Source organism: Microtus pennsylvanicus, chromosome 13, assembly GCF_037038515.1.
Source record: "Microtus pennsylvanicus isolate mMicPen1 chromosome 13, mMicPen1.hap1, whole genome shotgun sequence".
NCBI lineage: Eukaryota > Metazoa > Chordata > Mammalia > Rodentia > Cricetidae > Microtus > Microtus pennsylvanicus.
This window is the reverse complement of record NC_134591.1, coordinates 66982492-67053412: the sequence shown is the minus strand read 5'-3', so window position 1 is coordinate 67053412 and position 70921 is coordinate 66982492. Positions and strand designations below refer to the sequence as shown.

General features: G+C 50.5%; 1 protein-coding gene and 1 non-coding gene across 3 annotated transcripts; one reads left to right on the top strand and one right to left on the bottom strand.

Annotated features, from left to right (window-relative positions):
- Positions 1–30711: 30711 nt before the first annotated feature.
- Positions 30712–30814, bottom strand: LOC142834568 (U6 spliceosomal RNA). The gene has a single exon (XR_012907648.1). It is a non-coding gene; the product is annotated as a U6 spliceosomal RNA (small nuclear RNA).
- A 10890-nt stretch (positions 30815–41704) lies between these two features.
- On the top strand, positions 41705–69282 carry Grhl3 (grainyhead like transcription factor 3). Of its 2 annotated transcripts, none has more exons than XM_075944934.1 (16): positions 41705–41982; positions 52090–52276; positions 54223–54284; positions 55242–55587; positions 55824–55897; positions 56445–56598; positions 56726–56837; positions 57741–57835; positions 59619–59777; positions 60229–60307; positions 60418–60551; positions 61230–61264; positions 62255–62343; positions 63095–63180; positions 65338–65402; positions 68405–69282. In XM_075944934.1, the coding sequence occupies exons 1-16, from the start codon at positions 41966–41968 to the stop codon at positions 68517–68519; spliced, it is 1809 nt and encodes a 602-aa protein (XP_075801049.1). In that variant the 5' UTR covers positions 41705–41965; the 3' UTR covers positions 68520–69282. The 2 variants fall into 2 exon arrangements, with proteins under 2 accessions (XP_075801049.1, XP_075801048.1); XM_075944933.1 differs by having other exon boundaries at positions 41826–41982; positions 60415–60551; positions 68405–68627.
- Positions 69283–70921: the final 1639 nt, after the last annotated feature.

Here is a 70921-nt window from a genome sequence, read left to right as displayed (position 1 = left end):
CACTGCTCGCGTCTGTCCGTTCCTTTAAATCCATTCCCCAAGCAGGTCTTGAGCAAACACTGGATGATGGCTAACATAGCTTCCTGCCTTGTGTGTCAGTCAGTTCCCTGGCTGTAGGCAAATCACTTTTTTCTCTTCAATGATAGTGTCTTCCCGGGTGAAACAAGGAGGAAGTCACAGAAAGAAAGGATGAAGGAAGGCCATGAACTATCACTTCACGTGGCAGGAAACCCAAGCAGCCAGGAAACGTGGGACAGGATGCCTCACCTCCTTAGTAATCAGGGACATGCAAATGGAGCACTGGGAACCCACAGCTTCCTGTCTCCTTCAGCAGGGTGAAGCCTTTGGAATGAGGGACGAGCCTGTTTACCTCTCGGCTGGCTTTCTGTTTCCAGAACAAGATGTCAGTGGCTTCAGGCCCATCTCCTCCAGCCTTCCCCTGAACCCTAAGAGCTCCGTGTGGTTTGGGAAGAAATACCCGAGAGTTGCTAGCATGTTCATTAAACCAACACCTAAGCTCAGGGAATAAAAAGCCCTCAGTAGCCAGTCCAGCTTGTTCCCAAGGCAACTGTGAGCGCAAGATAGGCAGGCTGTCTTCCACACAACTACCTTTGTTTGTTTGTATGTTTGCTTGGTTATTTTTTATTTGCTTATCATACCCACAGAGGCAAGGACCTCATCTGGATGGTTCACTTGATCATTATATTATCTGATACATAGATAGAACCCTGTATGTGGTGTTGAACAAAAAAAAAAGGGAGAAAGGAAGAAAGAAACAAACAAACAAAGAAAGAAACAAACAAACAAAGGGGCTGGAGAGGTGGCTTAGCCAGTTAAGAGAACTGGCTGTTCTGATAGAGGCCTAGGGTTTGAGTCTTAGCCACATGGTGCTGGCTAACAGTCGTCTGTGCCGACTCCAGTTCCAAAGGACCGGACACCCTCCTCTGGCCTCCCTGGGCATGACGAATGCATATGGTGCACAGACATACATGCAGGCAAAGCACACATATAGATAAAATAAAAATAATCAATTTGTTTTTTATGCCCCAGCCTCTCTTGGGACCGCTGTCCTGCCATCTCTGAAATGACAGATTTAGACCAAAATGAACTTCTGATCCTGAATCTGCTCCCTCATCTGCTGCATTCCTTTCTCTATGCCAGGCACGGCGCCCTCCATGCCCCTCTCTCTATGCCAGGCACGGCGCCCTCCATGCCCTTTCTCTATGCCAGGCACGGCGCCCCCCATGCCCTTTCTCTATGCCAGGCACGGCGCCCCCCATGCCCTTTCTCTATGCCAGGCACGGCGCCCCCCATGCCCCTTTCTCTATGCCAGGCACGGCGCCCTCCATCCCCTTTCTCTATGCCAGGCACGGCGCCCTCCATCCCCTTTCTCTATGCCAGGCATGGCGCCCCCCATGCCCCTTTCTCTATGCCAGGCACGGCGCCCCCCATGCCCTTTTCTCTATGCCAGGCACGGCGCCCTCCATGCCCCTTTCTCTATGCCAGGCACGGCGCCCTCCATGCCCCTTTCTCTATGCCAGGCACGGCGCCCTCCATGCCCATGTCCTTTAGTTCTCGCAACAATTTCATAAATAGCAATTATTTGAAGTCTAATACCGGAGTAGTGATTTACTCAAGGCCTGCAGTTAATAGTTTAACAGAATGAAGACCTGAGCTGAGAAATGAGTCCCCAGAGGCCAAACTGGCTATGGCTAATTCAGCTGAAGTTTCATAACTTAGCTTAGTGGGCCCCTTAGGAATGGACCCTAACTTCTCTGGAATTATCAGTTCACTGCTGTTTCCCTGTGTACTCCCTGAGAGCAGGGCCCATAGTTCTTCCTCTTCTGTATTTCTGAGAGCCCCAAGCATCCATTGTGTGCCTTAGACATAGTCCTTTGCAGGATAGCTAGCTAGATGGATGGATGGGTGGATAGAGAAATGGATGCACCAGTAATAGGGGGATGGATGTGGATGGGTGGTTGGGAGGGCAGGTAGGGAAATAGATTCACCAGAGGGAAAATGGATGGGTGCATGGGCAGGTGAGTGAATGAATGGACAGGTGGATGGATGCACTAGCAGGTGGAGAGATGAATGGATGGATTTATGAACGATGCACTGGCAGGCGATAAATGGATGGAAGGAAGGACGGGGAGATAGATGGCTGAGTGGATGGGTGGGTGGATGGATGGATGGGTGGATGGGCAGATAGATGGATGGATGGGTGGATGGATGGATGGACGGATGGATGGGTGGGTGGATGGGCAGATAGATGGATGGATGGGTGGGTGGATGGGTGGATGGGTGGATGGATGGGTGGATGATGGATGGATGGGAGGATGGATGGATGGATGGGCGGATGGGTGGATGGATGGATGGATGGATGGATGGGTGGGTGGATGATGGATGGTGAATGAATGTACTAGTGGGTACATAGACTAATAGATAGGTAGACACACAGACAGACAGACAGACAGATGATAGGTAGGTAGGTAGGTAGGCAGATAGATAGATAGATCATAGGTAGGTAGGTAGATAGATAGATAGATAGATAGATAGATAGATAGATAGATCATAGGTAGGTAGATAGATAATAGATATATAGATAATAGATAGATAGATAGATAGATAGATAGATAGATAGATAGATAGATAGATCGATCATAGGTAGGTAGGTAGATAGATGATAGATAGATAGATAGATAGATAGATAGATAGAATGAAGGCCTATGGAAGAATGAGTGCACACATGGAAGGATGGATGGATGGATTCCATGGATACATGAACAGAAGAGTCCTATGTGACGTTTTTGCACATCAAACATTTCTCTCTAATAGTCTTTGTCCCTGTCACTAGGGATTAGAGTTGGCTTGCAACTGAGAAAGAGAGAGCAGAGCACACAGTCTAGTGACACCAAGTGTCTCTCAGGATCATCACTAGTGACAGAACAGTGGATCCTGGCTGCGTCAGGCTTGCCGTCCTACGGCATCCCAGTGAGACACACGTCTCAGTCCGCACAAAGAAAGAGGCCAAGGACCAATTCACACTTCCGCCTTTCACACCCCCTTTCCCTCTCCAGCAGCCACTGTCCCACCCTGTGGCAGGTCATGGGTCAAACTGTGCTGTCACACTCTGACGAGAGGGCGGGGCGCTGAGGATGGATTTGGCCCAGGAAATGGGTCAAAAGCCACTGGCTCATTATGAAAATGTAGCAAACGCCCGCCGTGCTTAACCACTAGGCAGGCCTGATACCATCTGGTCTCCAGGTAGCTACGCCGGGAGGAAAGGTGGGGACCCAGGGAGGGAAGACAGTGGGAGTGGTCCCTGCCCACGCTCTCCTGGGGTGGCCCTTAGATGGGGCCCAGCCTATAGGAAGCACTCAGCAAGTGGGAACTGCGATTATTAGGTTTATCAATGATCATTAAGGGCAATTAGCTGTTGTTGTGCTGGGCTTCTGCTGGCTATAGCTAGAAAGGATTTATGACCCATGGTTCCAAGCCCGAGTCTGTGTCACACCCCAAAGAGGTGAAAATGAAGATAAAAAGTAAAGACGGTGTTTGCTGCCAAGCCGTCCATCTGGTGGAATTCTCAGCTGCCGGATGGATGTGTGGTGCCATTTGTCGCTGCTGGGCAGGAGGACCCAGAGTCAGGGTCAGGGGAGACTACACAGGGGCCTGTGGACCCCACAGTCTCAGTTTCACACACCACAAAGCAGAGGTGGGGGAATAATGAGCTGAATTCAAACCCCAGTGACATTGGCAAGCCGTTCTTTCAGGGCCAATGGCGTCGAGTGTAGATTGCTTTGGGGAAGTGGGGACTCATAAAGGAGCTGAGGTTAGCGCTGGGAGTTACTAGGTGGTCAGTGGGAAATGACCTTCACTTTTATCTTATCTAATGAGTATATGTCTCTCTGTGTGTGTATGTATATATGTATGTGTGTATATGTATGTGTGTATGTATGTATGTATATATGTATGTGTATATATGTATGTGTGTATGTATGTGTGTCTATGTATGTGCATGTGTGTGTGTGTATGCTGTGTGTTACTAGGTGGTCAGTGGGAAATAACCTTCACTTTTATCTTACTTATCTAATGTGTGTGTTTTTCTGTGTATATGTATGTGTGTATCTGTGTATATGTATGTGTGTATCTGTGTATATGTATGTGTGTATCTGTGTATATAATGTATGTGTATATCTGTGTATATAATGTATGTGTGTATCTGTGTATATGTATGTGTGTATCTGTGTATATAATGTATGTGTGTATCTGTGTATATGTATGTGTGTTATCTGTGTATATGTATGTGTGTATATGTATGTGTGTATCTGTGTATATGTATGTGTGTATCTGTGTATATGTATGTGTGTATCTGTGTATATGTATGTGTGTATCTGTGTATATGTATGTGTGTATCTGTGTATATGTATGTGTGTATCTGTGTATATGTATGCGTGTGTGCACATGTGTACACATGCACATATCATAGCATGCGTGTGGAGGTCACTCATCTCGGTGTCAGCCTCGGAAGCAAGTGCCTTTACAATCTGAGCCACCTCGGTGGTCCCTAACTGTACCTCAGCGTTGACCATGACCACTGTCTTTCTCCTTTCTCAGTCTGGCTGGTTTTGTTTTTTCAATCCTTTGCAGTCTGAGGATTAGACCAGAGACACACATGCTGAGGAAGTGGTTTCACCACTGCACTGTATCCCATGCTGGCCTTGAACTTACTGTGTAAGCCAGGCCAACACTGAACTTGGCGTCCTCCTGCCTCAGCCCCCTAAGTGGTTGGAAAGACAGGCCTGTACCTCTGTTCTGATATATCTCACTTTAAAACTAAGTCTGAATCCACCCAGGCAGGGCTCTGCAGGTCTGTGGCAGCCCTCCTGCAGGCCACCTGGGTTCTTGCTGTTGTCCTTTGTCCCCGCCTTCCTCTGCTTCCTCTCTCCCTCAGCAATCAGCGAGGCTTCCTAATGGTAAGATCAGAGCCAAACGCTTAAAACAAAATCTCGGCATAGTCTGACTCCTCACCAGGCTTCGGCAACACCGCCCTGTTCGCTGTCCTTAAACTTTCTACAACCCCAGGGCCTTTGCACTTCCTGTTTTCTCTGCCCGGATCCGACCGAAGCCATCCCAGTCTCACTACCCAGGTCCCAGAGTCACTGCTTCAGAGACGGTTTCTACGGCCACCCTTTTCCACTATGACCTCTGCCTGGTGCCTTGCTCTCTCTGCGGCTCTGAAATGGCCACTCTCAGTGACCTAAGAGGCTTGATGGTTCCTTTAAGAGGATCTTTTGCTCATTTTGTTCACATATGCATTCTCGGCACATAAAAAAACTAGAAAATATCAGAACATATCACAAAAGTTTTGCTGGAAGAATGAGGTTATTGTTATTATCATATTAAATTGTTTTCAGTAACTGAGGGAAAAGGTGAAACAACAATACAATTTTTTTTAATTAAAAAGAAACAGGGCTGGAGAGATGTCTCAGAAGTGAAGAGAACTGGCTGCTCTTGCAGAGGACCCAGGGTCAGTGCCTAGCACCCATGTTAGGCAGCTCACAAGTCCCTGTATCAGCAGCAGGGGATCTGGCGCCCTCTTCTGGCCTGTAACAGCACCTGCACTCAGGTACACTTACTCTTATACAGGTGCACACACATTCACATAATTAAAAATAATTTTTTTAAAAAGTAAAATAACAAAAAAATTAAAGAACAACTGTGCCATAGATCAAAAGTACATCATATATCAGCACGGAAATGCAGTCAAAACCCATTATTTGTGTGTGAATAGCATATGCTCAGCAACAACAAAAAATTGTGCCTTAATTCTCCTTTTCTGAAATTTCATTTCCCAAAGGGTGTGCATAATGGAGCATGCCGGCTCTTCTTATGTGAGGTCCCTCACTTCTGTTTCAGTGTTTCCTCTAATAGAATCATGTGTGGGCCGGCAAGACAGATCAGTGGGTAAAGACTCTTGCTGCTGAGCTGCTAAGTTTGATGCCTGAGACCCACATGGTAGATGGAGGGAATGCATGAACACATGCATGCACACACATAATAAGTGTAAAAATGTATATATATATATATTTTTTTAAAGCACATATATTATATGTGTGTATATATATACTCACATAAATACACACACAGATTCATACCCCAAAATCTACAGAAGTAAATAACAAATGTTTAATTTTTTAAAAAACTAATCAATATGTATAAATTTTAAAATAGAAACAGAGCCATGTAACATTTTCATCTTTTATTTGGTGATGGTACTGGGGCTTGAACACAGACTCGTACATGCTAGGTAAGCTGTTTCCCACTGAGCTACATCCCAGCCTCCTTTTCTTTATTATGTTGAGGTAGGGTCACACTTTCTGTCCAGGCTGATCTTGAACTCACTCTATAGCCTTGGCTGGCCTTGAACTCATGACCCTCCTGCCTCAGCTTCCCGCATAGCTAGTATTATAAGTCGAAGAAGGCACCAGGCCATGTAGAGATTCTTTTTTAAGTTTAAAAATGAAAGGTTGCAGATATGAATGGGTATCATGTCTTGTGCTGACATGTGAGCACATTGTGTAACGCTCACGTCGGGTTAAACACGCCTTCTCCCAGTCGCTATCATTTCTTTATGGCGAAACTTTCAAAATCTTCTAGCTTTATGAAATGTACAGTATGCTATCTTTATCTGCCGTCTCCCTCCTATGCAATAGCACCCCAGAATTTCCTGCTCCTGTCTGACTGTAACAAAGTTCCCATCCATCAACCTTTCTCCATCCCCTCCCTGGGAAACTATCTCTATTCAAAAACAAAAAACAAATGAGGTTTATATATAGTTTTATACATTTTTTTTAGACAGGTTCTACTGTGTCCAACTCAGGTTGGCCTCAAATTTGTTACATAGCCCAGGCTAGCTTCCAACTCATCATCCTCCTGCCTCAGCTCCCTGACTACTGAGATTACAAATGTGTGTTACACACCATCTTAAAATAACTGTTTTCAAAGAAGAAAGCACCCAGTGAGGAAAGGGAGGGCTCTGGACTTGGGCCAGTGCCCACTTTGTTTCATTTCCATATTCCCAGTGGCCACAAGGGTCTTTAGTAGATCCCAGATGTGTGTGTGCTGGTCAGGGAGACATCGTCTTTCTGATGCCAGCTCCAGGAGTAGGGCATAGGGAAACCAGAGATAAGGGGCATTGTGCAATGTGGTGAACAAGGCTTCCTCTTCACCCGTGACACTGACACATTCTTGGGTGGCTGTCACACCCACCATCTACAAAATCCAGGGTACAGCATCAGATCACAACTCAGCAAAGATATGTGTGCGTATAGCCAAGCTAAAACACCTTGAATACATTGCCCAATACTTGTCTGCAGCCACACAGCTAGTCAGTGTAAAGCTGGGATCTGAACCCAGGCAAGCTGGCTCAGATGCCTAGTGGTACAGGATTGAGGCCAGTTCCATCCTCATTCAGTCTCATGGGGACTTCTTTTGTACTCCACATATGTCGTGGCACTCCGTTTGCTTTAGCCAGGCAAGGTAGCTCTGTTCTTCAGTGGGGTCTGGGCTGGAAGCAACTGGTGCATCACCTCCCACACCAGGGGGCAATGGCGAGAGACAAGTGCCCACACATTCTCCTGAGTGACAGGAAACCCAATTACTCCAAGCCTGTTGAGAACTGGAAGATTCGAACTGGCTTCTTAGAGGTTGTGGAAGGTAGTTGAGCTTTTAGGGTCAGCAAACTGTCCCAAAGCCTGATTCTATTGAGAAAAAAAGATGCAACCTACAGGGCATGGTGACCTATGCTCAACTCAGGCAAGGGTCACTCCTGCAATCACAACAATTGGGAGGCTGAGACAGGAGGATTTCTATGTGTTCAAAGCCATCCTAGGCCATACAGCAGATTCCAGACCAGCCTGGTTTGCAGTGTGAAGCCCTGTCTCAAATTAAAAATAAAAAATAAGAAACGGGAAAAAGGATCAGTTCTTCTTCAGGGGCGTATTAGTAACTTTCCAGGTTGCTGGACAGATACTTGACAAATTGGCTTAAAGACTACAGCTGAGGGTCCATCACGGTGGCGGAGGGTGTGGTGTAGGGGACCTGGGGGAACTGGTCACATTGAGTGTCATCTGCCATCAGAAAGGAGAGATGAATGCCCATGCTTGCTAGCTTTCTCCTTCAAAACCTTAACGTGTGTGTGTGTGTGCACGTCTGTGTTTGTGTGCTCACATGTCATGGTGTGCATGCAGAGGTCAGAGGACAACTTGTAGGACCCAGTTCTCTCCCAACACAAGGGTCCTGGGGAGAGGGTTCAGGCTGTCAGGTTGGCCGCAGGCATCCTTACTGCTGTCTCAGCAACGCCAGCCTCCCCCTTTTAATCCAGTCCAGCCCCCAGCCCGGGGAATTGGCGTGACCCATATTTGGGATGAGTCTTCTCACTTCGACTAACCTAATCTAGATAATCTGTCACAGGTGTGCCCAAGGCTCGCCACCCAGGTGAATCTGGATCCTATCAAGTTGGCAATATTGGCCGTCACAAGGGGCCAACTGCAGCCACCAGCATGCTGAGTGTCCTCGTCTATAAGCAGGTAACAAATGACGATGCTCTTGATTCGCAGGTAGTTCTGGGAGGCTAATGCCATGATATTCATCCTGTACTCTGCATGCCCATCAAGCACGCTAAATAAATGCAGGTATCATCCTGTGGCGCATGCCTGAGAGGGAGTGGAGGGGTCACCAGCCTGCGTTCCTGCCAGGTGTTATGGCAGGCAGCTGTGGTTCTCCAGCCCTCAGTTTCTCCCTCAGAGAAAGGGACTGAGAATGATAGACAGTGTGAAAATGTGTGTTCTCAGGCAGGCTCCCTAACAGCCTTGGCTAGTTACACATAACAAGCCTAGCCCAGGGCACACATAACAAGAACCCACTTAGCTTTCTGCTCTTGTCCCTCTCAGCAAGAGTCGACCAGACTGTCCACCTGAGGATTGCCAGGGCCAGGGGTCTCTATCTGAGGACTCTTGGCTAGTAGACATCTAGCCACTGGCAGGCACAGACTCCACACTAGAATGACCAGCTGCCCCAGGAAAAGCTAGCACAGGGGGAATGAAAGTCGGCTTTGCCCATCTTAGTGCCTCAGGGCTGGCCAGCACCTCTGGAGACCTGAAGCACCTATGTCTACCAGACCTTCAATGACAGCATTATTAATTCATATTTTAAATTTTGGTCTTTGTTCATTTATATACTTTTGCCAGAATACTCACTTTATTGTTTCTCCTGAATGTTTTGTTCTTTCTCCTATATCTGTTCTATTTTCCAGATCAGTATGGTTTCTTACAATAGGCATTATGTTCTTTAATTGCTCTGGGAAGGAGTTTCCTCTATGAAGACAGGAAATGACTGAATCAGATTTGGCATAGGGGCCTGTGAGAGGCCCCTTAAGGAGTTTCTCAGTGACAAAGGGTTACCTTGAATATCTCTTGTTGATCTATATTCATTAGTCCAATGCCTGCCTTTGCCACAACGTCTCCATAATCCAGAAGGGAGGGGCAGTCTATTTGGATTATGCTTAAAATAAACATTGTTTCTAGGAATGCCCTGTTCACAATCCCTTTTAAGGTGACCTAGTTTGCCACGATTATAACACTTGACATTTCAATTTTTCCTCAAACCTCTGGAAATCACCTCTCCTATCCAAGTATCATCATGGTTTTAAGACTCAATATTGATTATATCTCAGATCCCTTCCTCCAAAGGAACTAACCTTGCCTTTAAAGGCCTAACTATCCTTTTGCATTGAGAATTAGCATTTTCAAAAGCCAGAGATTCAGTTATTATTTATTTAACTTCTAAAAATAATTCTAGTTAATGCTGAAGTCAATCTCTGTAAGAAATCCATGAAGGTTTCCACTGGGTCCAGTATAACTTTAGTAAATGACTGAAATTTCTTTCCCACTTCTCCAATTATGTCCCAAACATTCAGAGCTGGTGCATGGCATAAAGTCAGGGCATGGTCATCATATAAAGATTGCCTTTCTATAGTAGTATAATTTCCTTCTTCAAGAAGTCGATCTTGGGAGATTTCCACACCTCTAGCTTTGCTCTGTTTTTCAATGGTCTTAGCTTCTTCTCTGAACCAAGTACTCCCTTGCAATTGTGAACCAGGCTCTAAAACAGCTTTAACCAAGTCTATCCAGTCTTTAGGGACAAAGTTTAACATTTGCTTCACAAAAGGTAAATGCATGTCATATGAGACTATTGCTTCCTTGAATCTCCTTAAATCCAACATTTCCACAGGAGTTCATTTAACTCTTGCACAACCTTGGGAATATCTATGATTTGGGAGTATCTCTCTTACAATTGTTCCTGTAAGGTTACTGGATATATTAAAGTCGGCTGTTTGAAAACCTTAGGTTGTTCCTCTCTAATCTTAAAATGCAGTGCTGAAATTGGTTCTCCCTTAAATCCCTCTGTCTGGATTTGAACATCTCTATGATCTGTTTTATTAAGTTTTTCTAAGGTCTGTATCTTGGCAGTCAAACCCAACAACTTTTGAAAAGATAAACCAAGAATTATCAAAACAACTACAAGGATTATCAAAATGATAATTAACAGTATGGCAATCCCAGCTAAGTTGATTATCCCTTCATTTAATTGTTCCATTTTTAAATAATGCAATTATGTAATCATACGGAGACCTAACGTTCTCTGTTGTAACTGTGTCTTTCATTTTTAACATGAAAAATAAGACTCTTCCTTTTCACTAATTCCTCCCTTACAAATCATTAATTTTTTCACCAAACCTGCCACCGATGATGATGAAGATGTGAGGCTGATTGCTGCTGAGTAGAACAACCTAGTTTGGCAGCAGCCTGAGCGGGGGGTTCAGGGAAAGCCCACCAAGAGAGAAGAAAGGAGAATATAGTCAGTAGGGCAGTGACTCCAACCGTGTGTAGCTCCGGCCTACGCCCATGGCTGTAAAGTCACAAGCAAATGACTTTTTTTGTGAATTTGTACCCCAAAAGTTGGGCACCAGATGTAGCATGAATAATAAAAATCCAGAGACAGATATTGGGGTTCAAATGAAGATCAGAAAAGCAAAGCATCCAATCACTAGTTCTTACTTCTACCTCAGACCAAAATGGGTGATCCTAACTCCACAAGCACTCAGACTGCAATGCTCTCCACCAAAACTCAGACTGCGACCCCGAGCTCCTGTCTCCTCCCGTTCCTCTCTGGCGCTGGGACTAAAGGCGTGCACCCCCACCACCCAACCTCTGTGGCTCCCTAGTGTAGCTGCTGGGATTAAAGTTGTCCATCACTGCCTGGCCTGTATGGTTGACTAGGGTGGCTAGCTTTGCACTCCGGTCTTCAGACAAGCTTTATTAAAACACAAATAAAACATATCACTATTCTCTACCAATGGCCCACACCCCAGGGCTCCTTTCTTCCCTTTTACTACTGGAATGGGAACGTAAGATTCCCCATTTTCCAGTTTGGGGCTACTATGACAAAGTGTTCTGAGCACTCTCACACAAGTTTTTATGACAATAAGCTTTTATTTCCCTCTGGGAAATATTTAGAAATGTAATGACTGAGTCACAATATAGATATATGTTTGATTTTTTATAAGTTATTGATATATCTTTCCACAAAGTGGGTGCATGATTTATTACACTGCATTGTATCATTTTATCCCCACTATAAACGAGCATTCCAGGTGCTCCACAGCTTTATCAACATTTACTGTTGTCGGTCTTTGTCAAGCTCCTGACTAACGTGTAATGGCGTCTTCATTGTGGTTCTAGCTCACATTTCTGTGGATAGGAGCCTCTTTCTCCGCACGGACGCAGGTCCCTTGTCAGTCCTCTTGGCAAAACAGAGTCATGTTCTCTAGGTGCATGGCAGTTCTGCTTATGCCCCCCAGCTGTTGGGCACAATGAGCAGGATCCACTCCTCAAAGAACCATCTTTACACTAAAGAAAAGTCCATTTTCCGTGCTTGAGCGTAGCCTCTGCTGTCAGATCATCCGACTTCTGATCCAAGCTTCAGCCTGTGCCAGCTGACTGGCAGCAGATAAACCACGTTTCTAAGCCTTTGTGTTCCCCAAATCTATGCCTAGGTTTGTGATTTGATTGCACTTCAGTTGCCTTGTTTATATCTGATTCAAAAAGTTATAGACTATTATTATTTAAATATTTAATTTTTTCATTATTATAAAATTATGCGTAGGTGTGTCTGTGTCTACATGCAGGTACGTGTATATGAGCATAAGTGTCCTTGGAAGTCAGAGTCATTGGCTCCCCAGGACCTGGCATTATAGACAGTTGTCAGCCAAACTCTGGTCCTCTTAACTGCTGAGCCATCCCTCCAGACACATGCATCATTATTACTGATGAAAATTAAAAGTGTAAGGTTGCCATAACCTTCACTTAGAGAACTATTATTAATACTTGGTACATACTTTGTATAGATTTTTAAAAATATAGTTGACAATACATTCAATATACAATTGAATATTCTCTTCCCTATATTTAACACTAAACCACTGGTATCTTCTCATGACATTGTATATTTTTATGTTTTTAAAGTCTGTATGTTTTTAATTAATTAATTAACTGAGTAATTAATTAACTTCTTTATTTGTTGTGGCAGGGTTTCACTGTGTCACCCTGGCTATCCCAGAACTAACTTCTAGGCCAGGTTGGCCTGCAGTTCACAGAGATCCACCTGCCTCAGCTTCCTGAGCCCTGGGATTAAAGATGTACACTACTATGCCTGGCAACTTATTTTATTTTATTGAACGTTTTGTTGGAGATAGAGTCACATATAGTCCAGGGTAGCCTTGAGCTCACAATGCAGCAGAGGCAGGCCTTTAACTCCAAGCGCTGGGATTACAGGCCTGCGTTAGCACACAAACTCTCAGTTTTGAGCTAGGCTCTCATAGAACCAGCTGGCCTCAGACTAGCTCGCTAGCACAGGCTGATCTTGGAGTCACAATCCTCCGGCCACAGCGTCTCAAGGGCTGGAACCACAGGTGTGAACCACAGTGTGACACAGCCTTGTGTCATGTATGCCTGCAGCAGACACCCTACGCTTGCTCACACCCAGGAACGTGACAAAGTCGTTGGGTCTGAGAGCGGTATCTATCTCCAGACACCGTCTCAGACCCAAGTGACTCTGGGTGAGTATCGACCCCTTAGGACGTTTGGAGGGTCTCTGTCAAATATTGCAAATCAGAGCACCAAGTTAAAAAATATCATTTCAGTTTTCCTTGACTCTAAAAGGAAAAGCATGTGATGACAGGGAACATGGAGCAAAGCACTTCCTGGATTCACAGAAACAGGAAGTGGAAGCCTTACCATCCCCTAGCCCACCGGTGAAGGGCGAGGACGTCCACCACACACTAAAATGTATGTATTAGCATGAGGCTGGGAGGGCACCCTAAGGCTCCCCCATGCCCAGGTTCAGTCCTAGGCCCACCCTGCTAGTCATGTGATCTTGGACAAGGTAATTAGCCTTACTGCGTCAGGTGTCCAAAGACTTCAGTCACTCACTCTTTAGAGGGTTTTTCAAATGAGGACCTGGTCCTGAAGCTGATTGGACACAGCCTCATCCTATGAACCCAGAGTACTGTGGCCTTCCTGATGGACAGCAGACTCCACGGTCCTCATCTTGGAGACAGTGGCTCACCTGGACAGATGGGGAATTGCATGCGTGACCCATGCAGACGGATGGCTCATGCCAAGTTACCTAACACTCACCCAGCTAGGTGTGGCTTCCTGGGGACAGGTGGGTGTCTGGGTGTCACTCACTGACTGGAGACACCAGCTGTAGTCATCATGTCCCTGTTGAGAAGTGGGGCATGGGGGTTTGCCACCGCAGGACTTCCTAGTGAACCGATGTGGGAACTTCTTCAGCATGGGATTGCAAATTGAGGCTGTTTACCTGGGGACAGCAAATAACTGTGGCAGGTGACCTGAGCCTCGTGCGCAAACCTTCCCCAGGGAATTCCCCTCCGTCTGCTTGCCAGACTCCGGTCCCCATGGAGATGCTTTACCTGTGTGGGTTGATTTTAGTCAATGCTATACACTAAATCCCGAGGTGCTCTCCTCCCGTGTTTACACTCTGCAGGCTTCTCTCCTTCAGGAGGAGGGGCCCAGACCACATGTTTGGTTTATTTATTTACGTATCTGCACATCTGGCCAGGGTTGCATGGTGATTCATTTTGAAAGAGGTGTATCAGATGGGCCAGCCTCCAAGAGGAGTCAGGGAAAGAAGGCCTGGATCCCAGAATTACCTTTGAAGTTCCCTCAGAGGCAGAGTACCCCTCCCCTTTTCTTCCTCCCCTCCGTTTCAACTTCCCTCGCCTCTCCTCCTCTCCCCTCCCCTTCTCTCCTCTCCTTCTCTCCCCTCCTTTTCCCCTCCCCTTCCCTTCTCTCCTTTCTACTCTCCTCTCCCTCTTTTCCCCTCTCCTCCTCTCTCCTCCTCTCCCCTCACCTTCTCTTCTCTCTTCTCCCCTTCTCTCCTCTCCTTTTCTCTCCCCTCCCTTCCCCCTCTCCTCCTCTCTCCTCCTCTCCCCTCACCTCTTTCCTCTCCTCTCCCCTTCTCTCCTCTCCTTTCCTCTCCTCTCCCCTCCCTTTCCCCTCTCCTCCTCTCCCTTCTCCTCCTCCTCTCCCCTCCCATCCTCCTCTCCTTTCCTCTTTTCTCCTCTCTTCCCTTCTCCACCCTTCCCCTGAGTTGCCTCCCTGAAAACCTCACTTTGACTCTTCTGAATGCTGGTCTTTGGAGAGACGGGGTGACTCAGGGTGAATCCTCCAGAAAACCCCACAGGCTCAGCGTGCTTTGTGGACCATAGCTACTTTGCTAACCTTCTAGAACCCTGGTTTCCTCATCAACAACATGAGCTGTTTCCTCTTGGGTGTTGTTTAAGGGTTTCAATCAAATCACAGGGCACATCACACCTGCCTGGGCCTTCGCAATGCCGCAATGCTGCAATGTCGTTCCCGCTTTCTGAGGCACCATCCCCTTCGCCCACCACGGCCCCAGTTCCTCAGTTTGGTTAACACCCACAACCCTTCCTGCGTGGCTTCAGTGCCATTTCTTCAGAGAACACCCCGCTTAGTTCAATGGCCAATTAAAAGCACCCACAGTCCTTTGTGCTTTTCCTCCCAGGCCTCCTGCCAGTTGTAATTTGGGGAACCCTTTGTTTCATGTCCTCTGCCTGGGGCCAGACTGGGAGCGCTGGAGCAAAGGCCGCAACTCTGTTCTCACCTTCCACCTCAGCTCCTCACGCAGGCCTGACACCCTTGGACCCTTGGGGAACAGTAGAATTCTTTCCATGAACTGGGAGATGGATGGTGACCTGTGGTTACAAACCCCCTAGCATACACAAAAGACCCTTGCACTTGGTATTTTGCCTGATAGGGATTTGGCCTAGGCCAAGGCCTGAAGTGGCTCAAGCCAACGGGCTTCTGAGTTCCCCTGGGACAAGTTGGGGTTCAGTCAGTTCCCTGATTCAGTGGTCAGATTAGGGGTGTGCAGGCTCAGACAAGCCAGTTCTCAGCTTAGACCCCTGGGGCAGGCCAACCCTGTGCCTCACCCAGGCTGCCAAGGCCGCAGCATTCACAGGTTGCTACACGTCCAGCCAGACGCAGCAGGTTGCTCTCTGGACACTGTAAGCCTACCAGCCTTCCATCTTAACTGAGGAGAACCAGGCTGGGGAGGGTGGGACTCTCCATGGACCCAGCCCGGCATGCTAGGTAGGACCTCCTTGCCCCAAGTCACACTGAGGGTGAAAAGATAGGCCAACAGCAATGGCCCATGATGGCCACTCTTCACGGAAACTTAGAGACATGACAAACAGCCAGCAGCTAAACAGGCCCCACTGTGTCCCAGGCCCGTGTCAGACTCTGGATTACTGTCCTGAGTGGATGCTCCCCGCTCTGCCCGTGTGTAGCTACAGACACAGGAAGCCAAAGAACTCAGTTGATGAAGCAGGTCAGAAAGTGACAAATGCCAGGACAGGGGGTGGGGTGGGGAGTGATATGGGACTAGGGGGGTAGCCCTGTGATTTTAGCCAGTCTGGCTAAAAAAGGGCCCTCTCCCACCATCCCAGAAAGTGACCCTGTGTCACTGCGGATAACCATTTTGTGTATATGTATATAAACACGTTCATGTGTGTACATGTGTGTACCTGTGTATGTGCAATCAGGCACTGATGCTAGGGGTCTTCTTTGGCCACTCTCCACCGTATTTATTTATTTATTTAGAGCCAGGGACTCTCGCTATACCTGGGACTCACTGGTTGGGCAAGCTGGTTGGCCAATGAGCACCAGGGATTTGCTGAGCTCTACCTCTTCAGCACTGGGGTTATAGGTGCTCACGGGTCCTAGAGATCCAAACTAGGTCCCCCTGCATGAGCAGTTGCTGAACTAATTGAGCTGTCTCTACAGCCCTTCATATTAACCCTCTTAACTCCTAGAGTCACTACTATGACCACCCCATTGTCCAGATGAGAAGACTAAGGCCAGAGGAGGAAGGGGCTTGCTTAGTGTATCTCTGCCTGTGAGGTTTGGACTCAGGCCTTTCTGATTTCAAAGCCTTAACTAGTCAAAAGGCACCGAGGCCTGCCGTGGCCCTAGGAGAACAGACCCTACGGGACCTGGAGCTGCGGGTGATCGGGGAGCTGCTGGAGTCTCCTAGGGCCTTGGTTCTCCTACTGGACATGTGTCTCCACGTCAGACCTGTTTGGGCTGGACAGCCCAGCCGCTGAAGTTCTTTTGTGCTTCTCAAAGGGCCTCCCAAGAGGGTTAACCACCCTCACATTAGTGCTAATTTGGGGATGACTTTCCTATTCAGCCAGGGACAAAGCTGGGTGTTTGCACAAGGCCAGAGGAACGGGACCAGGGACCACACGCACAGCACCGGCAGTGAGCGGGTTGGATTCCCTGGCTGCCAGCCCTGTTCTCTCAGGCACCTGTTCTTCTCACACGTGGCTGGAAGTGCTCTGGGACTTTGTTCCGCTGACCTTCAAGTCTTGGCATCGGGCTCTTGATAAAAGCCCTTTGAGGAGGAAGAGAAGCCCAAATCCTCTAAGGCCCTTGGACCTTGACTCGGTTATGGTTCCCCGCTATCACGAAGAAGTATTTGTTGAGCCTGGAAACGCAGCTCAACTGTGAGCTTGCTGGGCATGCATTTAATCCCAGCGTGGGGTGCGGGGGGGGGGGGGGTCAGGAAACGAAATGTCTGTAACTGTGAAGACTGGAAAGCAGGGAAGAGTCCACTGAAGGGAGAAGCAGTTAAAGGCACACACAGACCCTTGGGAAGATGTTTGAGCCTATCTGTGGGCCAAGGACTGCAAAAGCATCACACAACTTGCTCTTAAGTGAAAACCAAAAACAACACCTGGAAATGACTGGTTGGGCAGGCCGGATGGCCAATGAGAAGGCTCAGTCCTCTCGTCCAGATGGTGGGTGGGAAGTACCGACTTCCAGAGTTAGTAAAATAATGTAGCCAGTAGGATCCCATTTAGGTTAATGTAAAAACAACCCTGGCAACTGGGGAGATGGTTCATTTGGCAAAGTGCTTACCACACAAGCATGATGGCCCAGATTTGATCCCCAGAACCCTTTAAAGCCATAGCAGTGGCATGTCTGTCATCCTAGCACTTGGGAGGCAGAGACGCAAGTGGTGACTCTTGGTGTCCACTAGTTTAACTGAATCTGTGGACTCCAGGTTCAGTGAGAGATGCTGCCTCAAAATAATAAGGTGGGGGCGACTGCTAAGGAAGGCAATCAATAATGACCTCTGCATACATGTGCACGAACACCTGTACACAAACATATGCACACACATATACACATTTACATACACATACACACACATATGTATATACACATACACGCACACACATATACACATTTACATACACATACACACATATATATACCTACACACACACACCTACACACATATTCACACATACACACGCATGCATACACATATACAAGCACACACACAAAATATACACATACACATACATACACACATGCACACACATGTGCACAGACACATGAAGCCTCCAAAAAGTGCAAGCCTTTGCTATGGGTACAAATGTGTGTGAGTCTGAGCAAGATTACAAAATGACATCACATTGATCAGAAAAGTGAGAAATACTGTACTTTAAAAATCAGCCTCGAGAGGAACGGTCAGAGTATAAAGAGGGGAGTGGTTATCTGGAGGTGGAATTAGAGAGTGAGGGCCAACGTCTGCATTTTCTTGCTTGAAACGTTTTAACATATTAAATTCATATGTATGTGTCTTTGCATATGTGTACAAGAAGTTGTGGTGCTTTGAAAAAATAAGGCCCCCAAAGGGAGTGTCACTATTAGGAGGTGCAGCCTTGTTGGAGTGGGTGTGGCCTTGCTGGAGGAAGTGTGTCACAGTAGGTGTGGGCTTTACTCCATGTGACACTCAGTCCACTTCCTGTTGCTTTCTGATCAAGATGTAGCTAGCACCATGTCTGCCTGCAGCATACTACCATACTCCCCACCATGATGACAATGGACTGAACCTCTGAACTATAAGCCACCACCTCAATTAAATGTTTTTCTTTATAAGAGTTGCTGTGGTCATGGTGTCTCTTCACAGCATAGAAACCCTGACTAAGACAGAAGTCAGCCTTAAAATATTTTCTTCTTGCAGTGCTGGGGTTCAAACTCAGTACCTCCAGCATGCTAGGCAAGCACTCTCCCACTGACCTACAGTGCCAGCCCAGAGAGAAGAACTTCTAAGAATTTCCATTCTGGCCCATTCTGTCCCTATTGGCAGTAGTTATCCCATGAAGTTGCTGAATCGCAGCAAACGCATGGCTCCTTGGAGCGAAACCAGCACTTTCGCCAAACAAGCAATCTGTTGCTGGTGTTTGGCTGTTTCAATGCATCTCACTTAACAGAAATCCTGTGCTCTAACTCGTGTGGAAGTGAAATTTGCCTGACACACATTTTCTTGGACCACAATTTTCCTATACTTAAGAACACACATTTGAGAGCTGTTTGTGTATGTGTGTATGCTGCTGTCCTGTGTCTGAGAGCATGTTTATGTGGAAACCAAAGTGCAACCTAAGGGTATCTGTCTTCAGGCAGCTTCCACACTGTATTTTCTGAGACAGGATTTCTCACTGGCCTGATGCTAACCAGTGCTGGGTTCTGGAGATGGAACAATAACAAAAAAATTTACTGACCGAGCTATCTCCCCAGTGTACTGGAGAGTCATTTAAAGCCACAAAGTCACCCAACAAAAGGCTTCAAAATGTGGGAAGTGGGGAGTTACAGACTCAGATCTTCCGAAGGACTCCTGCTCATGGCGTGGGAGCCAAGAGAAGGAAGGATGGTGCTATGTTTGCTCTTAACGGGGCTTGACTCAGGGTAGTAAAGCCTTGGCTACTCTGTGTGCGAACGGTGGTCAGTCTGAGGGCCACAAACAAACATGCTAGCAAGCTGGTGACATATGCAAGGCTGACCAAGATTTCAAAATGGTTGTATTTTGTTTATAAATACAATATTTCTATGAAGCAATCTGGAGAGAAGCCACTAAAGCCTCGGGGGAAGCAAGGTGGTCTGTGGGGTAGGAACAGAAGCTATGGGTCTGGAGCTACCAATCATCAACTGTGTGGACTCCAACCTTCCAGAAGCTTCTCAGAAGACTGTTTGGCTGCTGTCGTCCCTTGACCCCTTGGTGTCAATGCCCCGCCACTGGCTACCTTGAGGATCTCAGCATCTGGTTTCCTCCCTTTGGCATGGCTGTCGGGTTTCTGTAAAATAGCTGGTATAGTGCCTGGCCCGGAGGTGCTCAGAAAACAGCTATTGTTAGACTGGCGATTTCCCCGGGTTCTGTATAGTGTGTGGGTGTTTGGCCAAGGAACGTTGGGGAAGGAGCGTCTTAGTCCATGCCCTCATGGTGCTCATTTGTCCCTCTCTGACTCTTCAGGCAACTAACCTAAGTCAAAAGCGACACTCCATAAAATGATTTCATCACCTAGAGCCAAATCGGAATACTTTCTTTTTGAAAGGGAGGCCCCATCCTCTGGTCTCTGTCATGTCTGATATGGCTCTGGGTCCCCACTCTCCACCTAGGACTCACAGGGGACTCTTCCACAGAATCTTGCTGGGGTGTGGCTGACAGGTGGGGGCGGGGAGGCTGGGTGGCAACTCACCCAGGGCAGGGCAATGCCTTCCTACCAGCTCGGCACACAGCCTGGCACGGATCAGCACCCTGGGAATAGCTAAGCTGAAGAGAAGAGGCCCAGACCAGCAAATGAATGGAAAGAGATTCCTTCCTGACCACAGCTAGAAAGGAAACAACAGATACACAATGCCAGCTGGCACGGAGTCCTTCCCTGAGAGGCTGCCGGCTCTCACAACAGTCCTAGAAAACAAGTGCTGCTGTCCCCATTTCACAGAGGTACAAACTGAGGCTCTCAAAAGCAAAGTCACGTGTCCCAGGTCACATGACTCATTCATCGTTGGGGGCAGCTAGGCTTGAACACATATGGCTGTCTCCAGAGGCTGCCCTCTTAGGTGAAGTCGCTCCCTGACCTGTTTCTTTGAGAGGTGATCAACCAAAGCGATGGCAGCTCAGAGCTTCTGGGCCTGGGCCCAGGCTTCTCAGCCGACCTCCTCCCAGGGCTCTACTGCCCGTTCTAGCAATTCTTTCCATCCATTCCTTCGCACTTCCTTCCTGCAGCCAATGCCGTGCCCAGCCCAGCAACTCCCTCTTCCCCGAAGTGTGTTCCTGTCCTTAGGCCCCTGGGCAATTCCTTCTTCCTACTCAAGTCCATCCTGGAGCTGCCCTGCCCACGCCACCCTCCTGCCCAGGCCTGTGAGGATGCCGCTTACCTTATCCCCCTCTGGGCTTCAAATACCAGCTCTCTATCCCCTATGGCCTCCCTCCCAACTCCAGAAATTCCCAGCCCAGATCTAAGGCACCAGAGACTATGAAGTTTATACTCTGGTCCCCACTGCCCAGCACAGTCCCTGGCCTTAAGAGTGTGTCGGAGTGACCTGCTCCCTGAGTCCAACCCAGCACCCTGCCAACAGACAGACAGACAACAGCATGCTCCTGCCTCTGCATCTTCCATACTAGAAATCAGGACACCCTCATTCTGTATCCTCTTCCATCATAGCTCACACTCTGAGTACTAGTCCCTCCATCTAGATTCTAGAACATTCCTCGGTGGCTCTAAGCATCTAAGCACTCCCTTCAAACCCAGCTCAGTGTTTCTGCCTCTGGAAGCCTCCTGGCTCCTTTGCTCTACTCTCCTCCGGTAACCCTTGACGGCAGGGACATGTCAGATCATTTCAGCATCCTCAGGATCAATTATTTTGATTTTAAAGTATTTATAGGATTGGCATCTTCATTCAAAAGAAAAATCTGGGACTAGGGAGATTGCTTAGTGATTAAAGCATGAGACCGATTTCAGATCCCCAAGAACCCACATAAACAGAGTGGGCCTAATAGCTCACATGTGATTCTTAGAAAGTGGAGCCAGGAGGTCTCTAAGCAAACTCACTGACGAGACTAGCCATATCTGGGAGCTCTGGGTTCAGTTGAGAGACCCTGCCTCGAAAGTAAAGTGGAAGAGTGACCGAGGATAAGTCCTGACATCTGCTTCGGCTTCCACATACATGCACAAACATATGCACCCACATAAGCACGCATGTATACCCACATACATGCAGATGTGCATATGCGCATGAACATATATGTTTATCTCCATATAAAAGAGACACAAAGAAAGCAGGCTTAGGGTTTTGTTTGTTTGAGACAAGGTGTTATCACATAGCCCAGGCTGTCCTAAAACTCACACTCCTCCTGCCTCAGCCCCTTAAAGATGGGGATTAGAGCTTGGAGCGCAGCTCTGCACTGGGTGGGAAGGGCCAATGCTGTCAGTGTGCTCCCTTCTGATCTGCCTGAGACCGACCACGGTGGACTCAGCGTGGAACCGAGAAGGAGGTTGTGGATCAACAAAGACTTGAACACAGTCTGGAGCCGATCACCTTGAGAACCCAGAAGAATGAGTTCGTTCCCTAGAGTGGAATCCAGTGGACTTCTCTGGAAATAGGATGTTTCCAGGCTTTGGATCAGGATCTGGGGGTTCATGCTGCAGCCTGGCCAGTGGGACCTCAGAAAGCAGAACATCATTGTTCTCCTCCTAGCCGGGGCCCTGGGTTATGGTGTGGGATAGGTGGGGGAGGGGAGCCTGTCTGCCTTGCCCCTTTCCTGCAACCACACCATCCATACTCAGTAGCTGCAGACAGATCCAGGCTAGCCTGCTGCAGCAGCGGAAAGACAGCTCTGACCCTCTCTGTGCACTGGCTCAGACCCTTGGTTCACTCGCCTGCCAGATGTGGTTATAACACACGTATGCTCACGGGGTAGAGAAGCCACATAGCAAGGAGTCAGGTATGTCCACACTCCCCCTTGGAGGTCTGGGCCCTTTGCCATCTGGCTCTTGAGCAGTCTACCTGCTGTCTTTGAGCCTCAGTTTCCCCATTTGTGAGAAGAGGGTTGAAAAACAGCACTCAGTAGGGCTAATAGAATATACGTGTAGGACCTGAGCCGGCCTGGACACACTGTGCGTACCTGAGAGACGGGTGCTATCCTGCTGGGCCACTGGGATGGGTCCTGCAGATCATGGCCAGAGTCTGATGGGCAAGAGTAGTGCTGGGTGAAGCTGTTATTTAATATGAATTTGGCTCAGATCCACACATTACATATGTGCTCTTGGGAGGGAACCAATAAATACCTGAACGGAAACCGGAGGGCTTTGTCTCACTCTGCCAATCTCTTGGGAAAGGGATTATAGCCACCTCTTCCTTGTGGATGGGGGCTCTGAGGTACACAGTCCTCGACGGGCCGTGCTATCCAACTCAGATTCAAGTATTCTTCCAGCTTGTTCCCATCTGGCCCGCCTCCAAGCCCTGTGATTGCCCATCCATGCAGAGATATGACCTGACCCCCTGAACCGCAAGCTGTCCCAATGCCCCGGGGTCCCCGGTGTGACGGAGGCACTGTAATTACAGCTTTCATGGAGGAAGTTCCTGCTGCGTCCTTCCCCTGCCCCTCCCACCTAGGTGTGCCCTGGAGCCCATGTCAACCCACGTTGACTGATGGCACATGCGAGTAGCCCTTTGTGTGAAGTATCTCATCTAATCCTCTTGTCCCCCAGTCTCCAGAGCAGCAAGGCTAGGCTTGCCAGCACACCTCATGCTGACTTCAATACCGGATCCAAGGTCTTTGGGGCTCTGTGATCAGAGACCTGAACCTCTGGCCTGGTTTATATCCCCAAAGTACAAAAATCAGGCTGTAACCGCACAGTTAGGAAGCAGATGCAAAGGGCCTGAGCAGGGTCCTGTCTGGCACTGTGCTGCCCTGATGGTAGTGCCCCCTCTCTGAGCTTGGGTTTCTTCCTGGGCCTATTGTGAGTCTAGATACAGTAGCGTAAGTGTCTAAAGCTGCCTGAGGCAGAAAGGGTCAGCAAAGGTCAGATGACAGCCCTCTCTGTTGCTGTCGTTAGCCTATATTGATGAAGGGCCCAGAGGTCACTATCTGTATGGATACAACATCAGGGCTTTAGGGAGCGTCTAGGTGTTGGGCAAGCTGGGTGTGATGTCTGATGGGACATTTTCTAGTTTCATCCAAGTCCCAAATGACAAAAGTGAATTTCCGTTTTGCTGATGTTAAGTTTCCATAGTGCAGAATCTACAGTGAGCCTTAGCCTAGTAAATAATAGGGCAGAGCCGCTGATTTGCTGTGGGAGTGGAGTCGGGAAGCAACCCCCCCCCCCCACACACACACGAAGTTCTCTCTAGTCCTTTTTGGGTTTCTTTTCCTTCCCCTAGGCAGGGAGGGGGGACACTTCCCTAGGCAAAGTGTTACCCTGTGACCCACTTCCCTCTGTGTGGGTGACTATGTGGCGGTCCCCTCCCTCACCTTGCTCATCCATGCCAGCCTGGGTGGTGAACTCCCCTCCCCTCCACGGTCCCACCCCCACCCAGGAGGGCCCAGTGACTATGCGGGTCCTGTGTGCCTCTTATTAACAGACAGGTCGGAGACATGGGGGTTCCTCGGTAAGAGCCCCCTTCCTCTTGAGTGTCCTCTTTTGGTACTTTTATTGGTAATTTATAGTCTTGCAAAGTGTCAGAGAGGATGGAGCAGCTGTGCTTCTTCACTGGAGCGGGAAAGGGATACGGACCCAGAGATGCACCTGAAGTCAACACAGGCTTGACTGCCTAGGGCCTGAGTGGCCATTTCTTGTCTCTAGAGGACAGGAGCTGGGATACTTGTCCACTTTAACATTCAGAGGCAGGGGAGTTGTCTCCACAGATTGCAATGTAGTTGGTTTTTTGTTTGTTTGTTTGTTTTGTTTTGTTTTTTGAGGGGTGCTCACTCACAGTTGGCCAATACTCCACCAGCCCTCAAAAGAATGCATGTTCTCCCCCTTGGTGGGAGCCTTGGAAGTCATCTCTGGGTTGCTTTCCCAGAAGGTATTTTTCCTCCACCTGAGCTGAGGAGGGGAAGGAAGAGCCTAAGGGGAAGGGACATGATTCCAGTCCACAAAGACTCCCCTCTTTTCACTCAGTGCCGGTGCTGACAGGAGCGCATGCTCAATGAAACAGGTGGCAGGCCTGCGAGGAACACTACCTGCTGACTCAGCTCACCCACTCTTTCATCTTGGGCCCTGACTTACCAGCAGCGTTTAACAAGGGAAGATGGAGGAGTTACCCTCGCTGGGCGGCCACCTTAAAAGCCCTGTGTTTCACAGAGTCCAGGAGGCTGGGGGTGGGGCTGTTTCTGGTTGTATCAATAATTTACCAGGTGTGCCTAAGAATTATTGCTTTGGTCATGAAAGTGCACAGCAAAAGAAAATTAAAAACCTTGATGGTTTCTTATTTGGGATCGTGTGTGTGTGTGTGTGTGTGTGTGTGTGTGTGTGTGTGTTGGGAGATTGGGGAGGGGTTAAGATTTTTTTTTTTTTTTGGTTTTTCGAGACAGGGTTTCTCTTGTGGTTTTGGAGCCTGTCCTGGAACTAGCTCTTGTAGACCAGGCTGGTCTCGAACTCACAGAGATCCACCTGTCTCTGCCTCCCGAGTGCTGGGATTAAAGGCGTGTGCCACCACCGCCCGGCAGGGGGTTAAGATTTTTAAAGTAGTAGCATTGATTGGTAAAGTGATACGGTTTTAAACTTTGGCTTCTATATTGCCTTCAGTCATTTGGGAAAAAATTTGAAATAAAAATAAATCAATCAGTAATGGTGAAGCCTAGGATATCCCTGATAAATCCATGCCCAGGGTTATTCCTGTTCTGTTAGAATAAGACCCTAAAAGAGTGTGTCAGGGTCCCGTCCCCTCAAACCCAGGGAGGGAAGCTAAGAAGAAAGAGTCCTTCCCGTATGGGACTCCAGGTCACTGTTTTTCTAGGTCCAGCTTCTGCCATCACGGGAACTGTCACAGAAATACGTGGGGAAGGAGTGGCCGCCTTTCCATGGCCACAAAATATTTGCCCTCCCTTCGCCTCCTCTCTGTCCCCAGAGGCCCTGCTACTAGAATCGCTGTGCAGTTCCCAGAGAGGGTTTTGTTGACAGCAATGTGCTGCTGAGCCTGTGCCTGCCCAACATTTGCAGAGATCCGACCCCAGGACAGCAAGATGCCGTCAGCATGCTCTCTTCTGGTCTTCACCTGTCCCCCGGCAGGAGCCAACAACACCCTGGATTGAACCTTCCCTGTCCCCTGTGCCTCCCTCCTGCCCACACAGCCCAGGTTCCTTTTTTGTGGGCTGCATTTTGGACTGAGAGGCCTCAGGCTGCAGAGGGAGGTGACAGCTAGGACACTTCCACCCCAAGTAAGCCTTGGATGAGGAAGAGGGTTGGGCAACACTGGGGACCCACCCTCAGCTCACTGCTAACAAGAGCCTTTGGGGAAATTTGCCAGCTCTCTGCTGGCAAAAGCGATTGTACCTGGCTCTCGAAAAGGGCAATCAGGTAAACTGAGGCACAAGCAGTCCGTATAGTGACACCACTGAGCTGGGTGCCCAGCACCCAGTCCCCTAACACCAGAGAAGAAGATAAATTACCTAGCAAAACAGGGACAGACCAGGAGTTCCAGAAGAGCCATGCTCAGCAATCTGTCAGCGTCTGTGTCAGGCCCAGGCCTGTGGTGGGTTCAAGCAAAAGAAAATGTCTTTTTTGGCCAATCGGGATCCATGCCCCAGTTCGTCACTGAATTGTGTGGACTTGGGCAAAGGGGACCTAGGTAGGTGCCCACTACTTTGGATGGTGAGGAGGATGAATGACCAGATTGTGGGCAAACAGGTCTTGAAATAATCTCTGTGGACCATGTTTTGTGATTGCTCTGTAGCTCAGTAGTAGATCAAAACCCACCACAAAGAGGAAGCTTTATTCTGTTTAATAAAGATTCATCTCAAAGATTCCCTCCATAGCATGAATTTTTTTACTCGCAAGACAGAATTGTTGATAGAAAGAAATGATAAGACTGGCGTGAAGACCCACACCATGAGGGGAGGAAAAGGGCCCTTTGAGAAGCAGCTTCTTTCCTGGTCCTAGGGCCAGCCTGTCTCCTGCCCCTATGGGATTTGCCTGGGGGTGACCAGGGATGTCCTCTCAGAACCTTGGAGCTCTGCTGCACCGTACTGAAGCCACCGGCCACGTGTGGCTATCACTTGCGTATACTTATTGTATCTGAGGACCTAAATTTTACATTTTTCTTAAAGAATTTACATTTCAATTTGGAAATCAAATAGGCATAACACATTTATATTGTTCTGACAGTACTGGTGTTGTCTTGTCCCTTGAGACATAATCCATGTCCTAAACTCACTGCTTTAAAGCAGAGATCGGTAGCCTTGGTAGAGCCCCCAGGTTGTGAAGCCGCCACCACGGTCTAACTCCAAACCCCAAGGAAACCCCACTGCTGCAGACAGTCATTGCAATGCCCTCCCCACCCAAGCTCCTAGAGCCACCAGTCTCGCTCCCGTCTCTACAGGTTTCCCTAGTCTGCACTGTGAGTTCTAAGCCAGCCTGGTCTACAGAACTAGCTCCAGGACAGCCATGGCTACCTGACTATAAAAGACAAAAAAGCAAAACAAAAACCCTAAATAAACAAACAAACAACAGTTCATAGCCTGGCAGTAGTGGCTTTAATCCCTTGGGAGGCAGAGGCAGGTGGATCCCTGAGATTGAAGCCAACCTGGTCTCCAGAATGAATTCTAGGACACCACGGCTACACAGAGAAATTCTGCTTTAAAAAGAAGAAGGAGGAGGAGGAGGAGGAGGGGGGAGGGGCAACATCATCACATCATTCAATCTGTGTTTGTTTGGGGGTGGGGTTTTTTTTTTTGTTTTGTTTTTTTGGTTTGTTTTGTATTTTGGGTTTTTGGATTTTCCATACAGGGTTTCTCTGTGTAACCATCCTGGCTGTTCTAGAACTCACTCTGGTGTCTGTCTTTTTTCCACTTAGCTTTCTTTCTTTATTTCCTTCCCTTCTATGTAGCTGGGGATGACCTTGAACTTCTGATCTTCTTGTCTCTGCCTCCTCTGTGTTGGGCTTACAAGCAAGCGCCTTTACTCCTGGTTTTTATGCTGTGCTGAGGAATTGAACCCAGGGCTTCATGAGTGCTAGGCTAGCAGTCTGCCAACTGAGCTACACCATCAGCCTGACTAGTAAGTCTCCAAGGTTCTGTTGAACTTTACTCCTGTCTGTGCCTGTCTTTTTTTTTTTAAAAAAAAAAAAAGTTTATTTTTACTATGTGTGTTGATTGTCATGGGTGTCGGGTCCTCTGGAACTGGAGTTATGGACAATCCTGAGCTTTCATGTGGGTGCTGGGAATTGAACCCGGGTCCTCTGGAAGAGCAGTCAGTTCTCTTTTTTTTTTATATTTATTTATTTATTATGTATACAATATTCTGCGTGTGTGTATGCCTACAGGCCAGAAGAGGGCACCAGACCTCATTACAGATGGTTGTGAGCCAATATGTGGTTGCCGGGAATTGAACTCAGGACCTTTGGAAGAGCAGGCAATGCTCTTAACCACTGAGCCATCTCTCCAGCCCCAGTCAGTGCTCTTAACCACTGAGTCATCATCTCTCCAGCCCCATGTGCCTGTCTTAACATTCCAAAAGAATGGGCATATCAGCTTTGGTTCACTGACTTATTCATCAACAGATGGACATCTGTGCCTGTCCATCCCTGCCTGGCTGCTTCCATGGCTTGGTTTCTGTCTCTTGAAACCACAGTATTCCACTGAGGGGCGTTGCAATGCAAACTGCAGATTTGAGATGTATACAAAAAAGAGTATAAAGCACCCAATTCATTATTTATAGTCATACACTTTGGAATTCTTTTTTATAAATTTGGTTAAATAAAATTTTGCCCTTTAAAAAAAAGAGAGAACGCCTAAAAGAAAACAGAGGAAGTGGGGAGTCTTCCTCCTAGAGCCCTACTTAACTTACCCCACCCAAAAGTGACCCTGAGGGAGTGGGGACCCTTCCTCCTAGAGCCCTACTTAACTTACCCCACCCAAAAGTGGCCCTGATGTGTGAGGTGAGGGGCAGAGTCTGGGAGGAACAGTCATTCTGAGAGTCACTCGGCACCTAGGGGAGCCACAGAGAGGACAAGTTCGGGCAAGAGTGGGTAGATGACTTCCCCCTGGGAGGGGACCCATGGCTGGAATTATCAGACAAAGGGAATAATTGGAGCGGCCGATGACAGTGCCTTCAGCTGGCACCTGGCCTGGGCCGTGCTGCATGGCTGGCACCTTGGGCTGCAGCACCCAGAAGCTCCTGGGCTCCCCTCCCAAGGGCAGCTACACGAGAGGCTTTGTTGCCTCCCGACCCGGGGGCTAGTCCCTGAGCTGCTCTGAGAGGCCAGGGCTCTGCCGTCACCAACCTGCTGTTCACTGTCCCTGGGCCAGGCGAGGAAACTAGACCAGACAGCCTATTCCCAGCTCCAACATCTCAGGGCTTGGAAAATAGTCCTGAGTCAGGAAGTCCTGGGATCGAGTCCAGGTTTTCATTTTCCTAGTTGTTTAACATCTTTGCTTGCTTCCTACCTTTCAAGGGGTGACAAAAAAAATCTTCATGGACACGCAGGGTCCTTTGCCCAGACGGTGTGGCCAGCAGTTCAGAATCAATGCTTCAGTGACAGCATGGATTTCAAACTGAGATAGTCCATCTCCTCGGACACCATGTAAACCGGTCCCCAGGATGGGCAGGGGGTTTCATAAGTCATCCAGGAATGCTGGGAGGGGCACAGAAGCAGAACTCAGTGACTGTCACATCTGATGGACTTGGGGGGGGACCATGTCTAAAGACTGAAGCAACAAGTCCGGTACAACAGCCAAAATGGTGACAGTGTAAGACCCAGGCATCCTGTCCCAGAGCTTTCCTGAGTTTTATGTGGGTATACAACCCGCCAAACCCAGTCTGGGGGCTCAGCTATCCTTGCACTTCATCCTCTTCCTGGCAAGGCGGTGCCTCTGCCAAGCCTTGGCTTCCTGGGCACAGACTCTCTGCGTTTCATCCAGGAACAATTCTTGGCTGGGGAGATTTTGGGTTTACTGAGAATCGACTGTGTATGGACACTGAAGAAGTCATGTGTGGCTCCCAAGATGGAGCCTGAACACTTCTTGGGAGTCTGCTGAGGACGGAAAGTCTGAGGCATGAGAGATACACAGGAATAAGAGAACCTCCGCCTGCTACCCTCTCCCCGGGGAGCTGAGCGCACAGCTTCTCCTCAGGAGAGTCCATTGCTAAGCAGAACTGCTTTAAAATGAGCAATGATGGTGTGGGGGTCAGGGCTGCAGGGAGAGGAACTGGGTCTCCTCATTCTGCAGGGAACTTTGATTTCATGTACAGAAAGTATCCATCCTTAGGGAAGGGGAGGAAGACCAGGGAAGGAGAGGATGAGAGACAGAAACAGCAGGTGAATATGGCCAAAGCCCTGAGCACAATAACCAAATACTGGAATGATGTTGCCCATGTGAATGGGTAAACTGAGGTATGGGCAACCCCATTGTCCAGTGGAGAAACCATAGGTTGCAAATGCTGGCCAGAGTACAGCAGCACCGAGGTCACCTGGCCACCAGAACTTGCTGCAGTAATAGCTGGCCTCTACTGTCACCTTCATACGTTATTTCAAGCCTCATAACAAAGACATAGTCTCTCTGCTCACTCCTGCAGGGAAACCTCTGTGTGGACAGAACGTTTTGGCAGACTTAAAAGACAGGAGAGTGAATTCCTGCCAGGGAAGTCTAGGTAGTAAGATTTTTATTTTTAAATTCATACCAGGAGAAATGGATAGATCTTTGAAGTGGAGAGCAATAAACTTTGGCAGATGAATCCAACCATGCAATCACTACAAGAATCGAGATCTAGACTCTTCCTATACTGCCCAAAGCCCCGCCTCTTTGTGCCCCTTTGAGCTAATTGCTATACCCCAGAAGGAACCGCAGTTCTGATCTTTGCCTGATGGATTGATTTTGTGTTATCTTTTTTAATCTATTTCTTGACAGGGTCCCACTGTGTAGCCCTGGCTGGTCTGGAACTCACAATGTGGACCAGAGTGGCCTCAAATTTACAGGAATCGCCTGTTTCTACCTCCCAAGTGGAGTTAAAGGCATGCACACCACACCCAGCCCAAATCTTCAGCTTTATAAATTTACATGTCTTCCTGGCACAGGGGACACACTAATCATCTCTGTATCATCCCAGTTTTAGTAGATGAGCTGTCAAAGTGAGCACTCCATTTTTTAAGAATCTTGCTGCTAGCTGGGCGATGGTGGCGCACGCCTTTAATCCCAGCACTCGGGAGGCAGAGGCAGGCGGATCTCTGTGAGTTCGAGACCAGCCTGGTCTACAGAGCTAGTTCCAGGACAGGCTCCAAAGCCACAGAGAAACCCTGTCTCGAAAAAGCAAAAAAAAAAAAAAAAAAAAAAAAAAAAAAGAATCTTGCTGCTCAGGCTGGCCTTGAACTTGCAACCCTCTTGCCTCTGCTTCCTGACTGCCGAGATTATGGGTGTTTGCTACCATACCTAATCAGTTTTGCCTCTCCTTGGCCTTCATACACATGGACTCATGCTGAACCTCCTCTTTTTGTGCCAGGCTTCATCCTTTCACATGGGGAGGGGCTGAGCCTGCAAACCGTGGATGGTTTTAGCAGCACTGGAAACAGAGGGGAAATTGAGGCAAACGGGGGCAGATTCAGAAAAGGCAGGAAGAGAGGGAGAACAGAAAGTGTCCCTGCAACAAGAGTGAGGAACACAGGACTACCTCGGGCATTCCTCAGAAAGTGTTTGTGGCTTCCCTGAGATGATCTGAGAGAATTCTGAAGTAGTTCAAGTACAGGAGAAAATGGAGGCATCTCAGAGTGAGGATGGGGTGGGGGTGGGGCTTCAGCTTCATGGGCAGAGCTTCAGCATTGGCCCAGGCATGGGCTTCACCGTGGACACGGTGAGGAGCCTTCCCAGAGCTGACCGCAGAAGGTCTGGAGAAAAAACATAGGTGGCCACTGAAGATGGCATAGTGTGGAGTCCGGGAAGGGCTTGGAGGGCCTTCTCATTGTCCAGTTGGCTGATTTGTTCGCCACTAATTCACAGTGTTTGTCCGTCCACAGCTGCCGCTCATCCACTCGCTAATGCTGGGACTTGGGTTAACTCCCCACTACAAATCAGCTCTGGCTAAGGCATGTGCGGGCATTGAGGCTGAGGTCCGGGGGAGGGGCTGTTGGCAAAGCTTGCCTGCTGGTTATTCCGAATTCTATCCCTATCCCAAAATTCTGGAAAATTCTTATTTTCCAGGAGTGTTGGTACCATATCTTAAGAAAAATCTCCCTCTCTGCTATGTTCTCCCTAAGGATTTGACTGGTCAGACGTGAGGCTGGTGCTTCAACCCTCCAAAGCAGGAAGGACTTCAGTTGATAAACACAAGGTCAGCTCTGTGCCTCGGGTCCATCGGTTACCACAGAAACACGTGGGGGATAAAAAAATCAAAGTCCTGGGTTAAAGAAATTTCAAAAGCAAAAACAAGCCTGGGATTCACACTGCTGGGCTTTCCAGAGGATTGACCGCCTTGTCCATTCCCAGGAAAGCCATGGCTTCAGAACCCTTCCTGCCCGCAACATCCGGGCACCTTCTTGCTCCTCGGGATGCCTTGTGAGGTCACCTGGCAGGATCTCAGAGAACCCAGAAATAGGTCAAGGCCAGGAGGAGGAAGCCGAACTTTACAGGAGGTCTGAGTTGGAGAAAGGAACCTAGAGTGGCAGGGACAGACCATTCTTCAGGCAGTCACCGAGACAGAAACAGTGGCGTGAAGGGTCCTGCGGCACAGGGCGAGAAAGGCCAGTGGCCACCGGATGGGACAGCAACTGCCAGGCAAGCACACCCCACTCTCCGTGCCTGCAGCTGGCACTTTACCCCGGACAGAAGCACGAAGTAGGAGCACTCCAAGGTGGCCACTTAGGTCTTCTGGGAAACGACCTGGCTCCACAGAAGGTGGGAAGGTCCCTCAGACTGGGTCCCTTCCCGAGGGAACTCAGGTAGGTTTGTGTGTGGGATCACGGCGGGCTGCAGTCAAGGGTCTGCAGAGCCTGGGGGCCTTGCCCAAATCCCAGTTCTCTCCTAGCCAGTCTCTTTGCTGCCCTGGACCTCACTCAGCTGCCCCACCTGACGGAGGAATAAGGGCATGGTGGAAGCTGTTTGCTACAGTGTTGGGCACAGGGAAAGGGGAATTTCTAAAGCTCGCAGGGTTCTTTAGTGAGAGCAACTCCCCTAAAGCCCATTGTCTCTGTGAGGGGAACCTGGAGCTTTAAAACAGTTAAATGACTTTTCTTTTCTTCTTCATTTTATTAACAGAAAGGAGTAAAAACTGGTAGAACAAGTTAAAATGGCCTGTATTTCATTTCCCACCCATGTCATCCCCTCAGGGTTCAAGCAGGGCATCAGAATACCCCGGTGGGGACCTCCCCGTCTTCGGGGCTAACTTGCCCTACACCCCATTATTTGTCCCATCTGGGTGTGACTGGCTGGGGCTTGAGGAGGGTGTCAGAGGTCATCAGGACTCCCAAAAGATGACATCTCTCTTTCCCAGGTGAGGCCTCTTTTATGGTGACATGCTGCTGCATCCTCCAGGCTCGAGGGGGGGGGGGCACCTTCCTTGTCATAAACTAATGCTGGCACTGGCTGGTCCCTTTGTGCCTTTTGTGTCACACCCTTTGTGTCCCAGCTTCTACCTCCCCCGGGGCATCCTTGTGGCTCCAGGAAGCAACAGGGGGTCTTACAAAGAATTCTCTGGGCAGACAAGTTTCTTCCTTTAAAGCCATTGGATGTTGGATGCGGTGGCCTTTGAGGGTGATATTGAACTCACAGCCGCAGCTGACAACAGGCTGAGCCAGGTTTCAAGCCTCAATGTGTCTGAGTTAAGAGCTTGTCAGCATTACTCCTGACGGGAGGCATAAGAAGATTTTCACTTAGAGCCTTCATTTCCAATACCTCCAACCCACCTTGCAAGCTTCAGGTACCCCCCTCCCCCGAGAATGGAGAGCAGAAGAAGGTAAAACTGGTCCCATCCAATTCGGACTGTGTCTGTGTTGTCACTGGGCCATAGTAAAGGTCAAGCGAGAGCCAGTGACCCTAGAATAGATCACTAGTCATTCAGAGGCTGCTGAAATATGGCCAAACCACCAAAGCCACCGACTAGAGAGTCGGGTCACTGTCACCTCCCCATCAGGACTCTTATTTTCCCAGAGGTATCTTCCCAGCTCTTTAGTGGTGACCCTGGAAAATGCCAATGATAGAGCCCACGGTGCACAGGGAGGGGACCAGGGCTGAAGACTCAACTCCACACCATTTGATTGCTTGCTGCTGAGGCTCCATCTTGACTTCTCAGGAACCTGGGCAAGAGAACAACAGTCCCGCTCACACCTTCGGAGGCAGGGGAACGTGGTGACTAAGCCTCAGCCTCATCATCAGGCTCCTCTGCCCAGGGGTGAGGGCCTTAGGTGGCAGATGCAAAAGAGACAAGCACTCCCTGTGCTGCGGGGTGGCAAGGCATACCCACCCCGGTGATAAGAACGATTGCCAACACTCCCCAGGATGGAGCTCAGGGCTTTGCTTCTGTTGCCTCACCTGCCAAAGCCTGATAGAGTAGGAGTCATGCTCTGCTCCACAGACTGAAACTGAGCATCAGGGTGGCCGAAGGGCTTGTCCAAGGTCACATAGTGTGTACGTGGTAGCTCCAGGATTTGAACTCAGAATCCAAGTTCTCAAGTATGTGTGTTGGAGCCAGTGGCCCAGAATAGAGACTCTGGACCTCCTAGGGTGAGGACCGGAAACTCTTATGGGCTCACAACACACACAGGATGCTGTGAATTTGCTAACAAAATTGATTTTTGCAGAAGTTCGTGGGAGAAAAGAAAGGTATTCTGAGGGGCTTTATGGGATTTCCCATCGGCTTCCAGGTGGGCAGGAATACACCGGACTCATTTCCCTCCCCAGTGTGCCGCAAATGGGACAGCCTGGGCCTCGGGAGCCCCGGTTGGAACCAGACCTCAGCCACTTCCCTTCTGTGGTTCTCACAGAAAGCCCCCAGCTTGACTCCAGTAGAGAGGGGTGGGCGTGCCTCAGCGCTGTTTGCCTTAGTAATGGCAGGATTAACAGGTTTTTCAGAGTTCACTTTTATGTGGAAGTGGGCAGTGTCTTGTTCTAATTGTCATTTCTAGGCCAGCGAGGGACCCAAGGTAAGCGTTCCTGGGGAGAGTGGGGCTCGGGGCTCCCTTGGGACCCACGCGGCTGAGATGACCTTTCTAACAAGCCTGCTCCTTCCAGGACCTGGGCCCCAGTGGGCCTCTCCCTCTGGCTGCCTCCAGTTCCAGCTGTTCCTGGCCACAAGGCGAGGACCCCTACGCAATACTTTAGCACCCTACTGTTCCCTGCTAAGCTCAGCACAAGCGTTTCTGATTGGCTCCTGTTTAATAACTGCAAAATTCCCATTTTCTGCTTACAAAAGGAGTCATGTTGACACCTGAACAAAACTAAGAAAGTGTAAATTGCACCTGCTCCTTTTACTGTGTGGTCCCCGTGCCTTCCTCACTTCTTCTGAATGGGCTCTGCCAATAGGGGCAGACTTAAGAAGGCAGTGTGAGAGAAAGGCTGAAGGCCAGGGGATCAGATCACGAGGGCTCCGCTGGGGTCACCTCACAGCTGGGAGGGTTGAGTGAGGGCCTCACAGGCGCTGACTGCATGCAAGTCTAGTGACAAGCATTCGAGGCACCAAGGGCGCGTCTGCGGCCCCTCCTGGATTACAGCCTGGTGTCTGGCTGCACTCATTGCCTTGTTTTTCTCCGCGCAGCCGCGGTGACATGCACGTGTATGAACTGATCACTCAGGATCAGAAGTGGAGCCTGGGCAGACTTCTGCTCCCAGGGATGATTCGCCTAGACCCTGTCTGTGAGTCGAACTGCTGGACAGATTGACGAGGTCCCCATGGGCCTAGTCTTACCCTTGTAGATCCTGGTAGTGTGTTTCCTTCATCCTTGTCAAGAATGATCAGGGAAAAAATGACTGCTTATTTTTGAGGTGCTGAGAGACCCGTCTCTCAATTTTAAGGCAAGACTTTAGGGTGACTTTGGACCCTGCATGGTCCAGGAACCACCAGGCAGGAATGTAGGTGGTGTCAGGTAGAACTCATAAGGGTCTGAAGTACTTCGTGTAAAAGGAGCTGAAGGTGGCTCATTCCTGCCCATGTCCTGACCCTCCAGGAACACAGCTTCCAAGCCAAACAAAGCCAAAGGGGGTCCTGTGGACAGTGCTGGTGCATGCCTTTAATCCTAGCACTTAGGAGGCAGAGGCAAGTGGATCTCTGAGGACAGCCTGGTCTATATAGTGAGTTCAGGGACAGCCAGGCTACACAGAAAAACTCTGTCTCAAAAAAAAAATGAGGTGGGGGGGCATGATCTCTATGCCTCCATTTAGGTTCCATGATGATAGAGAAAATCACAGCAAACCGTAGAGCTCACGAGAGACCTCCAAGATCCCTTGTGTCCACGCTGGTATCTAGGGTGATGCTCCAGCTGAGAGCCCAGGTTCTTTGCCTCACCGTGACCCCTGGGAAAAAGCTGGATGTGTAGAATGGGTTGATGTAAGGGAGACTGGGTATGGATTCTATGAACACAGCTGTGCACTGACGAGGGAAACCGGAAGTTGGTTGACTGGACCCCTTGCTAAGCAGAGCCCAACTACACAGCATTCCTTTATTAGGCACCAATTGTTTTGCCACTGACCTTCCATCAAGGGCTCCTCTGACGGTCCGCGGAGATGACGGATGATGGGGAAACTTATGGACGTAAAATCACAGGTCCAGGATGAAGACCTTGAGATACACTAAAGAGGAGGACACAGGCTTTAACTTCAGGGATCTTCCCTTGTGGGTTGGGGTGGGTGGGGGAGGCAGCAGACAGTTTGTCCATGGTGTTAAACCCTTTTATAAGTTATACCCATATTTCTATTTGTACAACAGTTATTTGTTGTCCTCTCTTGTGCTGAGGTTTGGGGCACACGCTGGGTAAGGCTTTTCTTCATATCAGTTGTACACTCACAGTTTTCGTAACTCCTTTACACAAAATGTCAACCGATTCACCAACTTCATTCTGCTCCTCCCCCTCCCTTTACCTGTCAAGGCCCGGACCAACTCAGAGGACTGTTTCCAAGGCAGACCTCAGCGTGGTTCTGTCCCAGGACCACACAAAGAGCTTTAGATATGACGTCACCTCTCCCGGCCTCTGTAAGATCATCCCGACCGTAGAGTCTAATTTAAAGGTCAGGAGTCACAGGCTGCACACACCAAGCACGAGACCCCTGCCTGGCCCAGCAGAGTCCACTTCGGTGCTGCTTAGCCGCACATCGATCACGAGGGGAAACTGAGCTCTGCAGTCGGTGAAGGTTTTTGTCCAAGGTCTCTGGCACAATGCTCCAGAACCACAGACAGAAACAGTCTTACAGGAACCAGGCCCCTCTGAGCAGGGAACCCCGCACCCTACTCTTACAGGCACAGGTTCTAAGCAAGTACCACAGAGTTACCGCTTAATAAATGACAATAACCGTCATTGCTAAGTCAAGGTCAGGTCTAATATCTGTGTTCACTGCTTAGAGCTGGCATGTCAGCTGACCCCGACTCGTCTCTGTGTGTGCATGTTTGTGTGGGCCCAGGTATGTTCTCAAGTGCTGTTTCTCAGGCTTGGTCCATCTTGGATTCTTTGAGGCAGGGTCTCTCATAGGCCTGGGACCAAGTAGGTTAGGCTGGGAAGCCGGTGAGCCCCAAAGATCTACCAGGAATCTGCCTGTATCTAACCCCCTAACTCTGGAATTATAAGTATTTATTATAAGCCACACCTGGGTTTTTTTTTAAATGTGGGTTCTAGGGATAAACTCGAGCTATGTTTGCATAGCAAGCGCTTTATTGACTGAATCACCTCCAGAGCCCTCAGTCTTGTCTCATTATCTCTGCCTCTGCCCTAAAAGGACAGGAATACAATGGCTATATATATTCTGCGGGCACTTTCTGTGGTGGCGAGGGGTGCCAGGGATCAACCCCAGGTCCTACAGAATCTGTGCCACCCAGCTACACTCTTAGCCTCGTTTAATGACGGCAGAGCTGCAGAATTGTATAGAATCTCTAAGTATTAAAGCGGCACAGACCGCCTGGCAGGAGTGGGGCAAGGGATGAATACAATCTTGCCGTTTCCGTTCCTTCTGGGCGTTCGACATTTCAATATCTTCTTACAGGTTCTGGATAGTTGCGAAGGTCTGGGGTGTGAGAAGAAAGCACTGTCAGTGAGGCCGGCACAACGAATATTGCCGTACAGTTGCAGCCTTCACAGCTCTACAGAGCAACGCTGAGGGCTGGGGCTAACTTAGCACCGTGGTCCTCGACGGGGCATCCCCCTCTTCCGCAGCAAATGGATCATGAGCAGTCACGGAAAGGATGTGGCGGGATGAAGGCCGGCGCCACCCTCCAAGGACACAGGTCACCATGCCTGCAGGACAAAGTGACTGTTCTGGGTGGTAGTGATATGGGATCCCATCCCCATAGTGATTCCCTCTGTAGAACTTTAAGACAATTCTGAGGCCATTTCTGAGCCCTCTCAGCCTTGGTGCTTCCCTCCCTCCCTGGGAATCTAACAACTACACATGCATGTACTGGAGTATTGGGGACTTTCCATCTCCCTATGTCCTTGTGGACGTTCTCCAAATAGAGCTCCATTTCTAGAACTGGAACAAGATAACCCACAGATGTCCACAGATGTTTTGACTCTGTCCCTGGAAAGGGGTCAGAATGACCCCCAGATGTTCCCTGTTACCTCGTCTGATCTGGCAACTGCTCTCCAGCCCTGGCTCAGGCCATTTGTTATTAGAAGCCCCCTGAATAATCCAATCCTAATAGTTGGAAAACAACCCCCGGGTTCCCCACCCCTGCCCTGGCTCAGGCCACTTGTTATTAGAAGCCCCCCTGAATAATCCAATCCTAATAGTTGGAAAACAGCCCCCGATTTCCCCCCCCCTTGTTTCTATGACTTTTTGCTTTAAAAATGGCCTGACAGGCATTCGGGGTCCTTGGCATTGAATGCTGTATGACCCTGCCGCGGCAGAATTAAAATCCTCTTGTTTTTACATCAACTGCAGTGTGAGAGTGTATTCTTGGGGTGACTCCTCCTTGGTAATTGGACTCTAGGGTCCAACACCTCATCTGGTCTCTTGGGGGCGGGAACTCTGACTCAGCCGTCGTAAGCCTTAGCAAGTGGCCAGAGGATGGGCAGAACTTGAACCCAGAGCAGTCACCGACTTAATGCAGTTCTGAAAGCATGGAACCAGAAAGACCCGGGTTCCAATCTCAGCTTTCATTTAGTAGCTTCTTCCTTCCAGTCAGTCATCAAGCCTTAGCCTAAGTTCTTCACTTATAAAACGGGGCTACCATTTTCTTCTGGAGATTTAGATGTAGTTTCAGTGGTGAAGTCTGATGAAGAAATGGGCGTCTCTAACCACCAAGCACTAGGCGCTGGGCACTGAGCAAAGAAAGCACTTCACTGCAACATTTGATTCAACCACATCACCTTGTGTGGGGGCATGGTTTTGTACCCAAATATATGTGAGGAAACTGAGGTTAAATCTTGTCAGTTGCCCAACCTCATGGTGCTGGTAAGTTCCTGGGCTGGGACTTGAACTCAATTCTGTGTCTTCTAGCAATACTATCCCCCAACAGAGGTAACTCTGAGAGGGAATAGCAGCCATCACTAGTTAGTGTTATTATATTACATCTGATTGGCTGGTCTCTGCTTATAATTTCTTAGACAGAGCAACCAAGAACTGAGATGTCCATACAAGGACAGCCATGCTAGCCCCTGACCCTGGCCTATGCCATATTCCCAGGAGTAGGAAGGGCAGGCAGCATCGCTTCAAAACCTTGGCTTCTTTGAGCAGTGAAGGTCCACGTTGGCCTTACCACATGACTGTGAGGACTCCTGTGACCCTGCACACCATTTCATGGCATCCTTGGTACCTATCCCGGACCACTAGTCCTTTGGTCTCATCCAGGGCACCTTCTGGAGGCATCCCGAGTAAGAAGGCACGGAGACCCTACCTTCTGCTGATGTCTGATGGTGGCTGAAACTATAAAGCCAAGACCCAAAGAGGGAGAGGACCCATTTATAAAGGCCAGCGAGCACAGACATGCCACCCGAGATCCCAGCACAACCCCCTCCCAAGCTCAGCCAGCATGAGTCACACCACAGCCATTGCAACACAGCCGACAGAAACTCTCCGCCATCCGCGGGGTGAGTAAGACAGCTACGCAGAGAAGTGTGCCATCCTTCGGACTGCAGCGGGCCTGCAGCTCCTGTCACCGCTGTGAGTGACCGCCCGCAGATCCAGTCCACCGCTAACTCTGCCGCTGCCTTCAACGACAGTGAGCTATTTGCATCCCTGTTCCCTCAAACCATGGGAGGATAATGAAGTGCCTGGCTCCCTTTTGGCAATGACGTGATGCACACGAAGGCTTGGCGTGCAGAGCACCCACTGGGGCCAGACACTGAAGCCGGTCTGGAACGCGACCAAATCACTGCTCCTAGGGAGCTCACATCCCAGAGGATGGGAGGATAGACGACTTGATGAGGAGACTATGAGGCAGTCTGAAGGGCTTTGCGGAATAAAGCGGTGGACATCCAGGGACCGGATGTCTACTTTCACAAGCCCGACTAGGGAGGGCTACTCCACAGAACTGGCTGCATTAGCAGTCTCTATGTTTTTTTTTGTTTTTGTTGTTTTTTTTTGTTTTTTTTTTTGTTTTTGCTATTACCAGGGCCCCTGGGTTGGCCTCTAAACAGACTCCAGCGAGAAAGCTCTCTGGTTACTCTTCAAACCCAGCACCCTATCCTAAGATCTCCCTTGAATGCTACTTTACCCTGAAAAGCTCCATCCAACTGTGGGACCTTGCTTGCCTTCCTCGAGAGGGAAGGTGTATGCCCAAGATGAGGTTGGCAGAGAAGTGCTTTGCCAAGGAGGGGGCGGGGTAGGGGTGAGAAAGGGTGAAAGCAGGATTCCAAGATGTGTGTCTTAGATTCCCTTCCCCCAACCCTGATGGAAGCTCTTGGCCTCTGCTGGTACTTGTGGCTAATCTGGGTTTGCCACCCCAGGTAGCTCGCACCTTTCCCCCACCATCGTCACTTAGAAGGTATCTGATTTCTCCTGAGTGCCCAGCACAGAGCCAAGCACTTCCAAGGACCAGCCAGCTAAGACTTCTGAGGCAGCCACCTTCAACTTTTCCATCCTCTCTGGGCTGGCCAGAGGCATGTGGTCTGCCCACATCCCGTTGAGATTGGCATCACACAAGATGAAAGGCTGCCCTGCCTTATGTCCCCACCCCTGTCACACACACACACACACACACACACACACACACACACACACACACAGGCTCATGCGTGTGAAGAGGGGGAGGGTAGCAAACTCCTCCTGAGCAGAAACCAGGGTATTTTTTTTTCCTCTGTTGCCCCAGAATCCAGAGTGAGGAGACCTTGCACACACAGGTACTCAGTAAATGTCCCCTGCGGACTGAGGTCACCAACTTCAACTCAAGGAGTTGCTAGTCTCATAGATGACTGAAAGGGGCTCTGGACACTAGCGCTAGCTCTCACTCTTAGGCCAGTACACTAACCTCCAGCCTCCATTTCCTCCCTCTCGTGTAAAGGGCATGGCTGTGGGAGGGGAGAAAGAGTTGACAGCAATATCACCCTAGCCGGTTACGGTGGGAACCAGAAGAAATCACTTGGCTAACAAAACTAGAACTCAATGTTACCTTAAGGGGAAAGTTCTGGAGAAAAGAGACGGGTACAGAGAGCCTTTCTCAGGCAGAGACAGTGAACATAAAGAGATGTGATGTCTGTAGGGAGACGTTTCTGGGATCCAGGATATGAGCTGGAGGCGGGTGGAGACTTCCTTTGAGCCAAGTACCTGTCTGTCTCTGTATTTTTCCTCTAGTTCCGATGTTCCTTCCTGGCATTTGTCTCCTCCCTTGTCTCCACCCCCTCACCCCCTCAGCGAGGAAGGAATTGGCCACCTCCACCCGGTCAGCCCCCCAGAGCTCCGCCCCTGCCGGTGGGCCAAGCGTTAACAGCTGCACCTGCTGCAATGTACCTGCAGTCGGCACCTGTGCTAGCAGCCAATCAGCGCCAACGCCGCGGGGAGCCACTGTCAGCAAAATCTCAACATCCAAAGCGCAACATAAATCAAACACTTTCCTGGGTAGGGAGGGAATGTCCGTGTCAGACGAGAGTTAGAGACGAGCAGCGGGCAGCAGCGCCTGGGTGCCAAGAGAAAGATCGCTGGAACCCGACCTCGGAGAAGGAAGATGTCTAATGAACTCGAGTGAGTAGAGCGGAGGATGCCTGGCCTCCCGGCCTCGCCAGCACGGCCGAGGCTGCCTGGGGTTCCCTGCAGGGGAAGAGCAGGGAGGCCGGCGCCAGGATTCACAGGGCAATTTGTAAGGGTGAATGAATGGGCTGACGATCCTGCCCTGGCGTGTTGAGGCACGCTCAGCTCTCTATCTAGGGCTGGCTGTTTCCCTGGGAAAATAGTTTTTCTTTCTCTCCGTGTTGAGCAGTTTCGAGGAAGGGAAACACAGGGCTGGCTGAAACTGTGACTCTTGGCATGGTGTTTTGATACTGTGAAGGGGCGTTGGAAAACAGAGACACTTCAGCCCTGTGGATGCTTTCTCTCCTCTTGCCAAAAGGAACTTCTTCAAGGTGGTTCTCGGAGTTGTCTTAGTCAAAGAGTTGAGTTTCTCTAAAGATTCTTGTTTGTTGAGTTGGAACAATCCCAAGAGAGGGTACTACAGTGTAGAGGCTGAATACATTCTTACTGTTGCTGGTTCGATCCCAGGGTCTGTTCCTCCCAAGTTGTTTGTTCTTGAACAGGTCATTTGACTTACTCATTTTCCTCATCTGGAAAATGGGAACAAGAATGCTTTTGTAGGATTCTTAAGTGTGCTGAGAGCTGTAAAATACTTACCAAAGAGCCAGGTCTGAAGCTGAGTTCAGTAAAATGTGGTCAGTTTTACCCAGAGGCAGAGGTAGTTCTATAGCTGGGGAAGCCGAGGAGTGATTGTCGGTGAGGTCATCTGTGTTGCCTGGCAGGTGCATTCCTGCCCACATCTGGGATTCAGAACCACCGACTGGCTGCTGCTGACCTCACTCTGGGCCTCTGCTTCAGGTCCAGACTTAGAGAGGATGGGATAAGGTTAGGGTGTGGACAGGGAGCAGTAGGAAAGGCCGGAGCTCTGGAACATCAGCTTCCCTTTGCTCCCATTGTCGTAGGTGGGTGAGCAGATGCGAGAGCTCAGTGGTGTTGTGCCCTCCCCTTCTCTCTCTCCCCTTGGAGCTCTTCCTCGGCAGGTTAGGAACTGAAACACTTACAGGCAGAAGAGTTGGCAGATCCTAACTGCAGACAGGATTCATCCCACCAGCTGGCTCTTAGGTGTGCCTGGCTCGGCTAGCTACACTCACTATGTTGGCCAGTCACTACGTTACGAGCATCCGATTTATTTTTGAATGGATTCTTGGTACAAGTGTTGAACCCAACTAAAGTAAAAAGTAGAAGCACTGTGCTGGCACCTGGGTTCAAGTCCCGACTCCTCCTCTTATTACCTGAGTGGCGTTGGGCAAGTCACTTTGCCCAAGCCCTAGACTTCTTGCCCGTAGACTCTGACTTATGTCACAGTATAAGCAGCAGTGCTTATGGAGTTGTTATGGGATTTTAGAACAGTGATTGCTTTAAAGCCATGTAGGAAGTATGCTAATAACGTCTTTCTCACTTCATGGAGAAATGGGCATTTCTGAACCCCCTTGTTTTTATTTTCCCAAACTTTGAACACACACATACACACGCCTGAGATACGTCCCCAGCACAACTTAGACGTGCCAATTAAACCGCCAAGACTGCAGACAATCTATTCAGGTTGCTCCTTAGGGGGTATGTGTCCTGGAGCTGGCTTATTTGAACAGAAGATTTTTTTGCTTGTCCTTAATGGTTTGGGTTTGAAGTCAGATGAGCGGACAGCAGAGGCTTCTCCATTCCTGGAAGCCAGTACCTGCACGTAATTGCAGGTCAACTCTGAAGGTACTATTTGTGATTACAATGGCCGACCCTGGGGGTTCAGCTGCTCCTATAGCTGGTGTGTGTGTGTGTGTGTGTGTGTGTGTATGTGTGTGTGTGTGTGTGTGTGTATGTGTGTGTGTGTGTGTGTATGTGTGTGTGTGTGTGTGTGTTTGCGCCAAATACTTGGCTTGCAAGTTCTGAGCTGCTGCTGCTACTGCTGTTATGGCTTTGGTCTTGATGTAACCTTGCCTGGAAAAATCATGCTAGGCCAAGCAGCCATCTCCAGCCCTCAGAGAATGAACAACTTGTCAGCCCTGGGGCAGTGGTGAAAAATCAGGTTTGAATTTGCTTCAAGTCAAGTTGAATGGGTTTGCCCTCCCTGACTCTAGTTTTCTCACTAGTAAAATGTGGACAGCACACCTACCTGGCAGGGAAGCCCTGGGGTCTGGTGGCCCACCACCTGACCCACTAGCCCCAGTCCTAGGCCTCCAGTGGGAGGTGGGCCTGGAAAGGACGGGCCCTGTAGTCAGAAACCAGCTCCAGGCAGCTGGTGGGTGGTGAGCACCCGGCCTTTCATGTGGTCAGGCCCAGCGCCTGGCGCCTCTGCCAGCCACCCTGGTGCTTCCAGCCCACAGCCTAGCAATACCCTGCGGCGAGAGCAGGCTGCGAGGGTTCCTGGAGCTGTGACCTTCTGGCTCCGCAGGGAAAACAGCCTGGACTTGCACACTGCCCACTGTGGGCCTGGCTAAGTGGGCTGTCAGGTACAGACCCTGGCCAAATCTGGAGACTATGGCTCTCTTGAGAGCCAGATCCCTGGTGACCATTGGCCTCTTTGGACTCTCCTGAGTGTCCTACAGTGTGCAAGGCTGTCCAAGACACCTGCTGAGGAATTGGGGGGGGGGGGTGTCACCACCTTTCGTACACAGTTGGTCCATCCTGGGGGCACCATGCCTCAACACCCTGAGCTCTGCATCTAACGGCCCCGGGGGTGCAGGGACTTCTGCTATTGGGAACAGAGAGTGAAAAATGACCACAGAGGAAGGCCCAAGGCTTGAGGACTCACAGCGCTCCCCCTCCCCCGCCACCCCAGTCCACAGTGCTGAAAGAGTTAACCCGGAGCGCCGCCCCGCTGCGGTTTTGTGGTCGAAACCATGATTGCCAGGAGCAAATTTTTGTCGTGCACGAGGTGTGTTATTAAAAGTCGGAGTTACGGGGCTGGTGAATGAAAAGTTAAAAGCCCTCATTAAACTCCGGCTGTAAAACGGGGCGGAGAGGGGGCGGGGGCAAGGGTGGCAGTAGTGGTAGTAACGGCAGTGGTTGCGCATGCGCAGGGCTGGGAGGCGCGGCGACCTGGTGTGGTTCAGACCAGCTTCACAAGTACTGTGCTGCTAGGTTCAGACAAAAAGAGGGATAGTGGCTGAGCCCGGAGACCCCCGACTACACATAAGACACTTTAAGAAGCGCTTGATCAGCGCATCTCTTTCGTCCTTCTCTGTTCTGCAAGAGGAATGGGCGTGTCAAGTGACATTGATTAGCCAAGATCTTCTGGAAGAGCTGGGGTCTCACGGGGAATCCCAATCAGAACCAAAACTTCTGTGCCTAGACATTAGGTATAAGGACGTAGATCGATTCCCTGCCTTTTGTTTTTCTGTAGGTTTCTCTTTATGTATGTATGTATGTGTGTGTGTGTGTGTGTGTGTGTGTGTGTATGTATGTATGTGTATATAAGAGACAGTGCCTCTGTGTACCCTGTCTGGAACTAAGTAGCTCAGGCTGGCTGCTTTCAACTCGTGATCCTCCTGCCTCAACTTTGCCAGGGTTGGGATTACAGGTGTGCACCACCACACCCGACTCACAATTTTATATACTTGTGTTTTACAAGCCTGCGTAACTTTTGAAAATGAGGTAAGGGAAGAGAGAGTTATTATCTGGAAGAAATAATTATTTTTGGCCCACCTGGAACACCATTCTCAGAACGTCGCTCAGAGCATTTGTCTGGCACATCCAAGGCGCTGGGCTCCAACCTCAGCCCCACCACTAACAGTAAATAAGTTAAAAAATGAGGTCCCTGGCTCATCCTCACGTGGGAACTTGGATATGCAAATTCTTAGCCCTGCCCTAGATGTTCTGAATCAGAAACTCCAGGGGTGGGGCTGGCCATCATTTGTTTTAACAGGCCTTCCAGGTGATTCCGATGTGTGTTCAGGTTTTAAAAACCACTGGCCTAGAAGACGGGGTAGAGGAGGTGTGGAGAAAAGAGGCCACAGACCTGCTGCGTCACTGCTGAGTCAGCAGACCCAGAGGGCCATCCCCCCCCCCCCCCCCGCGCTCCTCCACACACACACACACACACACACACACACACACACCCGCCACGCTGCAGGGTCACAGCTCTGCTTGTGGATTGGTGACAAGCTCTTCCTGTGTGTATGAAACAGTGATTTAAAAAAAAAAAAACCACCTCTCAGAGCGTGGGTGAGAAGAGCGGGGGGGGGGGGGGGGGGGGGGGCTGGTTGTGTCAATCAGTCAACTCTCTTCCCTTCACCTGACTTGGCTCCCCCTCTCTAGTACATCTGCTTCCTACAAAGGCTCAGTGAGTTAAGGCACTGGTCACCAAGTCTAATGGCCTGAGTTCAATTTCTGGAACCAGAGGGTGAAAGGAGAGGACTGCCTCCTGCAAGCTGTCCTCCGACCACACGTGACGTTGGGCAACATGTGCTTGCATGTGTGTGTGCACACAGACATACACACATACATACATATATACGCATATACATTCATGTAAAGAGTTATTCCCCCTGGGTCATCTCAATGAGCCATTGAGAACTACGGACACGGGGGATGTTGGAGACTAGACACTGTGTCTCCAGGACTCAGCACATGCTGTCCACTACAGAGTAGCCCTCAGCAAATGTTTGTTGAATGAATCAGTGAGCAACTGAAGGAAGAGGTGCTGATCTCTGATTGACAGGTAGATTTCAATTTTGTTCCACACTTCTATTTAGCAGTAAAGAAAAAAAAAAGAAAAAAATCAGACAAGAAACCAAGAGAATAGAGCATAAAAGAAAAATTCCCATACTGGGGAGAGTTTCTCAAAGGGCAGAAAGCAAGTTTCTGCTATAATTATGAAATGGCATGTAATTAATTCAAACGCAGCCAGCTGTTATCTGGGGCTTGGCCTCCGTCAGCTTGCCCACTGCATCCAGATGGGAAACTGGCCTGTGCCCTTGCCACGTAGCCTGGAATCTCCAAGAAGGCTGTCGGCTGCCAGGAGGAGATGACCAGGAGAAAGTGGGCTTGGGACGGCTGCTGAACGCGAGCATTTGGGGCAACGACGCTAATGGGATAGTTCGCATCATGGCGTGCTCGTGTCCAACCCGCTGTCTCACCGCATCTTTCACTAGTGTTGCTTCCTGGACTCTCTGTGAAAATGAAAGACCGCGAGTAGAAAGTCCTTAGCTGACGCTTGGTGCTTCATGGTTCCCGGGTGAATGGTTCCTATCATCACATTTTGATGAGGCTCTCACTCCCATCTTCCCACAGAGATACAGAGATGTCAGGTTGCTCACTGAAAGACACACAGCAAGGGCAAGGCTGGAACCCAGGTCCAAATAGCACTGGGGCACACCCCTCCAACCACACTGCCTCATTCAAACTGGAGCCACGACACATTCTTGTCCTGTACCCCACCATTTCCCCTGGGGAGACCCCTGTCTCATGTGGACAAGGCACATTTCACAACACGAAAACCAGAAAACCAGATGGACGGCTGGGAAGCACCAGAACCCTGAGGCGCCCCCGTCATGCTCAGGAACACCTTGCGTGGGGCTGGCTGAAAAATGATTCCGCTGTGAGCCGTCGTGGCAGGGCGTCCCTGTGGGTGACTGGGAGTGTGATTGATTACTGCTGATGAAGCTGGGTGGCTCACAGCTGGGCTTGGCAAGTCACTAACTGGGTGTATCTGGGTGTCAACACCCAGCTCAGGTGGCCCCTGGGACTCTTCCTCCTTAGGCTTAGGGAACTGGAACCCAGCTTGCCCAATCTAGGTACTTCCAGAGGTGAGGCTTGAGGCTGCCCCCTTTGGCGGTGGCCTTCTTCCCATTCTGCTAAATGCGCACTCCTAGATTACTGAGATGCCTGTAACATGTACGGTTATTGACCTCAGAGCTGGATGGGTTGCTTCAAGACTCCTGAGGTGTGTTGTGTGTTTTTAGGTCTTACCACTTCTTTGGGACTTCATGTCTAAGGTCTGCCAATACCCGGAATTGCCAGGGTTCTAACAGAAGGAAATGGGCGGCGTCTACTTAGTCTCCCTGGGGATCTGAAGTGGTTCTGTCCCAACACAGCAGCCACTGTGAGTCAGGGCGCAGCTGGGATAAAGCCTTGCTTCTCCACTCTCGGTTTCCTCCATGGTGGAGCGAGCTCAAGTCAAGGTATGAGGCTGATTGGACATGAGACAGCTGATAGTGTACCCTTCCCATGCCAGGGAAAGGTGTATCTACCTGCCTTGCCACACACACACACACACGCCTGAAGGAGCCAGGCCTGGGGAGCTCCTCCCTCTTGCCCAGCTTTCCAGCTCTCTCCTTGGTGGAGAAGAAGGGATGGGAGGCTGTGGGATGGTAGCTTTGTGAAGGCTCTTGATGTGGCAAGCTGGAGACCCCAGTTCCAGGCCTGATGTGTCAGTACCAACACGGATCAGTAGCCCTGTCCATGGGTGTGTTTGCTATCAAATTGGGCCAGTCATAGCATCCCTCCCTACCTTACAGGCACATTGCAGGACCTCAGATATGACAGGTGGATGACGGGTATGTGCTGAAAAAAAAAACACAACACACTATGCAAATGAGAGGGATTATCAAATCCTGGACTCCAGGTTCCTCCCCCATCAACCGGCCTTCCTTGAGTCAAGATAATACATGCAAAGCACCAGCCTCATGCCCAGCACATAGTACGGCCAGCCAGGCTGAGACCTTGGCCCTTGGTTCGCAGTTGGAAGGTCTCAGGTCCTCCCCACCCATCTTCTCCCTGTACCCTGTGCCTCTTTCTCGATAAACATCCATCATTACCACCCCAGAGTTCAGGCAGCTCCCAGGGCCTCTGGCTTCTTCACCACTTTCTTTATGTGTTTAATATTGGCTGGCTGGCTTGTCTTCATCCTCCATGATGACAAGGAGAACCCTGTCCTGCTGTCCCTAGGGCAGGGGCTAGACCACGGCAGTGTCCCTTGACAAATACGTACTTAAGAGACATGGGACACCACGTAAAAACGCAAACCATAGGTTTTGCTTCCTTCCTCCATCCCTGGGTGTAAAAGGAGCTTATCATGGAGTTCCCAGGCCAGGTTCCCAGGTCACCTCCTGTCTCCCTTGTCTATTTCGGTGTCTTTAAAGTAGGACTGATAACCACCATATGTGTTGGGAGACTCTGCCAGATAAGGACTTCGAAAAGCAAGGCAAGGGGTTATTACACTGTCTCCTTGTCTTTTGACTGGAGCTGGTTCACAGCCCAGGGCTTGTGATCATCCAGGGACCTCAGGCAGTCTCCCCTTCGCCCTCATTCTGGAGTACCGAGGTGCCGATGATGATGAGGGCCCATTTACAGTGCCATTATTGTTGGCAGGCTCATACGCACATTTCTTATGTTAATGCATGTAATTCTCCTAACAACCCAGGAGAGATTAACTCTGCTGTAGAGTAGCCACCCGGGGTGACTCTCTGTGATAGCGCTGTATTCTCATTAATATTCTTCCCAGCATTTATCTCGAACTAAAATTAACTCACCTGCCTGTTTATAGTCTGTCAGCTCCAATTAGACAAAAAGTTCCATGGGAGCCAAGCCTTATCTGCCTTAGACTTGGCTGATTTCCCAGGGCCTGGAAGAGCCCTGACTGGCACATGGGAAACGTTCAATAGACCCACCTAACAGATGGGGAAATTGGCCGAGAAGGCTAGGTACCTTCCTTCCTCAAGAACACACAGCTCCCCAACTCATGAGCTTGGGTTACTTCTTCTCAGGGTGCACCGGGCTCTCTGTGCTGCGCCCTGATAAGGTCTGAGGTCATCACAAATGTGGCCCAAGGACAAGTCCTTTCCTGACTAGCTCTCCCCTTCTCTGTCTTAGACAGAGACATCAACTGAGAATCTGGGCAGAACCTAAGGAGGGTGACCTCATAGGATGGGTATCACCCAGCTTCCCCTTTGTTCTGAGCCGCCACTCACGAGAAGGGCGAATTCCTTCATGGAAGCTCTTTCCCATTGCACCTGTAGCAGCTCCTTCAGCATTGGGCTCTGCCTCACCCACTGGGCCATGGTTTTTCAAAGAGCACAAAGCCCAGGTCCTGGCTTCAGGATTTGGCACCAAACTCTGCTGGCCTTATGCACAGTCAAGACTTCCAGGGAGCAAATTTCTTAGCCTTAAAGTGTGAGGTCAGCTGGTGGCGAAAGTGGGCACAGGCAGCGGAACTCCGGGGCTCTCAGCTCCTGCCCAGGAACCCTTCTGTTATTGTCTCACCTATTCATGCCTCCTGCTTGTGTGGGTGAGAAATTCCTCTGCGCCTTGTGGAGAACTGGTTCAGTGTATTCCAGAGGAGGGAAATTTCCAGACTAGGAAAGGCTTCTGGAGAGGAGGTGAGTGGGGGCTGTGAACTGATACTTGGAGTCCAGGCAAGAGGTCCGAGTTCAAGTTGAGCCACCAGCACTTCCTGGCTGAGAGGCTCTTAGCAGGTGGTGATTGAGTCTCTGTTTCTCCTTCTGTCAAGGAGATAGTGGTGTTTGTGTCTCGGGACCGTGGTGTGTGACAGATGAGGTGCCATCAGAAACAGTTGGCATGGTGTCTGCCTATGGTAGATGCTTAAGATACTTGAGGGGCTTGTTTATCAAGGAATAAGATTTGGGGATCCAGAGGGAAGCATTGGAGGCCCTTGTAGCCCAGGAAGACTCCCATATGAAAACGCTGTCCTTTTGTTTTGAGTTACAACCCTATTGTTTTTTATATTTTATTTTACAAAAAGGGTCAGAAAAGGGATAGTCCTACAAAACGGAGACTGGCCATTTCTTAGTCAGTAGACCAGGAGTGGTATCCCAGACCCGTGTGTGACCAAGCCGATAACACAGCAGCCTCTCTGCATCTAGCTCCAAGCCAGCTTTGAACATCGGTGCGGTATGCATACATTAGGCGCTCCTTATGTGCCAACAGGGCATGTGTGCATTGAGCATTTATATGCCAGGCAGGGCTTTCAGCATCTTCTCAAGTGTGAATCAATGTTCCGAGTCTGCATGACCCTACATTTAAGATCCTTATTCATAAATGAGAAACACTGTGAGCCCTGCTGACCAGCAGGGGAACAGGGAAGGTAGGGTCCCTCAGATATCTGCTGCTTGTCCCTAGCCTGGGGCCTGGCAGGAACAGGGGCTCATTCAGTAAGTTCCTCTAACCCCAGGCTTGGGGGCCAGTGAGGAGGGGCCACTTCACACCCCTCTGTCTCGAGGCCGCTTGTACTCGGGTGCGCCTCACTCGACATGCTCCTGCAGCCGGAAGGTTTCTCTGTTTTTCCTCGATTCAATAATCTGCAGGCACTGTGCCTTTCCTGGTCTCAGGACAACCTCGGGAGTTATGCTGTGCTGCACCATCTGGAAGTTTCATTTTCTGGAAGAGTGTTGCCATGACTCCGTGTGAACAGTATGCGCCATGGGAACACTCTGCGGAACTTCTCAGAGGCCAGCACTGTGGTCCCTGTGCCAAAAATGAGGGCATCAGACCCCAGGTCTGCAGCTTCTGCATTGCAGATCAATTTGGCATTTGTCTATAACTGAGGTTCACTGCCCCATTGGTCTGTATCTGAGGCTCATCGCCCCATTGATCTGTATCTGAGGCTCATTGCCTAAGGTGGCAGAGGAGGAATTCTCGCGTTCCTAGGGCTGGCACCTCCTGGCAGTGGCAGGAGCTGTGTCTTGGGGACCTCCCTCTGAACCTAGAAGAGATAATCCCATTTGTGTGCTTGTGTTTGTAAATGCATGTATATGTGTACACATTTGCACACATGCTTGTGTGTGTGCTGGTGTACATGATATGCGCATGTGTATGTACACACATGTGCAGGTCAGATGACAACTCTATCAATCTTTCCTCACACTCTCCATCCTGCGTATTTTTGAGGCTGGTACTGACCTGGAATTCACCATCTAGGCTAGACTACCTGGCTAGTGAGTCCCAGGGACCTTCCTGTCCCTGCTTCCGCAATGCTGGGATTAAAAGAGCACATGACTGCGTCTGGCTTTTTTTTTTTTAACCTGAGGACCAAACTCAGCTCTCCATGCTTGTGTGACAAGCACTTTACCAACTCTCAATCCTCAAGTGACCCCCCTTATCTGCCTGCAGTTTCAGGTCCGTGCGACTGCTGAAGAATGATCCTGTGAGCTTCCAGAAGTTTCCCTACACTAATGAGGACGAGGCCTGGAAGACGTACCTGGAGAACCCTTTGACGGCCGCCACGAAAGCCATGATGAGAGTTAACGGGGACGACGAGAGCGTTGCAGCCCTGAGCTTCCTCTATGACTACTACATGGTATGCTTGCCACCTCGGGCCATGTGCCCACTTGTGTCTCTGATGTCGAGCATCAGGGTTAGCAGCCCCTCTACCCTGGATCTCTGCAAATGGCATCTCCCTCTTCCTGATTAAACCCTACTGTCCGCCTGGGCCTCAGCCCAAATGCCACCCATTTCTCATGGTGTAGGGAGTGGGAGGTTCTCCTGGATCTCCAGTCTGTATCACCAGCTCCTTCCCTATCATCTCCCCTTTCCTTCTGAATACTGTGTGCCCACACATTTCCATCTCCCTACAAGACAGCTCCTCGAGAGTGGGCACACAGAATGACCATTGCTGAAGCCCCAGGAGCCCACATAACCCGCCACCTGGTGGACAGCACATACCGGTTGAAAGATTCCTGGCTTGGCCAAGCACCTTCATCCCTACCTTCCCCACTGGCCATCCTTTCTGCCCTGTCCCTTGGGTCACCCTAGCCTCCACCGTCCTCACCCACCTGCAGCAGGTCTTTCCTTTTCCTGAGTGTCTTTCTGTCCTTCTGCCTCTGCCACCGTGCTGTCTTTTCTTGTCCCTGAGGCCTTGGTTTTGACTCTGGTGACTGTTGGTTCTCAGGCATGGGCATTGTGCCCTTCCACCTCTGAACCTGTCGTCAGCCACAAAGATGAACTCACAGCACACCACCCCATCACCACCTCCGGTGCCTGTGCCAGGCAATGCTCACAGAGTGCAGCCTGCATCCTCACAGAGCATCCATGAGGTCTCAGTGCTTTGCTAACCCAGAGCTCCAGGCAGCTTTGCCTGTCTGAGTCTCTGGACTGACACAGAGAGCGATGCTGTCTTGCACTGGGAGATGGCTCCAATGCATCTGCCTGGATCTGTTGAGGCGACCGGTCCTGGATATGAGCATTAAAGCCACCTTGTGCAGGGGTGGGAGGTGGGGGTGTCCATCCACCCTAACGTGGGGAGGAAGGTGAATTCTCCTCATGACTGCAGAGGCTCAGGGAGGCCAAAGTATGTGGTTCCTGACAGGAAAGGCCCCAGGCTGTCTCTGGTCCTCATCCTAAGAGAGCATGGCTCCCCTGCCTGCCATCTCCCCACAGTCTGGCAGTCTCTGGATCCTGTCTAGCTCAGGCCAACAGGAGGGAATTTGAATGGTTACTCCAGCTCAAGGCCGTGATGGAAGCCAGAATTCTCCATCCATCTTCAGATCCCAGCCTGGGGTTTACAGGGTGAGGCTGGATTGTAAAATAAAAAACCCAGAGCAAGAGGCTGCTTCCAGGGCTGTGCCTTCACCCCTCAACCCTGCCCTGAGCACCTACAGTTCTCTTCAGGGCTGATTGTGTTTTTACACATGAGGATAAGAGATTCAGAGGGGTTAAGTACCTTGCCCAAGGACACACAGCCAACACGTGGTATATCTATGAAAGGAATCCCTGCACTGCTTGCAGAAGAGTCTCTGGCCCTCGGTCTCCCCACCTAGGGCATAGCAATGGTGTTGACAGGAGCTCAGGGTGGTGAGAGAAGTTAAATCAGAAAGCATTTTGTACAGGGTCTCACTTATACAAAGTGTTCTTTTTAAAAGGGGCTCTGTAATTTTCTATTAATCCATAGCTTTAGAATCTCTTGAAGCAGGCATTATAACCCCCTATTTAACATTTGAAGAAATCAAGTCTCAGGTATAGTCATTTATCCAAAGTCACAGCGCCTTTAAGCAATGCGGCCAGTCAGCCAAGCTGGTCTGCCTCCCACTCCCATGCTCTCAGCTCAAAAGCTCAGAGAAGCTCTTTCCACTCTGCAGCTTGGGGCTGGGCATCAGTGGTGGCTGGAGCACCAGCCAGCCTGAACAACTACTTGATTTTCTCCCAAGCACGCCAGGACCTGGCCTCAGCCGCTGGAGGGTGGGAAGCTCCGAATAGCCAGGTCCCAGCCAAGAGTAACCCATCCATCTTTCTTTCTTCTCCTCCCAGGGTCCCAAAGACAAGCGGATTCTGTCCTCCAGCACCGGTGGCCGGAATGATCAAGGAAAGAAGTAAGGCTTCTCAAGGCCACCTCTGCCTCTTTAGACTGTTAACTGCTCTGCTCTGTTGGGGACCCTTGGTCTGCCTGTTGAGCATAGGGGTGCAGTGCTGGGACCCACAGTGCCTCTTGGGACCCCATGTATTTTAACTTCCTTTAAGACCAGAAGAAAGGTTGGGTGGTGGTGTACACCTTTAATACCAGCACTCAAGAGGCAAAGACCAGAAGAAAACAGTGTACAATCCAGACTGCAGTCTACCTGTCTTTATGTTGGTGCAATAGGGAGGCTTCAGAACAACTACTATCTAGCTGGTAGTGCATCGCAGTGGGTAGAGTGCTTGTGTACCATGCATGAGGCCCTGGGTTCAATGCCCAGCACCATATAAAACCAGATACATTAGTGTAGGACTTCATGCCTGCCATCTCTGCATTTGAGAGGTGGAGATTGGAGAATCAGGAATTCAAGGTAATCGTCAGCTACTAAGTGAATTTAAGGCTAGCCTGGGCTATGTAAGACCCCATCTCAAAAAAAAAAAAAAGAATTTGATGATATCAACAGAAGAGTTTTGCTAAGTTATAATAAAACTGTGCTTTAACACATATAAACATACACACGCACATGCGCATGCGCACACACCAGATCCCAGATACCCATACCACGTGGGCTGGCGTTTACTGAAAACACACTTCAAAGCCACAGCTGGAACAGCCTCAGAGGCAGCTTTCCTGCCCAGGCTCCAAACCCTCCTCCAAGAGGTCAGCTGACACCTGTGAGTCTCTCCCCAGCCTCTGGCCTTTGCCTGGCATCCACGCCTATTAGGTGTTCTTCTTGAGGTGGTCTGTGGCTCCAGAGTCCTGCTTAGAATCTAGCTTCTCACATGCTGGGAGGGCCTAAACCTTCCCCAGGGTCACCTCATCCATCCAGCCTGTGGAGAAGGCGTGTGCTCACTTCTGCCATCTTTCCCCCCAGGTTCTACCACAGCATGGACTATGAGCCAGATCTTGCCCCCCTCGAGAGCCCCACGCACCTCATGAAATTTTTGACAGAGAACGTGTCCGGAAGCCCAGACTACACAGACCACCTCAAGAAGAACAACCTAATAGGCTTGGAAGGGGCCGTACAGACCCCCGGCAAGACCGCTACCCTCCCCCCAGGTCCAAGCAAACTGGAAGCCAGCTCCATGGACAGCTACCTCTTGCCCACCAGTGAGATATACGACAACGGCTCCCTCAACTCACTATTCGAGAGCATTCATGGGGTTCCACCCACACAGCGCTGGCAGCCAGACAGCACCTTCAAAGATGACCCACAGGAGGTGAGGGTCTGCCCTGAGCCCCTCCCAGCTCCCTGGTATATGTGTACACGCACATAAGGAGAGAAGACAGTACGAAGGTCAGAGCTGTGCGATCGACGGGAGAAAGTTCTAGGCCTAAGACTGGGCTGCCACATGCTGTTGTACACAACACAGCCTGCATGGCCGCGTATGTGCAGCCCTGGGCTGAGCCCCTGCGACCTGAATGTGCTCATTTATTCTCTTGTGTTTCTCCGTAGTCACTGCTCTTCCCCGATATCCTGAAAACATCCCCGGAACCCCCATGTCCAGAGGATTATCCTAGCCTCAAGAGGTAACTTGATTTCCTGGGACCTTTGGTCATTTGGGCAGAATGCTGAAGACAGCTCCAAAGTATCCGTAGAACATACTGGGCATTCATAGCCTGTTTCTGGGCAGGGGGCTCTAAGCTCAGCACCCCGTTAGAAAGAAACATACCTATAGCCTCATCCCTTGAGAGGCAGAAACAAGAGGATTGCTGTGAGTATGAAGTCAATGTGGGCTTCATAGTGAGTTTGAGACCAGCCTGGACTATATATTTAGTTCCTGGCAAATTTGAACTACATAGTAAGACCATGTCTCAACCCTCCCGGTACAAAGAAAACCGAGGCTTGGTTGTCCTTAGTCCTCCATGGCTTTGTCCCCACTCTGCCTCTCTCTAGTTATCTCTGGACCTCCTTTATTCAACTAGAATGTGACCCAACAGAGCTATTAAATAGACCCTCCCAGGACAGGAAAACGGCAGGTCACACAGCAAGCCCGCCACAGACCCAGGTCCCTGCCCTATGCTCCCAGGACGCCCCTGCTTGGAGCCTGCCTCACCACCCTCCTGCTCTCCACAGTGACTTTGAGTACACCCTGGGCTCCCCCAAAGCCATTCACATCAAAGCAGGCGAGTCGCCCATGGCCTACCTCAACAAGGGTCAGTTCTACCCCGTCACCCTGCGCACCCCAGCGGGAGGTAAAGGCCTCGCTCTGTCCTCCAGCAAAGTCAAGGTGTGTGGGGCAGCTTGGGGAGGGGTGCTGGTGAGCCTCTGCTGGGGGAACACTTGCCATGCTCTGGGAGAAGAGAGCCTGGCGCCTGGGCCTTCAGACCAGGGTGACATGGCCACTGCACTTGCAGAGCGTGGTGATGGTCGTGTTCGATAACGACAAGGTCCCGGTAGAGCAGTTGCGCTTCTGGAGGCACTGGCATTCCCGGCAGCCCACCGCCAAGCAGCGAGTCATCGACGTGGGTGAGCATGAACCCCGTGCCCTTCCCCCTGCACCCCTTCCCTCTCCTGAGGGCACAGTGCAGGAGACAGCATCCTCTGATGGGCGCAGCAGCCCCTCTTTCCTGCTTTGCTCTGGGATAGACAGGACATGGGGACCCGGATGGTGCCGGTGAATAGGCCCGGTGATGTTGGCCACCGTGGGGAATAGCGGTGGGACTGACCTGGTAGCTCAGCTTACCTAGCATGTAGGAAGCCCTGGATTGTATCCACAGACTTGTTGTTCTTGCACTTGAGAAGTAGAAGTTTAAGGTCGTCTTGACTACAGAGTTCAAAGCCAGTCTGGGGCTACACTGTCAAAAAAAAAAAAAAAGAAAAGAAAAGAGGGGTGGCTGTAGACTGGGACCCTTGTCCCTGGAACACTCCCACATGGCTCCATTCTTTCCTTCCTGCCCTAATGATATGTACCCTCCCTTCCTATACTTACTTTTATCTAATTGTCAATGGTGGCCAGCTGCCTGGCTGTGTAGAAGTAGGAAACGATTTAAGGACTTGGCTGAGAGGCTCCTTGCTCGAGCTTTCCTTAGCTGTGTGACCTCGAGCAAGAAACCCAGCCTCTCTGAGCCCTACTTTCCTCCTGTGTAAACTCACTCTTCAGAGAGTGAGGAGGATTTACCGAGGTGTGTGGTGTATCAGGGTCGCGTAAATGACAGGACCCCGACTCCAACCCCTGCTGCCCTTGCTATGCTGTCCCTGATGCACTACCTAAGAGATCTTCAGTTTCACACCCCTCAGGGGAACCTCTATAGCACAGCTGGGGGGGTCAGGCGCATGGCCTTGCCTGGAGTAAGGTGCGGTTCACAGCGTCCCCTCCCCGCAGCATCCTCGTCTCTTTCCCGCTGACCTAATGGTCTCTTGCAATTGCAGCCGACTGTAAAGAGAACTTCAACACCGTTCAGCACATCGAGGAGGTAGCCTACAACGCGCTATCCTTCGTGTGGAATGTCAACGAGGAGGCCAAGGTCAGTGTGGGCTTGGGTGGAATGACCAGTGACCACGTCTGGGAGGGGCTTGAGGGGCCTCAGGGTGGTGCTGTCCATGGTGATGAGCCTCCAAGGGGTGGTGGCAGTCACAGGCATCACGGGCCAACAAGCTGGGCTGCACCCAGCCCTTCCACTCCGAAGCCATGCCACTTTCTTAAGCTCATAGCCCCAACTAACTGGTTGTAGTGGGGATCATGTGACCTTGACAGTTGTCAGGTAATCAACTCAGCCTGTCTCTTCATCAGATGAGATAACTGAGCCTCACAGGAAGGGGCTCCAAGGCCTTGGGAGAATGCTGGCTCTAAAGGGGCAGGGGAGGGCTTGATCCCAGACGTCAGATTCTTAGAGACTGTGGGCAGCGGTGAGCTCCCATTCCCACATCTAAGAGGCTAGAACAAGACACAGCCACGGGGTCTGTCAAGTGAGAAGCCAGGGAGAGGGAGCCCTACTGGCTTCCTTCATGGGAGCTTGAACCCCAAGCATTCTTCCCACCCAGGTGCCTGAGCCCATTCCCAGCTAGGCACTTAAAGCTTTTCTGTGCAGAGAGCTGTGCTGTGGAAAGGGCACCAGCCTGGCCCTCAGGATAGGGTTCCGGCGATCTCTCTCCAGTCTGTCCTTTCACACCCAGAGCAGGCTCACCACACCCACTGGGCCTGGGACCTCTCATCCCAAAGGCATCTGTGGACCCCTTTTTCCCCTGGGGGGACATAGAGAAGATATGGAGACAGGCAGGGCCTAGCTGGGGTTGTTATTCAAACAGAGCTAGGGGCTAGAGGAGGAGCCTGCCAGTCATGGGAGGTGGGAGAGTTTCTTGGGAAGGGGGGTGGGCCAGGGAGGTGGGAAAGTTTCATGGGAAGGGGGGGTGGGTTTCAGTGGGGACTTTTCTCACGGCCTTCATTCCCCCAGGCTTGGGTCTCAGTGCTAGATGGGAGCCGGTGGAAGCTGTAACACAGCTGGGTTGGGTGAGGGGAGCTCCCCCAAACCCTGTGACTGAAGGGGGTCTGTGGAGATGCCTCCTCCCATCCCCACCTTTCAGGTCAGGGCTTTTTCCAAGGGAAATGTCCCAGAGACAAAGGCCAGACTGGAGCAGCAGGGTCTGGCCCCCAGCCTGCCAAGGTTGAGACAGGCCCCGGGCTGTCCTTGAGAAAACACAGGCTGTAGGTAGACTTTGAACCATCCCCTCACCAGAATAGCCTTGCTTGACAGGAGAAAGTGCGAGCTCTCCCAGCCTCACAAAATACATTACCCATCCTCATCTATAGATGAGACAGAGTCTGCCCAAGCCACAAACTGGCACACTTCCCACTGTTGATCAGTGGGGTCCAGCTCCAGGTTCATGTACCCCGACTCCCTAGGGAATGGGCAGCAACGATTCTTTCTCCAATCAACCTCCAGAGCCGTAGACTAGAGATAATCCGGGTGGCCACTGGCCACAAATGGCATGGGACAACCTGAATGGGAAATGCTAGGATCCCTGTAATTGGTCTTTAGGGTGAAGGGGCGGTGTCCTGTTCTGGGTGCATGGCTTAGCAGGAAAGCTGTGTCCCTAACTCGCTCCAAGCTGCAGAGAAGTAAACCTTTAGATCTAGTCCTCCAAGGACCCTTAGTGCCCTCCCAGCTGACTCACCAGCACCCCCTTCCCATCTGTGAAAGGGAAGGGGGGTAGTGATACTTGCCTTCAGAGCCCAAGATGGCCGAAGGGTATTCACTGAACACACAGATCTGAGTACGCAACTTATCCGGCTCCTCACTCTGTCCCTAGGTGTTCATCGGGGTCAACTGTCTGAGCACAGACTTCTCCTCACAGAAGGGGGTGAAGGGTGTCCCCCTGAACTTGCAAATTGATACCTATGACTGTGGAACAGGCACTGAGCGCCTGGTACACCGAGCCGTCTGCCAGATCAAGATCTTCTGTGATAAGGTGTGTGTTGGGGGTGGGGGATGATGACACCACCTGTTCCTCTGAGAAGCCTGTCCCTCTCGGTCTCTTCCTCTCCATGTGCTTGTCCCATGTCTTCCTCTCTGTATCTGTGTCCACATTTCTGTCCCCTCCCTTCAGGAGCCTGTAAGTCTGGCTCAGTGACTCCTTTTTCTCCACAGTGCTCCCCATTCCTGCTTATCTCTCCCTCTTGCCCCCCCCTCCCACCCCCAGCTCGCCTCCTCTCCTTCCCAAGCCCTTCATTGTCTCTTTAAGCTCCCTTCTCCATCTCTCTCATGGCCTGAGCTGACTTTGAGGAGGCTGAGCCACATGCTGGTACCTCCCCATTCCCCACTTTCCCTGTGACCGGACCCACATTTATGAGGCAAACCAGCAGCGGTGGGCACGGCCAGCCCCTCCCTTGGCCCTCAGTGAGCACCACCTCTCTTTCCAGGGGGCAGAGAGGAAAATGCGGGATGATGAACGGAAGCAGTTCCGAAGGAAGGTCAAGTGCCCCGACTCCAATAACAACGGTCAGTGGATGGGGCCACCTGGGGTGGCCCAAAGGGATGGAGGCTAGAGAGGCTGGTCAGGGGTTGTGTGGAAGGGACCTTGGGACTCAATGGCTTCTTTTTCCCAGCAGGCATCAAGGGTTGCCTGCTGTCAGGCTTCAGGGGCAATGAGACCACATACCTGCGGCCCGAAGCTGACCTAGAGACCCAGCCTGTGCTGTTTATTCCCAACCTGCACTTCTCCAGCCTACAGCGCCCAGGAGGGGTGAGGGCAGGGCAGGTGGAAGGGGGACTAGGAGGGAGCTCTGGATCCGGGAGGGCCTGCCTAAGCACCCTACTGGGGGCTTTACCTGCCACCACCCTGATTGCCCATTAGCGTGTCTCCAGGGCCTGCTATTTATAAGCTAAAAGAAAGCTGTCTCTGTTGAACTGTGAGGGGTTCAGAAATGACCAGTGACCATGTGGGTATGCAGGAGGACCTATCTATCAAACCAGCCGAGCTCGAGCTCACATGGAGGAAAGGAACAGAGTGACGTGTGGCCCTGAGCCATCTCCTGCCCTCTCTGGGCCTATTATGGTGCCCACCGGACAGTGAGCAGCAGTAATGTCAAAAATGCAGTGGGCTCAGGGGCATTGCTTTAACTCCATCTTCCCGTTATCACTGGTCCCCAGCTGCAGCCCCTGGCCTCCGGGTTTGCTGGCATCAGGCTGGCTTACACTCTGCCAGTGGTACTGGAGCAGTTCCACTGTGTCCCTGAGTCCCTGACTCAGCAGCCTTAGCTGGACAGTTCTTCCTGACTTGAGACCCCCAACTCACTTAGGGATTCCTCTGGGCAGAACACTCAGGGAAGGTCCTAGCATGGTACCCATCCCCCTTCCCTCCCCAGATGCTCTACTCTTTCTCCTTGTGCCTGACCATAAATGTCTTTTCTTTTTGCTGCAGGTTGTCCCCTCAGCAGGACACAGCAGCTCTGACAGGTACAAGAAAAGCAGCCAGGGTTCTGTCCTTCTCTGAGCCCATTGCCTCTTGCCCTTCCCCTGTCACCGGGAGTTAGGCCTAGATCTTCCCCTTCCCACTGAAACCGCCTGGGTTTTTATGGGCTTGCCTTACACAGAAAGTTGGCAGATCTCTGGCGAGACACCTGCTTGTAAAAAATAAAAGGCAAAGAAAGGCCTCTGAGATGGGGCTACATAGTCGAGGAACACAGAGCAGAGCTCTGTTGGATGCCCCCCTCCCCAACACATCACCTCCAGAGGCCACAGTCACCCATGCCTTTCCATGTTGGTCACAGCCTCTGCTCCAGCAGCCTTTGGGGACCCCGAATATTTGGAGGGCAAGGCAGGAAGGAGGGCAGGGCAGCGTGAGTGTGGGCCACAGCTGGCTTTGCTCTCAGGCCATCTGTGGGAATCCCTTTCTCTCTGTAAACAGCACGAACGTTCCACATGGGGCTTTCGCTCCAAACTCTCTCTCATCACCTTAGACCAGCCCTGGCAGGTCGGAAAGGTGGAGTCAAGGCTCTCCTCTAATGAGGAAACTAGGGTCTGGTAAAGTAACGCAGCTCACTCACAGCCACCCAGCTGATAAGTAGCAGAGGCAGGACTTGAACCAAAGCTGGTCTTCCTCCAGGCCCCACTGTACCCACTCCTTTCTTGGCTCTACCTCTCCATGGCTTGCTCCTTCTAGAAGATAAATGTGGGCGGGGCTAAGGCCATGAAAGTCAGACCACCTCCTATAGCGTGTCAGCTCTCTCCATGGTCAAATGTACCACCTGAGGTTAAAGACGGGACCTGGTCCAGCATGCTGCCGACAAGTGGCAGGGCTGGGGTCTGACCCAGCTTGACCTGCTCCCAGGCTTAGGACGTCACCTCTATTCTGATTCTTTGTTATCCCTTCCTGGGGTCTTCCCTGTCCCAGGGATCCCTGGAGGGGCAGCTGTCCTCACTAGCCCCTCTCTGCTGTCCCCACAGGCTGCCTCTGAAGCGTACCTGCTCACCCTTCGCCGAGGAGTTTGAGCCTCTTCCCTCCAAACAGGCCAAGGAAGATGACCTTCAGAGAGGTAGTCTGAGCCCTCGGGGTCTCTCAGAGCCCTTCCAAATGCCCCCCCAGGAGCCTTCCCGGAAGCCCCCACGCACCCCATGAGGTTTTCCCTGAAGTCTCCCACTCAAGCCTTATTCACACCTTGGAGTGCATTTAAGCCAAGATTTGGGGGTGGCTGAGAGCACGCCAGAGCTTGAATAGATGATGGCCAAAGAGATGGAGGACATCTGTGGCTTTTACCCTGTTTGGGCATGGCTATCCCAGCTATGCAGCTAGTGCAGGCAACAAGCTTGTTGGGCTGGGCGAGGCCCACGTTTCTCTAAGTGGATTAGAGTAGGGTGGGCTCCCATGTCTGGCTGTCTGGCTTTGACATCCTTAAGTCTGTGATCTGGGGGGTAGGACATAGAAGTCCCTGGAGGCTTTGATGACCAGGGGAGAGCCACCAGCACCCAGGAACCAAGCTTAGCCATGGACTTGGAGGGTTTCTGAATATTGTCCCTGATTCCAGAAGCAGCTCTGAAGTAGGGAGCAAGAACACCCATTTACATACAAAAAAGGTTCAGCGGTGTTGAAACCCCCTAGTCAAGGTAACTAGCTGCCAGGTAGTAGAACCAGACCCAAGATTCAGACACCCCCGGCAAAGTATGGACAGTCTAGAAAGGGCTAGAAAAAAGCTTGCCCCTTACATTAAGGTCATGCCTTTTAAGACCCGTCTCCATCCCATGAGATCCTTCCGGCTCAGTGTCCTCTCTGTCGCCCTTGGTTTTCAGTTCTGTTGTATGTGCGGAGGGAGACAGAGGAGGTGTTTGATGCGCTCATGTTGAAGACTCCGGACCTGAAGGGGCTAAGGAATGCGGTAAGGTCCCTCACTTCCCACAGAGGGGCTCTGGTGGGCTACTTTTTCAACCCCTCAGCAGGGGGCCAGTGCCCTGCTAGGGGGTATGCCTCCAGGTCTTATCACCCCTTAGGAACCCTGCTCCACCCTGAGAGTCACACACACCATAAATCCTCCTTAATCTGATGGCTGCTGTCTGACAGGCCAGGGCTTTTGTTGGCTTTGCAAACCTGTTTCTGTTTTAATGGGAATGAAACCCACACACACAAAAAGGCTGGGCCCAGAGACATTCATTTTTCCCTCCCAGGGGGCCTCATTCCTCCTGCTTACAGGACTTGGGGGTGGCTGAGGGTGGGACTGTATCTGGGCAAGGAGACCTTCCCCAACCCCCAGTCACCTGTGAGCTGGCAGAACAGCCCAGTTTGGACAAATGTATGGCATCTCTGGCCTCCAGGGTCACCAGGGCCTTGGATTTGAGGGCAGAACCTCTTAGCTCAGCACCTGTAGCTGGCAGACCTTTAGCTACCTTCATGGGCTGCTTGGTGGAGGCTCACACGCCAGGCATTTTGTTACGTCTACCACAAGTGCCTGCTTCCCCCCTTTCTCTACTGGGTACTGTTTTGCAACCCATCACTCCAAGAGGTCAGAGACTTGGCAAAGTGCCAGTCCAGCCCAAATTCTCTGCCCTCTGGGCTGTCCTGTTCTTACAACATATTTTCAGCCTGCTTGGCATCAGCCCCAGGAAATTGGGCTCACAGAAAAGTCAACAACAAATATGAATAGAGACAGAATCTTTGGGCTAAGCTGCAGTTTACAGTATTAGCCTCATCTCTACCCACTCTTAACTTCTCTGTTTCCAGAGGTGGAGAACTTGCCACTTTTCCGATAGCCCTCGCTACCTCTATCCAATCTGTTCCCAAAGTCTTCCATAGACAGACTTGACCTCTGTTCCCTAGCAGCTTCCAGTGACACCGCCATTCAAATAAAATCTAGGGACATTTCTAGTTTGGAGAGATCTCTATCAGTCTACCCAGGACACTGAACCCGATCCTCTGTCAGTGATGCCCAGAGGACCACCTGCCACTGGTGTCCCAGGCCTGGGCATGGCTGCAGCTTCAAGACTGCCAGTTCCACGAGGCACCGGTATTTGACTCTGACAGTGGGCCAGACTAGTCCTTTCAGAGTCATTTTGTGTGCATCCAACCTAGCACCACACCCATTTCACAAAAGTGAAACTGTAAAAGACGTGGGAATGCTGTTCAAAGTTCTACAATTCTCAGGGTGTGGTGGAGCACACCTTTAACCCCAACATTCCAGAAGCAGAAGCAGGTGGATCTCTGTAAGTTCAAGGCCAGCCTGGTCTACACAGTGAGTTCCAGGATGGCCAGGACAGTGTGGAGAGACCCTGTCTCAAGCAACAATGGAAAAACCCTGCAGGGACCACTCGCCTGGGCTCAGTCAAACTCAGAGACAAAGTGGCCTCGTCTGTAGAGGAAGCTCCCACGTGGACATAATGGGCTTTTAGGCACCCAGCCAGGCTTGGGCACTTGGAGCTTGGCGTGCCTCCACCATCGGCTACAATTACTCACTCCTGCCCAGAAGCGGAAACATGGGGTTACCCCACCTCACAGCAGGGCCAGCAGCATGCCCATTGCTCCCAAGACAGTGACAGAGTCCACTCATGGGGGCTTTGGTACATGGCAGGATCTGTCCTGGATATATTACATCTAGTCCTCTGGGGTGGACATTCTTGCTGTTGCCACAAAGAGTTTGCACAGGGTCCCCAGCCAGTGACAAACAGATCCTTAAGCATAGATCCAAATGTCAGGCGCTAGGTGAGAACCAGGGGAAACAGCAGACATATTATAGACACTAAAATGCAGTTTGCTAAGTATTTATTATGCTACAGCTTATCATAAGACAATGCAAAATGATATCAAACCCCCATGTGTGGATGTATGGTATAAACGTAGGCGTACACACGGTCCACCAAGGGGAAGGTATACACTCAGAAGCCAGTAGTGCTCGCCTAGGGAAATAGGATCACTGTGGTTCTCTTCATTTTCCCACAATGCTGATATATATGACTTTGACAGCACCGAGTAAAAAGCAGTGTTAAAAAGTTTGTCTAAATCCAGTTATGGCTGCAGGCAGTGAAACCCTACTGTTTCCTTCCAGATCTCCGAGAAGTATGGTCTCCCAGAGGAGAATATTTGCAAAGTCTACAAGAAATGCAAGCGAGGGTGAGTGCCCCTTCAACCCTCCTGTCTGTGGCTCCTCAGAACTGCCAAGGCTGAGTGCACCCTGGTGGGATGCAGAGAGTATGCTCAGTGGGTGTGGAGTGGCCCCCAGTCAGGCTAAGGCCATGGTCGCCTCTCCACCTGCAGAAACCAGACACTGTTCCTAGGCAACAAGGATGAGAGTAGGGGGCGGTTCAAGGATCTTCTCACAAGTGACCTACTGACATAGAAAGTACAAGGTCACTCACTGGAGGACCCAAGTTCAAGTCCCCAAACCACTGGAGAACAAAGTATTATTGTTATTATTATTATTATTATTCACTGTAGCAACAACCATTCACATGACTCTCATATATCAGACCTCAGGCCGAGCCTATCATCTAACCCTCCCAGTCACACTGGCAGGTAGATAACATGACCCACATCTTACAGGGAAACTGAGGCTCAGGGATGATAAGCAGGAATGGCAGCTGTGAGCAAAGACACGGTGAGGTGAGAAGGCCCAGCAAAGCCACCCCAGGCAGAAAGTGACGGGAAGGGGCAACTGCCTTGAGCCCAAGTGGGAATGTAATTGGGGGTTGAGTTGAAGATCCCAGTCAAAGGAGCTCCAAGGGCCTCTTCCACCTACAGGCTGGAGGAGGCAGGAGAGAAGCAGCCATACAGTCCCGGACTTGCCCGTCCTCCAGCTGCACTGCTTAAAGCACAGCGGACCCTGCTAGACAATCTAACTCCAGCTGCACCTGCACAGGGCCCACGCCGTGGTCTGTGCATTCTCCCACTGAGAAGGCCTGGAAGGATAAAACCCACCCCAGGCCAGCTCACCTTAACCTACTCTAGCCTCCCGCGCAGAAGGCTGGGATGTAGAAAAGGACCCCTTTGGTTTGGGTTGCATGAGAATCTAGAGGGTTTTGTCAGTGTGTGGGGTCTTCCCCCCACTCCACCCCACCCCCATCCTCCACCTCCCACCAAGTTTCGGTTTCATACAGGGGCTCACACACTGGGGTAGAATCTACTTACTGTCTGCTTGTCCAGACAAGCCCAGCCCCACTGCTCCTTCAGTGCCACGCCCACATGCCCTACTTCCTGCCTCTCTGGTGCAGGGCAAATCTCACCCAGGCTAGGCTAAGCGGCCAGGAATAGCCTTTGTATTTGATGGGAAGCCTAGGAGCCATGAAGTGAGGGTCTTAGCTCTCTGGCTCCTGGCTCTTTTGCCAGAGCCTTCCCCGTCAATCCTGCAGCTGCACAAACTAATTGTGAATGACTTCCTCTGTGGAAGTTCTTCCCTCGGGCCAATTGCTGTACTCAGTGATGCCTGACGCCATCTTACTGGCCTTTAGTTTGGTGGGATCTTCCCATTCCTACAGACGGAGAAGCTGGGGTTCCAAGCAGTGGTCCTGAGTTGGGGACTAGCGAAAGGGATTATCAGCATCCTAAAGCATACTCCCCTGAGAGTTCGACCTCACCCCTTCTCCTGGCTCCTCTGACTACTAAGAAATATGCTAACAAAATCTGTGGCCAGCCTGGCTACTCTCTTTGCCCAGCTCTACAGACCAGGGCATCACTCCACGGCCCCCGTGGCTATGAAAACCTCAGCCCAAAAATGTTTACCAAGGTCTGAAAGAACATATTTCCAAATTCAAATTCATTCCAAGAAATGTCCACATCAGAGGAAGGTGGACAGTCTCACCCCAAGCCTAGTTTATTCTCACGAACCCTCCCCAAAGTCCTCCTGACCAAGGCAGATAAAATCAATTTTACAGGCATCACAGAGTGCTTGAAAGATTAACCAAGACACTGTTTTTGTTGGCAGTGGGCCAGGGGTTTAACTTGATGATGGCAGATGAAGCTGGAAGCTAGGAAGTAGCAATAGCTCTTGGCAAGCCCCTGCCACTTGGGACCCAGTTGTCACTAACGGGAGGGGTCCACCTTCCCTGGGTCCACCGCCCTGGAGGCACTCATACCTGAGAGCTGACTGGTGCCACTGTGAGAAACAGACAACCCAACCCTGAAGCTGCCAGAGCACACCCTCTCTTCCCCATCCAACCCAGCTCTCTGGCAGTCTCTAGCTTCCAGCCCCCAGGCTAAGATCACCTTGGACAGAAAAAAAAAAAAACACACCTTGCAGTACAAGGTTCTGCCTGCTGTTATGCCTGAGTTTCTGGTCCCCAAATGAGTTCATGGAGCTGATTTTCTGATGCAAATTACATGAGGGTTTTTAATTCACGTAGACAGATGAATAGTTGATGGATGGATGTGATGGGTGTATAGATAGAAGGATGGACAGATGGATGGACAGACAGATGTATTGATGGTTGAGTGTATATGCCCAATTCCATTACCTGCTCAGAATATTAGCAGGGAAGGGACTAAGTGAAACTCAGGTCACCTCCCAGTGATTTTCATCAGGGAGGGAGCTCTTACAGGGTACCCTTGGCATAAACTGTGGTTTTGGCCCTTTCAGAGTCTATAGCCATGGAAAGTCTACTTCTTGGGCTGGCCAGATCCCTGCCTTGAGGGTGGGGCTGTATCGTTCCAGTCTAGTATAAATCCCCTTGAGATTTCACCTTAACAGGAATCAAGTGGGAGAGGCGTTGTATGGCCCCTGCCTCTGGCTCAGGCAAGCACCCCTGAGTGGCTCCATGTGCCCTTTTGTTAAACCCAGATTGCCACGCCTCCTGAACTTGAACTTAGAGTCCAAGTCCCCAGTCTAATGACTAAAGAACAGGCATTTCTCCCAGAGTTGCTCCTCAGCCACTCACAAGCACCCACACTCCGCTCCTCAGAAGGGAGGCCTTCTGCCAGCAGGCACCAGCGCGGTACGACCAGCAGACTAGGGCTCCAGCGGATCCTCGGTCACGGGGAGTGCCCACTTTGCAGTCTGGTTCTGAGGGTCAGAGGAAGCTACTGTGGTACCTACAGTATGGCTATCATCCTTGCTACTCAGAGGGCCAGGATACAGGGGCTTGCCACACACTGCAACCACAGATCCCTCTTCTCTCTTTCAGAATCCTGGTCAACATGGACAACAACATCATCCAGCATTACAGCAACCACGTGGCCTTCCTGCTGGACATGGGAGAGCTGGACGGCAAGATCCAGATCATCCTGAAGGAGCTGTGAGGGCCCAGCCTCAAGCGTCTCAGCCCCAGGGCCTGACTCAGGTCACACACAACCTCCCTTCCTGTGTCAGCACTGTTACTTGAACCGCCTTTCTTGGGTCGAGGTCTCTCAAGCCACACAGTCAGTGATGTCAGGACCAGGGAGCAACCATGGAGGTCCCAGGATCTAAATGTCCCATCCAGGCTCACACTCATTCCAGAGCTTCCTGCGAGTACCCATCTACCAGAGACCGGGAGTCTGGGTTAACAAAGACCCAACTGCCTGCCTCCTCCAAGTTCCCTCACAGAGGCCCTGGTGGGTGTCACAGCTCCCTCTCTGCAGGGCTATACCAGCTGCCTTGATTGCTTCTGACCCTCCCTCTGTATTCTTCCGCCAACTTCAGACCAAAGAATTCTCACGCTTTGGCCACTGAACTTGAAAACTCTTGACTTTCAGAACAAATGCCTTTTAAGGACACTGGAGAGGAAACTAACTTGCTCACTGATTTCCTCAGCACAAGACGTCAGTCAGCATCATGGAACTGACAGGCGCAAATCCCCTTGCCATCTACTGTTGTACACATTTCTTATTTACAGTTTTCATTATGTGATATATATATATGAATATATTGTATATATAGGCAACATTTTGTATGTTTATGTTACATTTTTATCATTTCAAAAGTATGTATTTCATATTTCTTGGACTATTTTTTTAGCTGTTATTCAATTATGCATTTTGTATAACATAGGATTTAGTAATAAAAGCCTACCTGTGCACATTTTCCCGGCCTCGTGTGTGCCTTCCTTCTGGGAGTCTCCAGCCAGAAGAGAGGCTCTGGGGGAGGAGACCTTCCTCTTTCTCTCTTCACTATGGCCTTGTCCCAAGGGTGTCCTGTCCTGCACTTGAAGTCTGGGAATGAGCACAGCGTGATGAACAGAGATACTCACCCTGACGGGCCATAAAATCCGATGTGGTCTCACAGGACTGGTGGTCATGAGAAGGGACCCCTGATGCCCAGAGCAAGGCCTGGAAAGGGTCACAATGATAATAATGGAGAGGCCAGTGGGCGGAGCCTCAGACTGGACCCATGCAGCCAAGACCTGGACCAACTCTGCCCCTACTCTCCAGACTGTCATTTTCTCTAGATCTAACTCATACTGGCCCCAAAGGAGACGACACATCACTTCCCAACTGCACAGCAGTGACATCATATTGACACCCTGCATACCATCATGTGGGTGTGTCTACGCCTCTGGGACAAGAGGGAACTGCAAACCAAGCCTTGTTATTCCCCAGGGAACAATCAAAAGGAATGCCTTCCTGTCTTCCTCCCTCCCTTTCCTCTTTTCTTCCTTTCTACAGCCAAATCTACCCCTTTTCCCTCCTCGTAAAATACACGGTGTGGTCCTCACTGGTCTCACCTCAGAACCTCAGGCTCTCCAGTGAGTCTCAAAGGCCCACATGTGGAGAAGGTTCAGCACCCCTTTCTTCAATACCAGAAGTTCTGCTTCCTATGAATTAGAATTTCTTATGTCTGAACAAGACTTTAAAAAAAATTATGTGTGTGGGTGTTTTGCCTGTATGTATGTCTGTACAACATGTGTGTGTGTGTGTGTGTTTAAAGTTTAAGGATCAAGATTCCTTGAGAACTCCCAATTCCAACAGAATCCGTGGTAAAACATCACAAGCTCTACCTACAGTCTGCACCGGGATGCAGGCTACGCAGTGAGGAGCTGGCCTCAGAATGCCAAAGGATCCAGCGGTGCAGTTGGATTGCAGTTTAGTGCACTGGGGGGAATGGCTGTTGTTTTGTTTGTTGTTATTAGACAGGGTCTCACTGTGTAGTTCAGGCGAATCTTACACTCACCATTCAGAATGCTAGGGTCCCAGGTAGGCCCAACAAGGCCCAATCTAAAATTATTGTGCAGCCCTGCTTAAGAGACACTGTGGAGCATTCAAGGTTACATCCGCCCAGTGAGTCAGGCTTCCCTGTGCTGGGATGGCGCAATTGGAGCAAAGCCAGTGTGACGGTGATCTGACAGCCAGGCAAAGGGACTGGTGGCACCACACACACCCCAGGACTCTGTGTGTGTGAGTTCCTTCTTAGCTTCCTGTACAGCTTTTGCCCCGAGCAAGGAAGCAGGGGCAGGGAGGGGAGGATGGAGAGATAGGGGTGGGAATGGTAGGTAGGGATAGGGGGGTAATGGTAACCTCAGTGGTGTCATCTGGGCCATCTAAGCCATCATTCTGGATAAAAGTTCAGGCAACGGCACTTTTTGAAGTTCCCTAGGTGATCATGGTGTGCAATCGAGGCAAGGATCACTGTTCCAAAGTGGCACGGATGCCTTTGGCTCTCTCTCTCTTTCCGTGGCTGGTCCATGCACACAGAGGAATCAGCGGCCTCAGAGCGCACCTGCCAC

Excerpts from the sequence above, each read along its gene's own strand:
- Grhl3 (XM_075944933.1), top strand. Across the intron at positions 55,588-55,823 it reads TCAAAGATGACCCACAGGAG|TCACTGCTCTTCCCCGATAT; the intron begins GTGAGGGTCTGC and ends GTTTCTCCGTAG. Across the intron at positions 61,265-62,254 it reads GGACACAGCAGCTCTGACAG|GCTGCCTCTGAAGCGTACCT; the intron begins GTACAAGAAAAG and ends CTGTCCCCACAG.